Source organism: Lonchura striata, chromosome 5 (assembly GCF_050655825.1).
Source record: "Lonchura striata isolate lonStrDom1 chromosome 5, ASM5065582v1, whole genome shotgun sequence".
Lineage (NCBI taxonomy): Eukaryota > Metazoa > Chordata > Aves > Passeriformes > Estrildidae > Lonchura > Lonchura striata.
Window position 1 is genome coordinate 56,050,804 of NC_140707.1, and position 62,433 is coordinate 56,113,236.

At 39.0% G+C, this 62,433-nt stretch overlaps 1 protein-coding gene across 4 annotated transcripts; it reads right to left on the reverse strand.

Moving 5' to 3' along the window:
* Positions 1-8,100: 8,100 nt before the first annotated feature.
* On the reverse strand, positions 8,101-60,556 carry KCNK10 (potassium two pore domain channel subfamily K member 10). 4 transcript variants are annotated; one of them, XM_085580624.1, is made up of 9 exons: positions 60,024-60,556; positions 59,114-59,171; positions 38,397-38,450; positions 35,902-36,230; positions 30,165-30,282; positions 27,077-27,237; positions 15,171-15,357; positions 11,903-12,045; positions 8,101-9,863 (listed from the first exon to the last, which is right to left on the reverse strand). In XM_085580624.1, exons 1-9 carry the CDS (start codon positions 60,144-60,146, stop codon positions 9,252-9,254), a joined length of 1,785 nt encoding a protein of 594 aa, XP_085436750.1. In that variant the 5' UTR covers positions 60,147-60,556; the 3' UTR covers positions 8,101-9,251. The 4 variants fall into 4 exon arrangements, with proteins under 4 accessions (XP_085436750.1, XP_077640124.2, XP_077640125.2 ...); XM_077783998.2 differs by lacking the exon at positions 60,024-60,556 and adding an exon at positions 59,715-59,854; XM_077783999.2 differs by lacking the exon at positions 38,397-38,450 and having other exon boundaries at positions 8,557-9,863; positions 60,024-60,488.
* Between the last annotated feature and the right edge of the window lie 1,877 nt (positions 60,557-62,433).

Sequence of the window (62,433 nt, forward strand, 5' to 3'; positions counted from 1 at the left end):
ATAAGAAATGCAGTCATATACCTTTCTTCAAACAGCAAAACTTGCTGTTCTAAACAACATTATAAATGCTGTTATAAATAATTTTCAGCAGGCATCTGTGCAGAAGGAATCCAAGTGGGGGAAAGTGACAATTGCAGCCTTTAAGGGGATATTTGCTGCTATTTTGTATTTAGTTCAATTTTTTTTTTTTAATTTCTTGGTTTAATTTGTCAAATTGAGCTGTATCAGACTAAGAAATGGAAATGAAAGAATATAACTGGCTTCACAGCACAGCATGAATTCCTCACAAGATGGACCTGCCCTAGGATAGAGTCTGGGCTAAACACTTGAGTAGGCTGCTGTTTTACAGACACCCATGTTTGGAGGATTAAACATTTTGGCGTAAATCCAACAGCACAACTTGTATCTTTTGGCACCTAAGGTACTCCTGAAATCTTGTTGTTACTCAGAGAGTGCCTATTATTTCCCTTGTTACAAAACACACAGTCATCATTCATTTGTGCTTAATCCCTCAAACAGCTGCTGCTCTATATACCGTGGAGGAGATATTGATTAGCCCTGCTCCAGCCTCTCCACACTTCAACAGATGTGACAATCATTGCCAGGGCTCTTGTTTTTCCTGCTGCTACATCTTAAAAGTCACTCTCAGGTCTTTAATTTGACATCATAAAAATGACCTCATGAGTTTCCTGTCTGTAAGTAACGATTCTTTGCAAAACAGCCTCAGTTTATGTGCTGTTTTTTTTTTTTTTTTTTCAATCATAGTGTTCCCAGCTTGTGCCCTGGAATGCACTGGGTGTTTTTTTCCCACAAACCCTTGTAGGAAGAAGAGATATGCAGGCCCAACATCTGTCTATTGTGGAAATTTCTGTGTCTCTTTTTCTGCCCAGATATTCATGCAAGGGAGAAGCAAGTTCTTCATATGCATACCAAGATTCACAGTCACCACATGCTTCGGAATGTAATACAATCTTAATTTACAGCGTCATTCTTCCCAGTCAGATAATTGTACTTAGAGGGAAATAGTGGTACAGGTCCATTTAGCTAATTGCTGCAAGTCAAACCAATGGTGTCCATCCATCCTGTTAGGTTCAGTAATGACATTTACATTGCTCTGCTTAAGAAATGGCGCCATCACAAGAGTTCTCCACCAAGAAAAACATCAGCACCTTGTGTCAGAATGAAAGGGTTGACCCAGAGGCAGTCTCCTACAGTGGGGAAAGTCTCCAGGATGCCCCATGGAAATGATCTAAAGCTTTGCTAGAAAGCAGTAACAACTGCCAGGCCAAAAAATGTGCTGTGAAATCTCTGTGAGATACTCCTTCCTGAACTATTCACATTTACTACGTGACTTTATTATTATATAATAATTTAATGTTTTTAAATCAACTTTAATTGGTTTTCTACCATATAACAATTTGTTTCAAAAATAGTTTATATTATGCAAAACAGCAGACTGTACTGAGAAAATAGTTTTTCAGCAAGAACCTTAGTGCAAACCTCAGCATCCTGCATACAGATTTTGGAGAAATAAAAAAGGTATTTCACAATTTGTCACACATCCACCCTTTGGTTTTTGCTGGGTCATTGGAGTTTCTTCTTCTTTTCTTTGTCTTTCTCAACCAACTCTTGGAACAGTGACGTGGGTCAGTTTGCTAAATAGGTCAATTTGCTGGAGGACTCCAGAAACTTAAGTGCCATCTCTATATCCCAGGCAATGAGTCACAAAGTCAGAGCAAACAGCTGTAGCTTGATAAAGTCTGGGCCTGGAAATCAAGTGAATATGCAGAATATGCATAAACTTGAAAATACAAATAACCATTTTTTCATGAAAAATAAGAATTATACAGGGTATCTAAAGCAGGTCCAATTAAGAGACTCATAAGGGAAGAGAGAGAATTTTGGAGATGGAGGTGGGCTTTGGAAAAAGATGTATTGACTTGCCCAGTTAATACACAACAAGCAGCAAGAATCAGTATGGGCTGAGTGGAACAAAGAGTATATAAAAAGAAGCACAAATACAAGAGAAATTGTTTTGCTCAATCCAGAGAAGGTTTGTTTGTTTGTTTTTTTTCTCAAAGTCAAGCAAAGGCTCAGCCATGAGGAATCTCTATACACACTATGCAGAACTATGAACCATGATTTTTTATCACCCCAATTTGCTAACAAAAGGGACCATAGCTCAAGAGTTTGCACCCTCTGAGTGGACTGACCTGTGTTGCAATCTCCCATGCTAAAGTAAATCAAGACGTGAGGGAATCTGAGGCCCAACATAGAAAGTAGTCAACACAGAAATATCAAAAAAGCCACAAAACCACAAAAGAATTCACAGTAAAAGACAACCCCAACCTTGTCTGTGCTTCCCAAGGTCAAGAAGCTTCACCTCATCTCTCCATCTGTCAATTCTTCCAGTCATTCTGGCAAATAATTTCTATGTAAAGAAACTAGGAAAGAGAGACAGAGCCGCCTCAAAGTTCTGATTCGTTCTTCCCTATTGACTGGTCATTAAATGCAGAAATGGCTAAGTATGAATAGAAGTATGGCTGGAAATCTGTGTCTCTCTTTTGAAACTAGCCAAGTACCATAGCTTCCCAAATTAGACACCCAGGAAATATGGGAATCTGGATCATCAACTGAGAAAAGGTAGGAGGGGTAAAAAAATGCTCAAAGGCCCAGGAAAAATGATATTACCAGCATGCACTGTTTTCTAGAGATACACAAAAGAGGAGGTTAATTACAGTTCCTCTCCCATTGCTGGATTAAAAGACAACAGAGAGAGAAGGAAAAAAAACCAACAAGGTAAATGTTTTCATCTGGATGGTCTTTGTTGCAATTTTTTTAATCTTTCAAAACATTACATCATAAAATAAAGACAATAGCAGCAAAACTTATCAAGTTGGTACAAGCACATTCTGCTCTGAACTCTGGTAATGACACTTCTGAAATTTTCATTTTTCTGAGAATGCCTTTCTAAAGCACCATTGAATCTTACAGAAAGAGTGAAAGAGGGACAGAGACAAGAAAGTAGATAGAATACCCTTGCAAGTGGTTTTACTGATTGTTTATAGTATAATTTGAGGTTGATCAGGAAAAAATTTTAGAACATTAAAAAATGTTTCCCCAAGTTTTAAGAAACTTCTTTTTTAAACACAAAGCTGAAAAAGACTAATAGTAGTTTCTCAGTACTGTCCAAGATCTAGATCAAATTCTATTAAAACTTGGGAAAAAATCACTCTAAAACTACATTGATACACTGCTCGGAATAAATTTAAATTGTTGGGAAGATATGATCTAGACACAAACTCTGCTTTTTTTTTCTAATTAAAGCTACTATATGAATCCAGGATCTGAGAAACTGCTAAGTGGTAGGCTGAAAGCTGGTATGTTCAGCTTACATGTCACAACAGGCACTATAAACTTTCCTCTTGAGAGCATCCAGCTCTCACAATAAAAAGGAATTTGGGGATAGAATGTATTTGGGAGATGAAAGTATCCTCACATGTCAAGTATCACCTGCCTTTGCTTTGCTGTGAAGATCAGCGAGGGAAAGCAGATCCTCTTTGCCTCAAAAGGCTAAATGCTATAGAAATGTCCCCTTTCCCCCAAAAGCAGCAGCCAGCCCTGTCATTTCCTGGTGATAAGACTTAGCTCAGATAGGACCTGTAACCAGTGAGGAGGGACAAAGAAGTTTGCATCTACCTGCATGGAGCAAGGAGACATCACCAGAAATTCTGTGCACAAGAGCTAGTTATGTGTGCCACATGAGGGGTGTTAGCATGGGGCCATTCTTCATCTGGTTCCTAAGAACTCACCAGTGTGGTGGATAATAAGGCTTGCCTTTAGGGTGACCTTCCCATCCCAGCATGATCTAGCTCACAGATTATGCATCAGGACAGCTCCAAATTAGCTTTTGCAACAGCTTCCTCCATGATTTCAACAGCACAAGTCAACAGAGACTAACAATGTTATGAACTGCAGTTGCAGTGGCTGGAGTTAAAAATACAATCCAGTTTAGCAATGGTATTAAGAAGAGTAACTGTTACTGATAGTAAAGGAGATGGGGACCTTGGGAAAATTTCAGCAACCCAAATGAATTTTCAGATGTACATTTTTTGGTGATACATTTCACCCAACCAGTTTCATACATTAATCTACAAGCCTTTATTTGAGTTCTGCAGATTTATGTTGATTTGCCTGGTGTTTCATTGATAATTAAATGCCTAGGGAACTGTTTCTGAAGCTGAGCTTATTTGTGTTAAGTATTGATACAATGCCATTCTCGTAAGTATAAATTGCACTGTAGAGATGAGTTATAACAGCAAGCATTTGCCATAAAAATCTTAAAAATAACAAGGCAGCTTCACTTCACTGCAGAGACTTGCAGGAGCAGATTTTGGCCTAGATTAGACAAAATGTAGCTCAGAACCAGTAAATGTACAGGGAGGTCTGAAAAAGTTCTCAGTCACCTTTCAAATTCATATCTGTTTAGTAGGAGACTTCCTGCTCTAGGTTAGTACACAACATAACATGATGCTTGGTCTTTACCTGTAATTTATTTCTAGTGGACGATGGGAAAAGTGAGAGTAGCAGACATCATGCAACCTTGACAACACAAATAAACCCCTGAGAAAACCAAAGCTGGCAAACAAACAGCCCATGTACAGCATAAATACAAATACTTCAATGAAGGGCTTTTAAGGACAAGGTTTTAATAACCTGAACTCAGACATAATTTCATTTATTATGGGTTAGAGATTTTTGCATAACATCTCTGGCATAGTCCTTTAATGGCTTTGGAGGAAGCAGACTGGTGCTAGTGACATCCTAAAGCCAGGCAGCAGAAGATCAGGTGATTTATAATTTCATGGCCACAATCCAAATAAGGTTCTATGAATATAGAGCACAGGGGGAGAGAAGAGGGATTATTGTATTTTATTTACTATTACTTTTAGGATTTATTAGAAATAATGTTCCCTATTAAGTGGTAATAAAATTACAAATCTTCTGAAAACCAGTATATGCACAAGCTCAGTGATGCTTATGATGGTTAATGGTTCAGAAGGATCCCCAAAGTGGCATAGCAGAATTCTCCTGCACAAGACAATGGAAAGTGGGACTGCAGAGCTGAAAGCTGTAGGGATACAGCAGCTGAGTCATCCTCTGTGTGAGAGGGCTGCATCTACATAAAATCCATATTTGTTTATTTTTTCTGGGCCCAATTCCCATGTCAAGTCATGTTATGCTCAGGGCAGGATCAGAGAGTTAAAGTCCATAACCCACCCATTTGTTCAATTTCTTATTTTCAGGCTGCTGGGAAAGGGCCTAATGTAGAGAAGGATGTTTTAGATATGGTTTAGACTACTTTTGCTAAAACCTTTCTATAATGAAATAGCCTCACTAGAAATAACTTGACAAGTTTTTTATAGGTGTTTCTAAATGCCAGAAGATGAGAATTTTAGCCATAAAAACACTTGATGTTTGAATTGAGATTCTCTCTCAGGCTGTTGCAGACAATTAAAACCAAGGGATGCCATTTAAAAAGGGAAAAGCAATTTAGCTCATTAAAATGTCAATTTAGGTGTCAAGATGTTTCTGTCTGGCTCCCTATGAAATACACCATTCGCACTTCCCATATTATAATAAAAATTATGTATATTGAGGTATTTAATAGGCAATCATCTAGCAGAAAATATTTGCTCCTGTCATAGCCTGGCAACTTTCTCAGCAAGTTTTGCAGACACAAGAAATGGAGAGAAATGAAAGAGAGCATTTTGCTTTCATATAAAAGGTCATCAAATGCTCTGCTCAGTATCTCACTGAGAGTTTATTGAGCATCATCTTTTGTCCCTGAACTATTATATCCCAAAGCATGGGATGCTGAAGAAACAGCTGACAAAATGACAGCCAGGGGCTCCTGCATGACATGGCCAAACAGAAACTAGAATGACACACACATGCCATCACCTAGAATCTGGACAGGGGACAGACTGATAACTCAGAAAGTTACAATTAAAAGTATGCCAAGATGTCATTGTCCTGTTGCATCAGATCAAACAGTTCTGAGTTTGCCCAACAAATTTTGCCTCCTCACTTTTCCATGTTGACTTGTTTTCTGTGATTTGCCTGTTGTCCAACTTCCTGCTCACACAGACAATTCCTACAAGACAGACATTACTTTCCCTGACCCTAATCAGAAGAAATGTCCTGGCAATGGCTAAAGTTTATATTTCATATATAGAAAATGCATCTCCTATATCCTTGCAGATGTCTGTGTGACTATGCAGAACCTTTTTATTGCAGGCAAGCGTTTCTTGTGAGAAGAACTCATCTGAAGAACAGATAACACTGTATGCATTATGTTGATCTTGACATCTGGTTACCAAAGAGAAGTATTTGCAAAATTGAATGTATTGCATGCTTTCAGAGTCAGATGAGATGATTTTGGGTGCCAGATCCTTCACAGATGCAAAGCGCAGGATGATGTAACAAGGAATTACTGCAATTCTCAGACCCAAATTGTACATCTCAGCACTTCTGAACCTTTGCTGGAATTCAAACGCAAATCTAAACTGTAGCTTTCACTCCTAACCTCCTACCAAAAAAACACCAGATTTGAACAGCCTTAGTACATCCAGACATGCTTCATCCATCCTGACACTACAGAATTAGTGATGCTCATGCATGAGACTTCAGAACATTTGCTCATATCTGGAATTCAAGGCCTGCCCAAAACCAGCAGTAACAGGTAGGCTAAAGAGCTCCAGAGCTTGAGGAGATCTGCACCTTGCTGGTGTTTGCCTGGGGCTTGAGGAGCCTGGGATCCCAGGATGGTGACAAACAAGCGTGCTTGTGAAGCCAGGCAGAGGACTGTCTGGCACAGAACTTTCCAGAAGCCACGGCAGCTCCTGAGTTAAGTGGAACCTTCTCCAGGGTCTGCGCTTACTGCCCTGTCTCTGGTAAGGTGAAGCCAGAGTGCAGCCCTGCACCTTAGAAGATTCACTGGTGAAGTAAGCAGAATTCATTTTCTCTTGGATCTTATTAAGTTAGAGCAATTCCAAATTACCTGAAATTTTTCAAATGTTGCTTTTTTTCCTTGATTTTCAGACAGATAATGAAATTAGAAATATGATAGGACATTTCAAGAGAAGTGGACTGACAGATCAAGCTAAAAACTTTTTTCTTCCTCTGCACTAGTGGAATTTGGTTCACTCCCGCAAATTCAGCAGAGTAATTTTATATATATATATATATATATATATATATATATATGTATATATATATATATATATATATATATATATATATATATATATATATATATATATATATATGTATACTCAAATATACATACTGAAAATTTGCATACACAGTGCCATGCTTCCATTCATAGCCATGGCAATCTTGAATTCTGGTGGCCAGTTTGATTTTGAGTTGTCGTAGTGTGCATAAATTCTCAGAAAGTATCACATACATGCACTTTTGTGTACATAGACAACAGCATGCAATTCCAAAAGTCTGTGTCTGCATGACCTTTGGATGTCTGCATGTTTGACCAGCTTGCAAGAGTCTCTGCAATCAATATCCATGCTTATCTTGCCTATAAGCCTACAGTTTGAGTTGCAATAATATTTAGCATTGCTGGTACAATCATGTGTATCTCATTTCCAGCATGCAAAATCTTCTATATGCAATGGCCCACCCAGTAGCCCAGAGGTCAACACTATAAAAAATTTAGTATGTTTTGCAATTCCCATTAATTATTTTGCAGCATTTTCTTTGAAAACACAATTCTATTTTTCATATCCATATGCCCTGACAGCACAAAGGATTTTTAAAAATGCCCACAGTTTAGTTACATTTCACTTTAGTCTAGAAATGCAGAGAGCTCATGTTTAGTTTTTATCAATAAAAGGGACAGGAAATTTCCAACAAAGATTGTACTTGAAAGGAAATGAACAAAATAATTTAAAATATTTTTTTAAAAGTTACAAAATATGACAGCATTAATGGCACTTAAAGCTATAAGCACTTAAAAGATTACCACAATATTTTTTTCCTAAATTTCTTTTTTGTTTTTTCTTTTTTTTTTTTTTTTTTTTTCTGAGACTATGACAGCAACTTATGTCTAAGCTAAACCCAGTAAAAGGGAGCAGAGAGCCCTGAGATTCTATGGTAGCCCTGGCCCTCATTTGAATCACATATATGCTTTTATGTCTATTTATAAAAATTCAGATTCAGCTAGAGAACAGCAGTTTGCTGACATGCAAAAGCTACAGCTTCCCTTCTGTCCGTATAGTCTTACAGTGTTAAAATAAAAGGGGCTTCTTTAGTGGTGGAAAGTGTGAATGAGAAATTCTTTAAAAATAAAAGTTGGCCCACTGTTTTATACTTTCAGCCAAATATCATAAAATTGATGTTTCTCTTCTTTTAAACAACATAACATGAGATGTTGTATTTTCTTCATATGCACCTTCTTGCTGTGACTTTACACTGAATTTTCCTACATGAGGAAAAAAATCCATCTGTCTATTTTCTTTTTTTTTTTGTTTTTTTTTTAATTGCTTAAGATAAATACCCACAGAATGTTTTTGTTTTGTTTTTTTCTTTTTCTTTTTTTTTTAATGAAAAGAGCAATCCAACCCTTACTTTTGTCAATGTTGATTTTCCAACCAGCACCCAGCTGCTAGCTGTGTCCATGGACATTCTTTTGGCATTTAGAAAGGTAATGCATCTGACTCCAGTATAGGGAAAAAAGAAAATCTAGCTTGGATCACGTGCCAAAATGTAAACTAAGCATTACTGAAAGTTTCTAGTTCACTCCAATCATTTCTCCTCTTTTTAATCACCAGGGGAAGGCTTTATGGATGCATACTCCATTACAAAGATACACTGTGTTTCATCCCTTTCATAGGCCCTGCTTGCATAGCTGCCCTTTGTCTAATACCACGTCATGGTAGGAGCCCTCTGGTGATACTGCCATGGTCCAATCCCTTCCTTTGTGTCTTGCCCTGGTAATCTTATACAGGCTGAAGTTTCCATTTGCGTAGCTTTCTGTTGCCATTCTGCAGTGCTGCATTCCTGATTTGTTTTGGCAGAGCAAGCTTGAGTCTTTATGGCACAGTGAAATATTCTTGGATGCTATATAATTCAGACTGAATAAGGAGTCTGTATAAGGCACGTGTCTCAATATATATGTATATAAAACAACCAACATTACTAATTCAAGTCCATCTTTTACATTAACTTCTGTCTTAAAGTAACACTTTGTTTTTATGCTTCCTTTCTTTGGCTTCATTGGGAAACACTCCATTTTCCAGGTCTGAGTGCTGCTGGATACAGTTGGTCAGAACTGCAGTGCTAGAAGTGTTCTTGGAATTACACATCTTCTCTGTCTCCTCTTCCTTTTTTTCTTCATCCAAGGAATAGTTTCTGAAGTTCTCATAAATTTTATGCATATCCTCAGGCATGGTCTTTTTGAGGTCTTTATTTTTCCTTTTGGTCATCTTAGCGGACGATCCAAATTTGTTAATGATGTTGTCCTCAGAGGCCCCCTGCCCGTGCTTGTTGAGCTTATCTGACCCTTTAAGGCGCAGGTTGTTAGGCCTGTTGTTGATGCTGTCCTGAGAGGAGGCTTTGAAGCGTCCTGTTTCCAAGGTAGCAAAGACGGAGCGCTTCTCCGGAGAGAGCATGTCCAAGGAGTGGGCTCGCTGCTCCAGGCCCAGGTGCCTGCGCTCCATGCTCCGGATGGTGGCTGCCCTTTGAAGCTTGTCATGGATCTCCACGCTGAGCCGCCTCCGTGTCTCTCTGAACTCAGCCGTCACATTTGCTTTCCACTCTGCTGCGTGGGCTTTTATTTCTCCAACCTTCACAACATGAAGAAAGAGAAATTAATAAAAAAAAAAAAAGAAAAAAGAAAAATCTTTCCTGTAGAACAGTAACACAGACACTTTCTTCTGTGGCATGAAACAAGGGAGTTGGTCCCATCTCCACTGCGTTCATCTGGATCCAAACTTCAGTAGTAAAGGGCTTATACTAGGAAAACTCTAAACATACCAGCTGATGGCTTTTGTGACATAGAACTCATCTGCCTGTGCCACTTTGCCACCCCACACATTTTATAGCTGTGTTACATGGTAGGACAAGTTCATGCTAATCCATCCTTGATTAAGAACAAAATTCCTGACTCATAACGTCAGCAGTAGATGGTCAAGAATGGGCACAGGTAATCACATATAGTTAAACCACTACACTTCAGAACAGCACAGCAACCAGTGCAGCAGTACAGGAATGTGTTTTCCTGTATTGTTCATGGATGCAGATGTTTAGTCCCACTGAAAGTTCTGTTCAGAGCCACAGAGTCACAGGCAGTTAATGTGATGAAGCCTACCAGGAGACCCAGGCAGAGGTCTGCACATTTCCTGGACTCCAGCCTTGGTTAGAAAGTTAGACACCTATACCTCTGGACAACTCAGTAATTACCCATTAGCTAATTTCAAGTGGCCCTCTGACTCCTCCAGTCTAGGGTTCATTTTCAGGATAAATGTAACTGTCTTTATTGGAGGTTTCCATTGCACATTTGTCCAAATACCACACTGTCAAGCCATCTGGAGGAATTTTCAACACATATTCTGTATGGGCACTATAAGCATATCCTTGAATGTCCGACTGTCTTTCTCTGTTTTACTCCTTTGCACTGGAGGCTGGAATAATGCTAAGAATAAAATACTAAGTGATGGCTGTATTCAATAAAAATGCCTTCCAAAATGACAAAAATCAAGACAAATGACCAAGCAATACTTCAGTTAAAACAGGCCTTTCTCAAAGTTCAGCTAAACAGATTCAGGAGTATAGTGTCTGCAGGGGCCCAACATGGTCAATGGTTTGCTTGCACTGCTGCAGCCTAAACTCAAGTTTTTGCATCCAATAACCCACAAGGAGTCATCTTTTTTTCTGCAGGCCAGATGTACAAGTGTCCATTTAGTACTGTAGCAGAAGGCATCTTGCATCTCTGTGGAGACCAGATTCCTCACTGTAGGTTCCTGATGTTCAACAAAACAGCCACACTCTCTGCAGTACCCTTTATTAATGGAGATGCACCAGGCCTTGGGTGATGCAGATGCCTTCAAAAATTAGAAACAGCACTACCCCCTGCCAAATTTTGCCTGCCATTTGGTTAACCCTGCCAGGTAAACTTTGCTAGTAAAGCAGGGTTGCCTTAAAATTTGAAATTATATTACTAACATCCTCCACCACAGGCTTCAGCTCTAGAGGCATGGCAATTACCTTTCTATTTTCCACACTTACTTGAGTGTGGAAAATATCCCCACTCAAATAAGTATGAAAAACAGAAGGAGCAAAATAGAAAAATAAGAAATAGAGCAGTATCCTTTTTGAATCAGGGAGGGCATATTCTCAGTGAATTTAGTCATGCTGTCCTTAATGCTGACTACTCAGTTTCTTCAACTTTTAAAAGCAGAGTATACAGTAAGGGATCTGAAACTAAACTTCTATTAAGAACCATATTGTCTGGCATAGGAAAAGACAGGAAAATCTCCTAATTTTTAAAGAGAAGACACTGACATTTTTAGTACAATTTCATAGCTAGTTTTAGAGTAGATGCTGACATCTCATTCCATAATTACAATCCTACTGATGTGTTCTGTGTATTTTTGAGTAATGATAGAGGTGTAACAACCTTGATTGCTTCTGTTGCTTTTTCTCCTCATTTGTGAAGGAGCTAAAGATCAGAGCTAACTGTATACCAAAGGCAGACAGTGAAGTAAACCACAGGGCATATTGAGCAATGGTCATGCAGAGCAGCATCCTTATTTAGACAAGCAGGAATCAGGCACTTAAATCTCTCTCGTAAAATGACAAACCACTGATAAATTACTGATCATACCTCTTCTTGTGTCTTCTTGGACAGGACTCTTAACCAGTCTCCAATCATACTCAGAACAGCAGCAAAGTAGGCAAGGCCAACAAGGATCCAGAACCACACTAACGGTTTATACCACTCCATGTATTTGATGTCAGTATTTCCTCCTGAAATAAGCATATAATTGTGCTTACAAATTATGAGGCACCAAAATCATTACAAAATATCTGTAATTCTGAAAAATACCTAAAAGTAACTCTTGCCTAACTCTTGTCAACAGCACTGTAGTTCTGATAATAAGACAAAAAGCCTGTCAGATGAGAGGAACCCAGTCTGTTTTAATTTGTCTTTAAAATTACCTATTGTTCTACTATGTGACCTGCCAGAGTGCCCAGTAAATATTTTCCTTTGTACTGCTCATATGCTGAAGCAGCTCTGAAATTCTACTTTGATAGTATTTGCAACAGCACAAACACCTGTCCAAGAAAAAAGTTTAATACAGACAGTCTTCCTTATTCTGAACTGCCTGCAGCCTCCTAGTTAAGAAAATTTACAGATCAACCCCTTTAAGTTATAGAGTTTCAAGACTTTTTTGGATTTAGCTCCAGGACTGAAAAATCTGTGTGCAGGAAAAAGAAATGTAGCTTTGACTTCCACATCAGGGTATCTGACAGGAAGCCAACCATTCATTAGCCCTGAAAATAAGGCTGTATAATCTTGGGTATCATTCAGAGGGATGCATTCTCTAGCCAGTGACTTCATAGGAGATAAGAATCAAGCCAAGCAACAAATATACTATATTGTTCTCCATCTAAGTCTATGGATGAGCTGGCAAAAGATGAAGTGAGACATTTGGCCAACTTAATGGACTATGAAGACCCCTGAATAAGTGTGGTAGCGGCCAGGTTGCTGCCTACTACAAAGTAAAATATAGAAATTTTTACAAAATAAAGCAACCACAGTTTCAAGACTCTCAGTCCTATCACAGTGCTATGTACACTGCAACAATGAGCCAATGAGAGGCAGGCACAGCCCTGAGTGGAAGAGATTGAGCAGGAAAGCCTGCAGAGCCCCATGGGCACTTCCATATCCCTCAGTGAAGTGAACATCACCTTGGTGGTACCTCTGCAAATCCCTGCCCTAAGAGCAAGCCTACCAGGAGACTCAGGCAGTGGTCTGCACATTTCCTGGACTCCAGCCTTGGTTAGAAAGAGCTAGACACCTGTACCTCTGTACAAATACAGAGTGATTTTAGTGGTTTTCCCCATTAAAATCACCAGACAACACAGTTCAGCATTTTCCCTCAGATAGCTTTTCACTATCTGAGACATTTCTACGACTCTTTAATTTTATCAAGATTCAATACAAGTGTAGTTACAGTGTTTGAACACCCCCGTGGTAGGTCAGACATTTGAGACTTGGCAGGGACCCAAAGATTGGTTTTGATGTTAATCTCTCCCCATAGACTGCATGAATCACACTCCTTTTTTCCAGTCTTTAAGAGTCTGAAACAATGGGAGGTAGGGACTGCTGTTGCTATGGTACAAGAAGCCTCTTCTGATCATACATGTCCCTGAGGAAGCTCACTAGGAAATGGATTGTCTGAATCTATCTTGCACAGTAAACAGGTGACTGAGAAAGTATGAGACCACTTTTTTCAGCCTATCAGATTCTGTGTATTTTTGGGCTCCATGCACCATTTTATTTCCAACTGTAGTACAAAAACCTCCCACTTTCCCAACAGCTGGGATTTGTTCTAGGTGGAATAAGTCATTATAGTTCCACTGATGCTGTTTTAACCATTAAGATGTAGTAATTTTGATTTGCTGTTGAAGAAACAGAGATACTGAGAGATTAAAGTGGCAGAAAATAAAAGGGGCAGAAAATCTCTCTCAAAACCAGCAATAAACCCCAAATCTCCTGGTGATCACCTGCCTTAAACTCTTATCATGAAAATTCCTCTGAAGATTTCTTATTCAGGGTCTTCTATATGATTTTTAAAAAAACCCCGCTTGTTAGTAGCCACCCAGCTGTGGATTATATTCTCCTAACCATGAGCATATAGAACAATTTAATATTCAGAGCTTTTTTATTATCACATTATTAAACAATACTGAAATGTTGTATTATTAAGAAAAATATTGTAAATTTTTTTTATTTCACACTGTGATACCTCAAAGAATATCAGTGAATTCCTTTACATGTCTAAGTGGTAAAAATAGACAAAGCTCACACAATCACTTCTGTAACTGAATGCTCCTAAAACTTTCTTTTTTATACATGGGTCTTTCTTTGTTCAGTGAATTTTTTTCTCAATAGCTCATGTCTTCTATGCCAGTATGTAATAAAAAAGGAAGATTAGAGTATTCTCTACAAAAAAGACTTGTTTACTGTTCTTCAGCAAAGAAAATTTCGTAGTTTTATTTGATGTTTTTAACTCACTCTGTTTACAGGGACTAAGAAGCACAATATGGCTGTTTTTAACATAGGCAACTTAATACCCTTAATTAGGACCACTAACAGGAATGAGAAGTAGAGGTCATGCACTGATGGGGAAAAATTCACTTATTTTGACCACCTTTTTTGTTAGCAGAGCAGTTGTGTGAAAAAAAATAGTCTCATCTCTCCAGCCAACTATATCAATTCCCTCTTTGGAAATTGTATATGGGTAGATATTTATAGTTCCTTCTCGTACTGTATTAATCTAGGAGAGTCTATCCCAAGCACTGAGATACATACCCCATTAGTCCTTCTCTCCTACAAGAGTTTTGCTTAACAGGGCAACTGCAATGTCAAAATTTCTGCCAAGGTTAGGAAACAGAATGCAGGTTTTGAAATGCTGCAACTCCTATAGTAGCAGCCCACAGCTGCATCTGACCAGAGAATTCTACAGACCTATGGCTCAGTTGTCCTTTGTAAAAGCATCCTCCATTCATCATTTGGCCTACTTGCTTCTGCAGTCAGCCTCAGACTGAGGCCTAATGGACTAATACAAATATTTAATTCAATGGGAAAGTAATTTTACTTTTGCATAATTCATTGCATGATAAAGGATAATCAGGACTTTCCAGGCTCCTGTTATCTACACTGCTAAAGGCTCACAATCGACAAATGGCAAGGCACCTGGACCTTAAATCAGTCTGGTGTCATACTACACAGTAATCCCAACAGAAAGACCTGGCATCATTTCATTGGAACATAACACATTGTGAAGAGCCTCCTCTCCGTAGCAGAAAACAAATTCTAAGAGCCAAGGCCCTTGTCCACAGCATCTTGGCTCAAAGCTGCTCACCTGCTACAAAGTCACCAAAGCCAACAGTGGTCAGAGTGACAACTACAAAGTAAATGGATTCCAAGGCTGTCCATCCCTCGATGTATTTGAAGATAAATGCAGGAATGGTGACAAAGACAATGCAGCCTGCCAGGATGAAGACGATGGTGGAAATCACCCGGATCTTTGTTTGACTCACTTGTTTATTCTAGAAAAATAAAATAACAGGAAAAAAAGTTTGAGTGGATTTCTGGAAATATATTCGTTGTGAATGACACACTGATTATGCTGGTGTCACCGGGTAAGTCTCTTTCTGCCTTTTGTGAGCTTGTTGGGTGGAATACAACTCTCTCTCCCTGTTAGTGAGAATCCTGTCCAGGTGACATTAAACCCCCATGTGTGGCCCCACTTTATCCTGATTCCCATTCTCTATGCACTAGGAAGTGACTAATCTACCACAGACACAACCTGGAAAAACATTCCTGAGCTTCAGAAAGGCATCAGTATGCTCCATATCAGGTTCAATGTGTAAGAAAAAGTGCACATTCACACCTCCATACAAATATGTGTACACCCACATTGCCTCAACAGCACCGAGGATTCAACAAACAGGACCAAGATTAAAATGAAAATAAACCCCTTTTCCCTCACTGAAAAGGTGCAATTTTATGTAGAAATAATTCATGCTTTGGGTTTTCTAGATTCAGGATTTCCAGCTTTCATTCACAAATATGAAGATTAAATCTTCTTTTCAAAAATAGAAAGCTGTATTATTGGTTTACTACAGAAAAAAAGGATTTATGTCAAATACCAAACAGCCTGGGATAAAATTACCTATGTAAATCCACACTGGAAAGCTCTTAAACAAAGACTATGTGTTACTGGCTTCTGTAAACTGAATTCAAATATAGTCAGTGTAATTGTAATATTTTACACTCCCAAATCATATAAACTCTCATTATTTAATATATACTTAGATTTTGTTTCTATTAATATTGATGAAAGCCTGGATTAACACAATTGATTCTGGCAGATTTATTTCAGATTTCCCCTGCTGTGAATAAACTCAGCACCCAATAAAGTTTCATGAGAAACCTGTAAATTATTAGAAACCTGACTGTGGATTAATTTCAGTGGCTGCGTAAATTCTCTATTTATCCTGGAAAAGAAATGTGGAGGTCAATGTAAGTCATATTTCCAAATTAGTTTTCCAAATCAAGCATCTCAACCCAGGAATGAGATCTCATTTCAGATTAAGGAATTGCCTTAGACAGGAAATAAGATCTCAGAAGTTATCTTTGTAATATATAGAAGGGATATTGCCTGAACTGGTTAATATATAACCAGCTTGTGAGCAATACTGTGCTTCCCCTAAAATGGAAGCATTTTTTTTAGAGATGCAGTGCCAGACCCTCGTTAAGGATCTCTGATCTGGGATGCATTCAGAACCAGGTAGCATAAATATGTCATATTTCATAGATACTTTTAGTTCTGAAACTGTTTAAGATGATCCCCACACTCAATATTTTATTTGTGTGTGTGTTTATTTTCTGTGTCTGGATGAACAGAAATAGTTTAAAAGGATTAGTAATATAATGCCAAATATAAGACATGGAAGAAACTGCCAAATACCAAGAGGAAAAGCAACACAAAAAATATAAAATCTGAATTCATTTCTTATTGCCTCTTTTTCCAAAGAGCCATTCTGAGTTGAGTATTTTGCTAAAATACCAAAGGATAATCTATCTTCTTTAAGAGGTATGGACACAGATTTCACAATGGCAAGATTTCAGACTTATTCAATGACTAGTGAAAGGAAAAGAGCAGATCACATGGATGTTACATAGTGTCCTACATTGGTACCCCTGCCTTTTTTCAATGAGAATAAGGATTTAACCAAATTGATGTTTAATTTCTAGTTTGACCAAGGCAACTTCTTTACTTCTACTAAATGTTTCAGTTTCCTCATACATAAAAATGGAATGCCAGAAACCTTGCCTCGTGGAAATTAGGAGACAAGTCCCTCTTGGGCATCCTTGAACAAAAAGTCATTTGGAGTTGCACGGCATCAAAGTTATGTACAGTAATTCTTCCTCCAGCCCCCACACATAAAAAATTAAAATGCATTTTAGTGTGAATTGTCTCATGAGAGAGACAGGAATGAAAAGAATGCCCTTCAAATCAGTAACAAATGTTCAGGCCATCCCCTTGTCTATGAGCGATAAACTCAGCCAAAGGCTTTTGGTTTTTTTAAGTAAAAATGGTAACAATGTTAATGAAAGGATCTGTAAAAGGCCTGACTCATGGTTATTGTGCACCTTTGTCACTCACACAAAAGCAGAGCAGCTGAGGGTACAAACGAAGGCAGAAAGCAATACTGAATCAGGCACAGCATTTTTAGAGATGCTGAAAAGAGCACAAGAACAGGACTCAGAAAAAGAATTACTTAATGAACAATAACACATGAAATGCAGGACTGACATTAAAAGGAGGGTCTTTTTACAGTTAGGCATGCATTCAGAGGAAATTCACAGTAGAGTCTAACTGCTACAGATGAAAAAAATGCTAAGACATAATTGTACTTACTAATGGAATATGTACATTGTGATAATGACATACTACAAAAACGTAATCCACTGCAGTGTTACACCAAGTCACCAAGTCATTATTATAATAAATAAATAAATAATCACATTATATAACACTAAAGGTTGAAAAGTCTGAATAAGTTAATACAATTTTCTCTTTTAAACAGTATTCTTGGAGACAAACTGTCAAATAACTGAGCAACTTCTGCCAGGCTAAAATCATCTGAACCCATTTTGTGGCATGAATACAGAATTTTTTATAGGTGTCAAAAAAAACTAATAACAAACCTCTTCCTCCAGAAAATTTAGCTAATCCTATATCTGTTTAATCTACAGGATTTAAACCACTGTTTAGGCTGTTAAAGAGACGATTTCCACTCTTTTTTTTTTTTTTGGGGGGGGGCAGGTTTGTTTACCAACAAGTTCTTTCCACAGGGATGAAGCAGATAATTTTTAAGACATTCTTCAAATATAAATAATTAGTGCCAGCTAATGTGACCAATTTAAATCCACCTAGAACTAATCTGGAAAACATCAAAAAAGTAATCTAAGAACTGAGTTTTCTGGGCACCCATCAGGGTCATTCCTATTTTCAGCTGACAGTGCTGATTTCATTCTTGAGGTGGCTAGGTGCTAAACTGGCAACATTATTGATGTCACCTTGCTTACATGAATTCAAACAACCTACTGTCAATCTGCTCTAGTGCCAAGCAGAGTAAGGACACACAGAGCAATGAAAACACCTTTATCAGTGATCCAACTTTTCCATTAATAACTGCAGCTTTGCTTTTTCCTCATTTTGTATTATATATACAAGGGGTTTAGTAGTGTTGGCCTTACCTAATAATTTCAGGAGTTAAAATAAACCTTGAGGTATTTACTTTCTTTTTTCTCTCTCTGGCCAAATAGATAAAAGCCAATGTAGTGGATTATTTTATGCTTTCTGCTTTCTTCAGGTGAATTAACTGAGGTACAATTTTTCTGATGGTTGTCACTAAAAGCACCAAACAGTGATTTTAAGTTTGCAAACTGAGACCACACAGTTGATATATATTCCTATGAAAAGGGAGCAGGAGTCATTAAGTAGGGGATCAAAAGAAGCTACAGTCATTTATCTGACTAGACGAAATGCTAATATATGGAACATGTATATTTCCATGAACAACATATTTCACATAAGCTTGTTCCAAGATTCTGTCGTGTCACCTCTCATTTCATAGAAAATTCCCCCAGTATACAGTACTACTAAGCCAAAAATAGCACTGGAAGACTTGCTGCTTCACAGTGAGCTCAGATGGTTTTCCATCTTCCAAACTTTTCCTTTCCTGAATTCCTGACAAATCTCCCCGAGACTCCAGGCAAGTTGGCTACCTTTTTTTTTTGCTAGATGACCAATGGCATATTTGTAGAGATAATGTAATAGACCTGTATGGAAAATGCTGTCCTCATCTCTCCAAAAGGCTCTGTATTTTGGAGCAGAGAAAACGCATTTCAAACAAAACACATTTCTTTAGTATTTCTTTTACTCCCTTCACTTACTCTTAAATTTGTGCCCTTCCCCATGCTGCCAACTATTCTCAGAACAGATTGTCTCTGCCCATGCATTAATTAAACAGCTTGTCTTCTAAATCACTTTCTGTAGACCAAAATATTTTAACACTAGGAATGACAGTCTTTGTACCAAATCCATAAATCAGAATATCACATATATCAGCTCACAAACATTTGATATGTCCTTAGTCAAAATATGTTTGCAAAGATAATGTGTATGGTGCAGGCAGTCATAGTTCACACTGCTTGTCTTTCAGCTCAGCCAAATGCAAGCTAGTCCTGGTCCAGAGCCTGCACACACAGTAAGGTGTGATGCCCTTCTCAATAGGCTGTGTGGAAAGACTGGCACAATGCTGGCTTGGTCATCATGATTTGGTCACATCAACCTCTTAGCTGCCTGTAACAGTCACTGTGGATTTCATTGTAACTTGTTTGAGGTCCTTCACATTCAAAATGAGACTGAAACTAAATGTATTTTAAATATCACTGACTTGGACATAACACCTAAGAAAAATATAACAATATTTTGTTCTTCTCTGTTCTCTGACACTGCTGGTTCCTGTCAGCTCCAACCTCAGGGCACTGCTTCGCCACTGAGATAACATGGTGGCACCTCTGGGAAAGTGTGTTTAAGAATGGGCAGGAACTCTGGACAGGCAGAAGACAAGGGAATAGAGGAGAGAACAAGGGAATAACAAGGTCAGGTGAGTGGGAGCTTCTCCATGGAAACACAAGTACTGCAGTGTCTGCAGCCTATGGAGGACCAGCAAAGGAACAGAGGAAAAGAGTTAAGAACAACAGAGAAACCACTGTGTTCTGACCCAGCCCCTGTGCCATTTGCTGCTGCATCAGGGGGACTGAAGGTGACCCACAGTAACAGCATGGGTGGAGTGAAGCTGAACTTGAAAATGGGGAAGAAAGGCATTTTGAATGTTTGTGGGGATTTTGTTTCCAAACACTCAACTCACTAATGATTTTTTTATGCTAATTGTCAATAAATTAATTTAAAGTCCACCAGTCAAGTTTGTTTTGCCTGTGAGAGTACATGGCAAGTGACTTTGCTGTCTTTATTTTGACCCATGAGGTTATTTAGGGAGCATTCTATTGTTCTTCCCATGTTGTCTCCATTATTATAGGTGAGTGAGCAAATGGCTGTGTGGGTGCTTGCCGCCAGCCAGGACCTACTCACCACATCAGTGAAGAACACTCCTTGAAAACAAGCAGCATAATTATAATATATATTAAAATATAGATGACATTTCAGACACCTTCATGGGTTATGAAAAAGGGTTTGAACCATTCTACTAGATATGGGCTTCCTCTACGCTCTAACTTCAGTGCCTCAGTGTTATTTTAGTTCTCATGTTTTATAAAGAATGCTGCTATGGCTGCACAAGAAGGTTCAGAACCCATCTTCTGCTTTTTAACTGTAGTCAGTAGCAGAGGAGAGACAGATATTAAAAGCTGTAAGCAGTCACATTTATAACTAGGCTTGGGAGGCACAATCCTGAACTCATACCAGACACAGGTCAGAGTAAAGAAGGATTTATTTTATTTTTAACATAATTTTTTCTCCATAAAACCACATTTCTGTGGGGTGTTTGTCTAGACCCAGATGGAATATGCAACAAGCTTCTCACAGAGCAGGAGCTTTCTCTAAGGTCATTCTTGTAAATCTCTGTGCATGGATCTTGCTGCAGTCATAATGTGAGCACCATGTCATGAAAACATAGAAACAATGGCTCAGACATTTCCTAGGCTTGGTATACCTTTTTCCAATCTTCCTCTCACTAGAAAGCACATAGAGGGATTTCTGAGATGGACCCACTAATTTCTGCATGTTGCTTATTACAAAATTAAAAATTATGATCCTAAAGCTCTGTTATGCTGAGCTGTATCCAGCCCAAGAGGAAAAAAAAAAAAAAAAAAAAAAAAAAAAAAAAAAGCAGCAAAAAACCAAATTGAATAAGAGGAATACATGTATACATATGCTTTTCTCAAACACTGGAGCAAAGAACAACCGAGGTTGATGGCATAGACTTCAGCAATTTCAGAGGCTGAATTTGTAATGTGTTTCTCTTCCCTCCCCTCCTTCAACTCACATCTGAGTTACACTTATATTGCCCCACCCAGAGAGTGCAAAAATGTGTTAATAAAGATTGTTCCACATAGCTTCCCTGTACCTGAATGGATCTGATCTTGCCATTCCTTGTATAACATACTCACCATCAAAGACCAGAGGAAAAGAACAAAATTAGCAAAACGTCTGCTACACTTAAGCTGCTTTACTTCAAGTGGACTAGCTGTAAGCTTCACTAACTAAATTAAATACCCAATTAGAGGGCCTAAAATGTCAAAACCTGGGATCCATAGATTTTCTAAGTTATTTTTTAGTACTAGCTTACTATCTTAGGTCTGTACAGAAAAATATACTTTTCTGCAGCTCAGCTATAATGGAGAGGGTAAGCAATCCAAAGAATAAACCCAGCATATTCAAGACAGAGGTTTAACCTAAAACAGAATTCAGAGAGAAATTTGGCTCTGATGAGGAGTCACCACCTGTAATGAAGTCACAACCCTCACCATCAAGCCTACAAGCACCCCTATTTTAACCCTGCTCAGGGAAATGTGACTCTTAGAAGGACCTTTAAGAGGTAACAGGAAAAATAACAGATCATGAGTTGAGATTGTTTACATGCATTTGTTCTGGGTTTGTAAATCACCTTCCTAATTACTGATTTTTTTTATATTTCTTTGCCTTTTTTTTTTTTTTTTTTTTTTTTTGTGGGAATGACTCAGCAAATTGTTAGGCTGAGGTCTGAACCCTGGACTTTCAGCTCATAAGCCTTGTATAATTTTGGAATAACACTGTGAATGTGCAACAGTAGGTTGAATTTCACACCCTGTCCTGACAGCTCTGTTCAGAGACAGGATGCCAGCAGATGGCAGATAGATCACTACATCAGACAGTTACTCTGTGAAACTTATGTGAATATAATTTTTTTTAGTTTTACCTTTTTCTTTACAGAAAATTGCAGTGAATAACACTATATTTAAAAATATTAATATGCTCAGTGGGTTTTTAGTAGTTGATGTAATAACACACTGATGCTGCCTAGTAATGCAATGTGATTAAACAAAATAAAAGAGATTGTCTTGAACAGAGCAAATCCATGAACAGAGGGGAGACTAAGAAAAAAGACTGCATTTTTAAGTGCTCCTCCTGTACACAGTTACATTCTTATAGTGAGTTTCTTTCCCAGTTTGTTTTCCATTCACTTTCAGGGAAGGAATTTGTACAAACAATTCCTGTCATTTTTGTAGTAAGAGATCAGAGAAGCCAAATAAATCTTTCCACCACCTCAATGGGACTACCCTTACAGCAGTAAGCCAGCCCCATCCCTATCTGCCAATTAAGAACTACTTTTCCTAGGACAATTCCAAGGTTAGGTGATGTGTACTGTTATCTTTCAGAAAAATATTAATTGTAGATCACTTTCATAGCATGTCTCTGAAAACTAGAGCAAAACATGTTCTCTGAGCTGAAAACCTGAAAGCCAAATAGCAGATGTGTCTGTTCTGACAGGCCCCTGGTTCAGTGAAGCACAAGGTGCCTACAGAGGCATTGCCTTCCTGCACAAAGCAGTGTATTTTCAGTGGTGCAGCCTTGCCACCACTCATGTCTCTGGCTGCTTGCTCACATCCTGGTATTGCAATGCACAGTCTACCAGCTGCGCTGCCAGACCTGTCCTCTGTGTCTTCCTGGAAACCAGAGGAGCAAAAGCAGCAACCAAGCCCAGGAACTGCTCACAGTGGCCTCACCTCAGAAGCCAGAAAATCCTGGAGTGCTCTCAGAAACTCATTGTGCCCAGGCTGAATTCCTGCATCTGTACTAAACTGCAAGATAAGGGAAGATCATTCGGGTTATGGTAAACACATCTACTTCTGGTGAGAATCTAAACACTTGTTCAAGGTTTGAAAAAAGACTGTCTGAATTAGCCTATATTTAACTCATGATAATGGCAGCTGCTGTGTTCTGTAACAGTGTACTCTGCCTATGGAGTGCTTTCTATCTTTGGATGCTTGCAGACACTGTGTGTACAGAGCATGCCAAAAGAATGGGTTTTTCTACTGTTTATTATAGAAACATACATACATGAGGGAACTTAAGAACAACTTGTGAAAGATAAAAATACTACTTTTATGGCATTATGTCACCTTAAAATGCAGTTTCACTTCTGTTGTGTCTGGCCTTGTACATATTCATTTTCTGGGGAATCATACTTGCATGCATGTAAAAACAGACTGGGACCCAGATTCTGCCCTAGATTATGGAACATGGAATATACAGGAATAAGAAGGAGCTGAGAAGACAGGGCTTTTGTGGGGGAAGTTTTAGTTTACTTCTCTGACCTGGTTGATGCTTATTTACTTGTACCAAATATAATCATTCCAATAGGACAGATGGCATAAACTATTCAAGGCATGGTGTTTGGGATAGCATCATCTTGCCAGTGCCTCCGCTTCCTAAAATGGCACATGAAAATCTCTATTTCTTACAAAGCATTGTTTTGCAATTAAATACCTCCAGCCCTACCTATTCATAAATGAGTAGCTGTTTTCCTGGCTAGTTACACACTGAAATACTGGTAACATTTTGGATTAGAAGATGAGTGGTGGCATGTGCCCAGCTCTTCTGCTGAAGCATTCTGTCAATACTGTTGGGGTAGTGTGTACTTGATAAGAACAGATCCCTTTCTCACTTTATGTATTTCAAATTGTTCTTAAAATTCCCACAGAATGCATGGGCTGATTACTGCAGTAGCTAAATGTGGGATTCCTAGGGTCTAATTTGTGGTGTTAATTAAGGTAGGGCTGGTGGGGCTCTGCTTAGGTTATGTCAGAGGCAGCAGAAGTGCATTAGCACAAGTCCTCTGGGAGGAATCCTCCTTTCATCTTTCCTGATATGCTGAGGAATGCCAGAGGCAAGCTGTCCCTAGTGTGGCATGGGCTCCATGCTCACAGTTATACTGTTGGATGGAGCAAGAGACCTGTTAGGGAAATGCTTTGGGTGAAAGGACTGCGGTGACAACAGAAAATTCTTCCTCTCCTTCCCACGTGCTGATGTGTGCATAATGCATCTTGCCTAGCTTCAGAAATGATCCTAACCACAGGGCAATATCAAGTTGCCTTTGAGTCCCTTTGACTTGTACAGGCAATGACAAAGCTGCAAGGATTCCCAGAACTCTCACTGCCCTCACACCAGCCCTGCAACATTCCTAAGAGTGAAGGGCATAAACAGAGGCAACTGGATACATACAGAAGCAGAGTGCTGAGGTATATGAACATGGAAATTTGATGTATTATACACGTGCTGAGTTTCTTCCCATTCTTTCCACAAGAAACTGGACTGTCCCAATTGCCTGTGAGGACAAATAATACAGGTAGCTAGTTTGTACTCTCTCCAGAGCACTGATGCACCCAGTGACTTCACAGCTACTTCCAGAAGATTTGTGAGGCACACCACCCAACATTTTATTATGTTTTTAAGTGTCTATGTTTGTTCCTTTTAGTTTCTTAGTAAGTACTCTCTGAATTTTTATGTCCTCTCTTTAAAGGTGGTAACAGGTGGTTTTACACCCACAAACATGCTGAATTTCAGTTCATTATGGAGACAGTTACAGAATAAGAAACAAGAGTTACACATTGAATTAAAATTTGCTCAGTGCTCAGCATTAAATCAAGAACTGTTACTCGAGGCTTCGTCTGATTAGGTACAAACATTTATGAAGCCTAACAATGTAAATATGTGATAATAAATTACACAGTTACTAAAATTATATTTATTCTTATATTCTGAATATGCCAAATGTTAAATAATCACCTAAAGTGAAACCACTGGTATTAAGACTATTCACTAAGATGCCTGCAAATTCTAAATTCTATCAGAAATATTTCAAATAGCTGGAACTCATTAGTAAGAGTAACAAATGAAATTATATATTATCCTGTTCACCAAATCACAAAATAAGAGATGTAATAGAATGTAATGGATTTCTGACAATCAAAATAAAAGGAATAAACACACATCATGGCTAAAAAAGAGGACCACAATCTTTAAATTCCTTTGGAAGCTCACAAAATACCAAGGAGGAAAACAAATACTTTGGATGGCTATAAGCAATAAGCAACCACATTGACTCAAGAAAATGAAAGAATACTTTGAATACCAAAAGAGCTCACATTATTGTCCCAAATGGCTATATTCTGCATGAAACATTAGTATCAGCATTAATCTGTGAATCTTAAAATACTTCAAGTATTGCTTTAGCAGGGAGGCTGGACTAGATTATCTCAAGACATCCCTTCCAGCCCCAGATATTCTGTGATTCTCTGATTATTTTAATCATAAACTATCCTACTAACAGTTTAATGGTCTTGTCCATGTCACACAGAAATACAACACTCAGCTAGCTGACAATTAATCAAAGCTTTTCTGACACTCAATCCATATCATGACTTCAAGATTGTAATTTTTCTTGGGCAGAAGCAGGCTGGAATATTCAGAGATTCCACTGAAGTGAAGCAGGTGTAATAAAAAGGTAGACAAAAAATAAATTAGGGTTCTTAGTCGTGTTTTCACCAAACTGAACTGAGACACTTTTCAATAAGATTCTTTTCATTAAATGAAAATATAAGCCTTTGAAGTGCTCTCCAGACAGGCATGTACATCTTTACTCACCCATAATCACTAGTCACTTTCCTACATTTATTCTGATATAGTATTTATGTCTGGTCTGGGACACCTAAAAGTCATTTAATCAAAATGGAAAGTGCTCATTCTTCAGTCTAATACTTAATTACTTCCTTCCAAAAACAGTTACAGCTAATTTGTTCTCATCTGTGGGAATGTTTTAGAAGTAGATATCTATTAAACTAACCAGCTTGGGCAGCTTCTCACACTCCATCCCTGGAAAGACTTACCTTCAGTTATGCCACTTCCAAAGGAAGTATCACACAGGTCACCTCTAGAAGTTCTGCCTCAAAGAGAGAATTCCTGAAGTGAACCATTAGCAAGTTAGCAAAACAGCATTGCCAGGTCTGTGGCACTGTTTGCAAAAGAACTGCTTACAGCAATTCAGACTCAAAAACAGAGGGTACTGGCAACATAAAGGGAAATTACACATGAGGAACTTTAGGGTAGGATATCTTCCTAGTAGGCAGGGCAGAAAATGATAACAATTTCAGCCAGTGGCATTACAGCAGTTTTTGTAGAAGAGCTGCAGATCTACACCAACACATCTGTCACCCTACAGTGAAGGTGTATCACCTATCTCTCTTCCCAGTTCACATTCACAAGAGCAACCCTGCTCTCCTGCTTTTCTTTCAGGCTGTATCAGTAACACAGTCAGGACCTACTCCACTTCCCTGCTCCTTCAGGGAACCATTACCTTCTCTCCATTTTCAGTGAATAGATGTACATATCTAAAGCAACTTGAGGTGTTTTGAAGACGGTTTTACAATTCCTTGTAAGGAAACTAACTTAGGAGACATATTCCCCAGAAATACCCCCAGTAAGGAAATTCAGAGTCTGACCTAAAACCCCTGCCTCATCAGCTAGAGAAGTCTGTTTCTCTCCACTGGCTACAGAGATCCTTACTGACATTAACTATCATCTCAACATGTAAATGTCTCATGGTGTCCAGCATGTAAAAAATGCCACAGGTAATAGCAACAAAATCAAAAGAAGGCTATACAACACAAGCAAAAAACTGTCAGTGAACTTACTCTGAAAACTGTTTCCACCCTTGCAATACCCTTCCCAAAGATGGTTCCAAGTTGATCTCCAATCCCAGCGAGCAGGAAGCCAAACAGTGGAATCCCAAATAGGGCATACAAGATGCAAAAAACCTTGCCACCAACAGTGCTTGGGGCCATCTTCCCATACCCTGAGGAGAAAAGCAATTGTCAGTCTCTCAGGACTTATACACAGCTTTTTAGAAAACAAATTAATTGGTTTTTTAAAATTGTTCTTCCTGCAGGCATACATGCCTTGGTTCCACCTATAATTCCTATTTATAGACTTTCAATGACATGATGTCATTTCCTGGGTAAACCACCCTCTGTTATTCTACTTTTCTTGAAGCCTCAGTTACCCATATTTTCTGTAGATTCTGTTTATCTCAAATTGCTGTTTGCTTAATTCATCTAGCTGATGCCATGGCACAAAAATCCCTCCCTGCTGGCCTGGCACCTGAATGCTGTTGCTCCTCTTGGCCTGTGCCAATGGTTTCCTGATAGGAGTATGATTCATCTGACAAGGTTCATTTTCAGTGGACAAGGCTCATTTTCAGTGGTTAGATCACACTTTTCTCAACCCCTTAATCATACTGACTAGTTACACTGCAGCCTCCAAACTGTATCCTCACCATGCAAATCTACCCTTGAACTCTTTTTTCAGTAAAGCATTATGACTCCAGTAGACATGGCATTTCTGTTAAAATGTTAAAGAGAAAAAACCCAAGAATTGTGACAGCAATATTTGCACCTTTTTATTTAAGAGCAGCTATTTTAATTGAAATGTCATAGAGATTTTGATTTTAACTATACAGAATTACTTAAATATTAAAAATTATCACATAATCAAAAATCACTGATGCAATAATGATGCCTTGTGAGGTTACCTCAAACAGAGGCTAGATAGTGTTAAAGGAATAAAATAGGTATTTATTAAAAGGCTTTCAAAGGATACACCTTGGGCAATACCAGAGCCCAGCCAAGGCTACACCAGGTCACGAGTTTTCACACTTTTATAAGTTTGGGTCCATTTCCGTATTGGGGTTAATTGTCCAGTTATAGCTCCAGGTTATGAAGTCCCTTCCTCCCAGAATGCCCTCCTCAATTTGCCATTGTTTATACCTTTTGGACCTGAAGATGCAATGGTATCCTTGGTTCTTGGGCTGAAAAAGGATTGTTTCGTCTAACTGAACTGTGAGAACTTGCTAACACTCTATATGAAGTTCAGAGTTACATACTAATGCAATACAGAATGTGGAAAAAATAAAAGCTAAAACTAAAGGCATCAATAAAGCATCCAGAGAAAAGGAAATGTATGAAAGTGTCAGGTTCTATTCCTGTTGGGTTGGCATCACTGGCACTGGGCATATCTCTCTGTCATGGGATGCTGAAAGAACTATGCTGACACACAATAATGCATGTCCCATAACCTACTGTCCTTTTCACAGTTGCATCCATCATCCCAGATGTCTCCTAAAATTCCAAGAAAGTCCAGGCTCTATGGGCCACTGAACTGAGGTTGACCAGGTCATCTCCTGAGTTTCTACATGAGAGGAGCCCTAGCAGGCCTCTGGTGGATAAACTAAAACCATTTTCATGCCCTGACACAATACACAGACTTTATGCAGCCTATAAGAATCTCATTCATGGAGAATTTACAACAAATATGGGCAAAAATACACTGTCTTTTCAATAAGTTATTTAAATAGCAGATGTCAATGAATATGCCTGCATGAACTATGCTTACATAGTGGCATTTATTTAATGAGTAATTTAAAAGCTTGTCACTTGTGTCTACTGAGTAAACAAATATTAGGGGGGAGTTTCTTATGTATGAATCAGAAATGTTTTCTTTCTTGCCACCCTTTGGTTTTATGCTACCATCAAAAGTACATAGTAATGTAGCTTAATATAGAGGAACACAGATTGTACACTCTATGCAGCAAAGAAAAGGCAGAGCCAAAGGCACAGACTCTACTATTAGAGATGATCACCACAGCAAGTCTTTAACTGCCACAAGATTTTTTTGTTGTTGTTATTGTATTGCCTGCATAAAAAGCCTACAGAATTTAGTCAGATTCTCACACTTTATTGAAGGGTTATGTGATTATCAAGTGCATGCAGCACAGCTGTAATGTGGAGAAGCACTTTGTACAATATTTAAAGCAGAATAATACTCATAGAAAATGAAAATAAAAATCAACAATTTGCCAGTGATTTCCAAATAATTAGATCTCTTGATCTGATTATTATGACAGCACAATATCAAGTTTAAAATTATAAAACTACTGTATAATTGTCTGCAGATTAATTGTATCAACAATGCTGTTGGTTTATTTTCTTTTTCCTTCAGACCGCCTTCTGAAATCCAAGCTTATTGAACATTCTTCAAGAGAGGAACTGGCTTATAGAGGAGAGATTAAAACCCTTAGCATATCTAAGGCTAACATTCAGAGATCAAATACTAAATATATTGGACACAATGCATGGGGAGAGAGATGATAAGGGCTTGAATAATTATCTTATTAAAATTAGTGGTTCAAGAAAAACTATTGAGCAGTTCAGTATACTCTTCATTTAATTCAGAGAAATGTGTAATAATCAAGGTCATGAATTCTAGAAAGGAAAAAAAAAAATAGGTTTTTTTTTACACAATGTATCATTTGTGTAATTCCTTCCAACTGTTAGTATGAAAGCAAATAAGAATTTTAAAAAGGGTGTAATAATTATAAGAATACATTTCCAGTTATGGAAAGGAGGAGGGTATGAGAAGAATTTCTTCTTCTCAAGCAGTTGCTTGTAGATTGCTTCAATCTACATCAAGAACAGGTTTATAAAGCCTGCAGGAGTGTTACCTGTTTTCAACTCAGCATTGCTATTCTACCCTAGTTATGTAGACAGCTTCTGACACTTACCCAAAGACTCAGTGCCCTTAACACATGCTGGAGTCATGTCTTCTTCTAACAGAGAAATACACTTCAGCTACTTTATTTCTTTGTTGCCTACCTTCCTCAAATTTATTTCATTATCTATGCCTCAGTGTGACTGTGTCTTTTTAAAAAATAAACAATAAACATGCCTATAGTAGTGATGACTGTTCCAGCAAAGAAAAAGGCACCTCCAAGGTCCCAGTGACTGCTGCTGTTAGAGGAATTTCCAACGGGACTGACTCCTGCGCTATCAGCATCAACAGCATGCTGCAAAAAAAAATACAAAGTATCAGCATTATGCATGCCTTACTGTATCCTATGCTAGTTGGCATAGGCTCCAAAGGGAAATTTCCAGGACCATGGAAACAGCTTCAATTTAAGTTTTTAATATGTGCTCATAGTATAGTAGCCTCTTCTTTACACATAAGTTGAATATACAACTAAACTGAATAAACTGGTGGAAGAAAGATACACTGCATAAACAAATGACAAAAGATACAAAGAAATTGAGAAGTAAAGGACCAACACCACAAATTCACCCATATCATTCTTGTAGCAACTACTACCAAAGGAAAAATTCCTTATTGGTAACAGCTCATGAAAGAAGCAGCTTAGAAAGGTAGTAAATACAAATAATATTTGTGAAATCAACTGAATCTAATCAGCCAAGGCTTTAAATTCCAAGACAATCAGTAATTGATTAAGTAATTTATATTTTATGCTAGCAAAAGAAAAAAATATGGTATATATATATATATACACCCTGTTTGAAATTAGCAAATAAGATATCTAGGGAAACATCATAAATAAATTTTGTGATCAGCTCAAACTTCCCAGTTGCCACACTACATATGATCTCATCTCCACAAATACAGCATGATACAGAGACTCCCAGACAGTGCTTGAATGAAGTATATTCTGGATAGAAGCTGAGGTAGCTATACCACTTCCTGGTCACTGTCCTGTGTCCCACATAATACTGAATCAAACCAGACAAACATATCAGCCTCCTGAATGTTTGTTAGGAATTTCTAAAAATGCACCACATTGTATCATGGGGACATACACATTCACTTTTCATTGTAGCCTCACCGTCCAAAGGAAGACAGAGCTGAATACATCAGCCTACAAAGCACAGAAATAAATCTCTCATCAGCATCCGGTATCCTCATTTGAATTGCTCTTAAGTTGACTTTTGAGATGCCCTCAGGCATGTATTTTCAATTTGCTTTTAGATCTCATACAAGCTATTCTTCATCATAGAGAAATTCAGACCTCACTCTTGAGCAGCAGCAGAAATTACTGCCTTTCTTCTTCCAAATGTTCCCAACTGAGTCTAATTTCCATAAAACCACTGCAGAGGAACCAAGCTTCTCTTTTTCTGCCTCCTAATATTTCTAGCTCTTTGCTTTTCTCCCATTCTGCTCCAACCTCACTTCATGTTGCTGTCATCAGCTGCTGACACTACTGTCAGTCCTTCTCTTTCTGTTATTTGCTCCTCCTCCTAAATATTGCCACCAATCTTTAGCCTTGGTAGTTTCAGTGATCTTATTGCTGGGCTCAACAAATGAAGCAAAGTGCTATCTTTTGCATCCTCTTTGTCTTTGTCTTTGTTCAACATGGAATTCCCACCTATCAACTCAGGTTTGACTTTTCTTATTGCATTTCTTTAATTCTTTCTTTCTTTAATTGTTTGCATTCTCTTTTCCCTGTGATTTATGATCTATGAATTGTCATGGTGGTTTTCTATTTCATATTTTCCTACACAGTCTATGTGCAAAACAAGGTTAGCCATTCCATTTTACCATTGCCTCACTTCTTACTGATCATGTCTATGAGCTCTCTCTTGATCTTCTCTAAAACCTCACATTCTCTTATGGGTTTAGCACTGACTTTTAAACAAATCCATTTAACACCGCTTCTCTCCCTAGCCTTCATGATACACTTTCCTCTCTTTCCACTGGTGGCTTATTTACCTCATTCTTTCTTCCACTTCCATTTTTCTCACTCATTTTTTGCCTATATTTCCAACTGACTTCATGGACATAAATGTTCCTCTACTGCTTTTTTAGCCTGGGCAAGTTTCAGCTAATCTGCTTACCAGCTTTTAGTTATTTATCACATTGCCTCACAAAAGGGAAAGGAGTGGGAGGAGAGGCGTATGGGCAAGAGCAGAGACAGCTACATCTAAAGAGATCAGTACAGGACAGCCTTTTTTAAAAGTAGAGCTACTACCTGCCAGGCTAAGCTGATAGAGAAACTACAGCATGAGCAAGCTACACGCTGGACTGGTTTCATTTCATGTGGGCAGAAAGCCAGGGCTCCTCAGCACATGTCTATACCTCAAGAAATAGGGATATAGAGAACGGATGTGTTTCAGACCAAACCCTTTGGAAGGGCTTCTGTACCAGTTGCTGGCATACTGCAGGTGATGTGAAAGCAGAGATCATTTGTTGGTTTATGCAGAACAGCATAAATCAGCATAACAGACAGGTTGCCCGTTTAAATAGGCCATGACACACTGTCAGCTACCCTGGTTACTTCTGCCAAGGAATGCTGTCTGCCCTCCCCTTAAGTCTGTAAATGTCAGCAAGCTAATTACACTTAAATCACACTTGAGATTACACAGTTTAGCAAGTCTTTTAGGGCCAAGCACTAACCCCTGAAGTGAAGGAGTATCCTGTTGCTTTAGATAGCTTTGAGATTCTCAGGCTCCTTTCTCATCCAGAAAAAAAATCATTTTTTTCTTTAAAGCTTCACTGACATCATTCATTTATAAATATCCAACTATTCCAATGCTGTCTTTTATTACATAGCATTTTGTGTACAGTGATGGAGGACAAAAAGAGAGCAGCAAAACAAAAGCAGCCAGCAGCCTGCAGCTAACAGCACTTAAACAACCAATTTCAGCTCATGCATGAGAAAAAGATGCCTTACTACTACCACCACAAGTCCACCTACACAAAGCTATCCTGCTAGATGGAAACTGACAGAAAATGTAAACGATACTATTACTGGCAAGACTGTCCCCGTTCACACAGACCATGACATTTTGCAAGTTTCCCATCTGAAACTTCAGATAGGCAGCAATGACCTGAGAAGGCTCATCCTCAGGTTATCTCAGAGTAGGAAAAAAAAAGCTAATTTCCAGAGTGTTAAACACAATGTTAACAAGCCTCACATATTTAAGATATTTTAAACTAGTAGTTTCAGCTATTTTTATAGTTAAAGTACTGTTGACAGTAACAGGTCACGAAAGTACCCAAAACTGTTTCCCATTTGTTCCTTTACTGATCCTTTTTTCCTTCTCCAGAGGAGCTACAAGCACAGTTTACAAGTACACAGTATTTTTTCAGTATAGTTTATAAATTGAAAGTGCAATCTTCTTTACTGAATAACTACCAACCTATGGTAATTTTTTCTTTCGAAATGCCACCCATTTCAGGGAAGGCAATAATCTGAAATACCCCAAAGGGCTGAAATTGTCTTTCTGGATGTTCAGGTAATGGATGTATGCTAAAGCAAACAGGCAGGTAAGGGTGAAGAGAATGACAAAACTACTGAAGTAAATAAAAGTACTTGATATTATTTGTTTTTAGAAACATGTATTTTTGATCACAACTTTCTGTTTTGCTCCCTATCATTGCATAGATGAATATTATACTCTCAGCCCCTTTGGTACCACCACAGTACAGTTCCCCTGTAAGAAAAAAGACATGGTCTACGTGGAACTAAAGGCAGAAGCCCAGCATTCGTGGTGATACTGGGACAATTGAATCCTGTGTTCCCAAAGAGATTGAAACAAAACTACATTTCAGCCTGAAGTACACTTTATCAATTCCACTTATATAAGAAACAAGATAGCTGGAAGCCAGTGCAGCTGATGAGGAGAGAGGAGCAAAACATACTGTTTCTGGTTTCTTCATGAAGAAAGGTTTTTATCTGGTTCATTTGTTAATGTTTCTGTAATTTCTCCGTAAGATCCCAAGTATGAAGAAGACAAATCTTTTTCAAGGAGCAGTATAATACCCCTCTTAAGTGATGAGACAGTCAAAGATGTACCTAACCTGTGCATTTTCAAGGATAGGAATTTGATAGGAAAATAAAATTCTTGTCCTTTTTTTGCCTAGCTCTACTAATTCCTCTTCACAGATCATTCTAATCCAATACTTATTATCTCCCTCTACAATTATTTTTTCCAAGCAGATTCCTATCAAGAATACAAAGAGTTGCTTCAATTGCCTTTCATGCTCTGATATTTCGCAGTTAGGATTATTAGGATGCTTTTCATTTGCAAACAGCTTTTAATAACTAATTCTTTAGTAACTTTTCTATATACTCCCTCCCTACTTATTCTCAGTACCCCTTATACAGTGATTAGGGGCCCTCATTAGAAATTCACATTTATTCACTTTTCCACAACAGCATTTCCTAAGGACCAAGGCTACCAATATTTTTCTGGTTTAATCAAAAGTAACAACTTTCAAAGCCCATTCCTTAAATATTTCTACCTATCCCACAAAGAACTTTAAGAACCAATCAGCCTAAGAGTGATTTACGTACACTTACAGTGATTTGATAGTCATGCAGGCGCTGTATCTGAGGGTAGACCTACAGTATTTAACAAGGGATATGCACAGAGAACTAAGTCCAAAAGGTTTGTGTCCCACTAAGTTCTGGAAGCAGCATACCTACAGCACAGCAGCAGACTTGTGAAGCACCTCAGGCTCAGTGTGTCTCCTACAAAGCTGGAGCGGCTCTGGACTGATGTTACATACCAGGCTGCCTGCACCAACTAGGACAGGACCCAAGACATCTGAATCCTTTTTTCCTATCCTTTTAGGAGAAATAGGGTAAAATAAAGATAGGGCAGAAGGGAAGTTGAGACAAGATAACCTCCAGAGGCACAGGTAGAAGCTTCAATAATCAGATACCACTTCTTTTCTTCACAGTTCAAATAGTCTTTTCTTCAGCAACCTGCAAGTCTTCTCTATAGTTAATTCAAAGTACTATTTTTTGCCTCCTCTAACTAGAGTTTTCTTCTAGCACATGAAAATTCTTTTCTTTTTACATGGAAACAGCCTGGAAAGAAAAGCTGGCTTATGACACTAATGAACCAAGTAAGCAGCAGCAAAATAAAACATCTCTACAGGATGTTCCCTTTCATACTTACCTTCTCAGAACTGGTTCAGAACACTAGTCCAAAGTGACTATCCAAAATATGAATTCTTACTAACATAATGCCCTCCTGGCTGCTGTGTTTAATTTGAAGAAAGAATTAAGAACTTAAGACCACTTGAAAATTTCTAGAGATGAGGGCATAAGTCTTGCACCTCTCTCAAAAACTTTTTCCAGATATTAGTTTCTAATAAAAGAAGTGTGCTTTTCTTTGCACACATCTTTTTATTATTCTAAGGAGCACAAGTACCAAGCTCTTAATTCTCATGTCCAGTGACAGGACACAAGAAAATTACCTGAATCTGAGTCAAGAGAGATCTAGGAGAAAGCTTTTCACCCAGAGGGTGGTTGGGCACTGGAACAGGATCCCCAGAGAAGTGGTCACAGCCCCAAGCCTGACAGAGTCCAAGAAGCATTTGGATAATTCTCTCAGGCACATAGTGTGACTCAGGATGTGCTACATGGGGTCAGGAGTTGAACTTAATGATCCTGATAGGTCCCTTCCAACACAAGCTTATTCTATGGTTCTATGTTTACAATATTTTGGAAATAGTTTCTGCTTCTCAGACCTTAAAATAGCTGGGAAATAGCCTGCTCTTCACACTGCCTCTGTGAACAATTTTGTTGCCCATCAACTCAGCTAGTCAATAAACCACTGATCTGTTTCTCCTAACTTCCAAGAAGTACCATCTTCTTCACACGGCCTACCTGAATCAGTGTCTCCAGTTCTAGCTCGGTGACACAAACGTGCTCCCGAAGGAAGTCAGCCTTCTGTGAGGCGATTGTGTTCTTCTGCCTGCTTTCAAAGGGCTGCTCCAGGGCACGGAAGACGAGTCCTCCCGCCACCAGGTAAACTACCACCACAATAAAGATGGCCACCACTGCTCTCCAATCCATGACTTTCTGCCGGCCTTGAGAAGGGGTTTCCATGGCAGCAATAACAGTGGGTCGGGAGGAAGCGGAGACTTGTGGAGATGGGTAGTTCCTGTTAGTTTTGGGCTCAGGCTCACAAGCTGGCGCTGGTGAGGGAACAGCCACTGAAACACAAAGCAAAAAAACCTTAATCAAAATCAAATCTCTTAGGGTATCATCTTGATTTACATCTTAAATATAATATATTTACATCTTAAATATAAACATCATAAAATGTTATTCTTAAATAACATTTTCAAGACTTCTACATGAATCATGTTCTTCACATAGATATGGTTCTTCTCATCTGGAAAGTTCCAAGTCTTCTTTGTCCATCCATACTCAATGGACACCTAAAGGGTTTGCTTTGCCCATTACTTCTAGAACTTTACCCATTACCTCTAGAACTGGACAGGCTAGTTACATGTGCAAAAAGTTCAAAAATATGCAGAAAACCACTTATGCAAAATTAACATGAAAATTCTGACTAGCTAGCATATAAAATACACATGGTGGTGTTGGGTTAAGGACCCTGGCAGTGATTTACATCGTTAAATCATAATGCTGATAGTATTAATAGTGCTAAGAAATTGAACTGCTAATGAACACTGGTCACTACCTGATCTGGTATTAACAGAAACAGAAAATGTTTTGCAAACCACAGTGCTGTTTGGCTCACTAACATAAACTGGCCCATACTATTTACCTGGATTCACAAAATTATCACTTGTGAAAATGTCCTTAAAGCCTAAAAGCTTCACAAGCATAAATCACGTGTCAGCCAGAGTATATGAGATGTCTGAGGTCAAAGTTACACGTCAAGCACTACTGTGGACCTCTCACCTTGGGACCAAGACACTGTATAGCCCAGATGACCTTTACAACACATCAGAGCTAACAATCCTGACATCCAGCTGGACTTTATAGCCCGACCACTCTGTGAAGCTACCAAGGCATGTAAATCAAAGTTGGGTCACCTCCAAATACTTCAGTTGTTCCATCATCATACTTCCCCACTCTCTGTTGCTAGTGTTACTAATGGCAAGATGAGGCCAGGTTCCTTAGCATCCACTGATATAATGGTACCACATTTAGGATTTGAAGATGCTGGATTCATTTTAAACCAAATTCCTGTATAATCTTACGAAACCAGATTAATTTTTTGCATATAAGACCTAAATCAGATATTTCTTTAAAATACAGCTACTTTAGGTTCATTCTCTGAACTTATTCACAATGTGTCTGGGCTGCTTCACTTAGAAATTAAAGCAGAAAGATTTACAACATCCCATCAGAGTGGCATTGTAACCCCATTCTCTAAAACTTAAACATACAACATGGTTATGCCTTGATTCTGAAGTGGGCCACAACTCTTTCCTAGCAGAAGCAATTTTATGATGCTGAATAGTTTCAGAACTCAGGCATTTACTACAGTCATATTTTCTTACAAGCAATACAACGCTGAAGCATTGCATGGAGGACAGAGATTCCAGCTTACTTGATAATCAATAAACTACAGAAATCTATAGTTGTTCTACACTCACAGTTAGTATTTCATTTCATGTATGATTTAGAGGTTTCAGATACATAAATCTGGTATTGTGGTTGATTCCTTTTTTGTTTGTTTCGCAACAGCCTGTGGCACAGCCATTCAGTTTGACATCAAAAGATCCTTATGATTCCCAACACTTATTAACCAGGATGGGGTGATATCAAACTTAAAAAGATATTTTCCCTTACCTCCAGATATATTTCATGTGACTGTTAAGAACTTTATGTGATAATAGGAAGAAGAGTGACAGTATTAGAAAAAAAGTCACACTTTTTGTGAGATGTTAGTATATTTATTCCCTAATTCTCCTTAAATTATTATTGTAATAAATGCAGTGAATTTCAGCAGGAAACACCAGAAAAGTATGCAGAAGAAACATAAAATATTGAGGTTGTATGAAACAGTTAGAACTTCCCTTTCTCTATAGGCAATTATCTTAAACCTGAGTCATAACATCTCCTTACTGAACTAAATTTGAGTATGCACAGAAGTGGCTAAGCTGATGTAACTCAGCGTAACATAGCTTTCATAGATTCCATAAAATTCACACAATTTGAATTAGAGCCCATAACTACTGTGTATATTGTAAACCAACACAAAATCTGCGAGCCTGTGGGCTGATTTTTCACTCTTCAGATTACTCAGCATCAGGATCCAAGGCTCACATGGTATGAAGAAAGCAGAATTCATTCATTCAGAATGCTATGATTTTTTGAAACAGGTATCCACCTTACCACACCTGGCATAGTCCCGTGTAGACTGGGTGAGCCTCTCAGTGGAAAGCAGTGCCTGCCTGTGATATGACAAAAATAAGTCAAGAAGATGGAAGTCAAGAGCTGGCATCATTAAAACAGCATTAGTGAGTTTTCTTTTCCTGTGTGCTAGTAAAAATGTTTTTTCTTATTCAAATAATGTTTCTGGTGAAGTGTTAGTAACAGCCTTACGGCAAAATCATGGCCTGTCTTATTCTGTCTTCTAAGGAAAACGTGTTGTACTAATTTAAGAACAAGATGGGAAGTTCACAATAAAGAACATAAAACATTCTTATAAATATTTTGTCACTTAAACAGCTTAGTGGATTACTGTGCTCAGCTTGCTTATCACTAAAAAGAGAGTAAATGTCTTAGTTTTTAATTTTCTTCCATTAGTAATAGCTATCCTAAGTGAACGTAGAACTGTTGATCCTAAAGTATTTTATATTATAGAAATAAATTCACAGGAAGACTACACTAAAGCAGCTAATTAAGCTGTTTACTGATGTGTAACAGAAATGGTCTTCTTATAAAGCCAATGCACAAGGCACAGCTGCAATCAATACCGCAGAGATTTTAAGCAGGAGTTAGGTATTGGAAGAACACTGTAGATACTCCACCTAGGAGCTATCTCACATGACAGTGGCCTTAGTGACTTAAGCAAGTGGTAGGAAGTCATAAATCCTGGTTTCTAATTGGAACACTTTCTCTGCGAACCTGTACTCTCACAAAAGTGCTGCCATTTGCCTTAAAGCAGTGCTTACTTTTCTACAAGTTCCCTGGGAGAGTCCATTTCTGAAAATAAGAGCTACATAAAATTCCAGAAGTTTAACAAGTAGTTTTACTAAAATCAAAGGATGAACTACATTCTCAATTCAACAATGTGGAGAGGTATATAGTTTAAAAAAATAAAGGACTACATAAATTCTTGCATTTGTAGAGATGGTTTCAACCATAGTTTAGGACAAACATAGAGCAAAAGAGGACATGTTTACAATAAATGCAGAACATTCCCTATTTCAATTGTTCATGTTTTTTCAAAACAAGCTGCTGCCAGAACAGGCTTTTCCCCAAACAGAGCCTCATCCATATGTTTGTTAAATCATATCAGAGAAGACTTAATCAGCCTCAGTGAAAGCAATGATAGATATCCATTCACATGCATGCATTATATTAGTTGACAGCTAATCTCATAGGTACATGAACCCCCAAAGGAACATTCTGGTGTTTCAAAACAGTCCTTATCCCAATAAAAGGATGCCAGAGAGCAAAGAACAGTAAATTTCTGATTTTTTGGATAACCTTCAAAATTAAACAACTGAAGCTATTAATGTTGCAAGTGAAATTGCAATATTAGGATCTGAACAGTTGTTCACATCTCAGATCACCTCATTATCTGCTCTTGCATTGTTGAATATCGCTGCCAGGGCTCACACTGATGTGTGAGGAGCTTAAATCCCTCAGATTTCTGCTAATACTGATGGCAAGTGAGGAAGCAAAACTCTCAGTCATCATCAAGACGAGCAAAGCTTAACTGTTTAAAGCCGCGGGGGATTCCTGCCCGCGGAGCGCGGCGGGCCCGGGGCGCGGGGCAGGCCTGGCGGCGGGCGGGCCGTGCAGCCGCGGGGGCCGCGGCGCCGCCATGGCCCCGGGGGCGTGAGCGGCGCCCCGGCCGGCTCGGCCTCCCGCTGCCGGCTCGGGCCGAGGGACGGCGGCCGGCCCGGGCCGGGCAGGGCTGCCGGGCCGCCGAGCGTAGGAACGGGGCGGCACACGGGGGTTACTGTCTCCTCCCGTTACAGTTGAAGGCAGCAACGTGGGAAGAAATGGACAAACTGAGTCCGCTGGTGTCATCATCGAAATTCTGGGGGTTTCGACAATGCAGTGGTTCTGCGCAGCCCCAGGCACGCCGGCAGCAGACGGGATTCAGCTTTCTCAGTGGTGGAAGAGTCTTTGCTCAGGAGCTAGTGGGGCTCGCTGGTGAGGCTTTGCACTCGATGTGAGGGGGTAGAGGTGCGATATGAAGCTTGTCCCTGGCAAATGTGAGAAGATAAGAAAACAGACAGACCGGAGGGACAGGCTCTTTGCAGTGACTTTGAACTGTGCTAGCCACCCTGGACCATACCTGCAGTCTTAGGGACATGAGCCAGGGAGTCCTAACAGAAGACACAGGGAAACACCAGGGAAATATCTGAAAGGAATAATTCCTCTAGGAAGGCAGCCTGGCAATCCCCAGGAGCAAGAAATTGTACAAGGAAGGCAAGAGATTGGCATAGCTGAGACAGAGTAGGGAGCTCCTGGCTGAACTAAAGACAAAGAGAAGAATGCACAGACGGTGAAGACAAGGACATGTAACCTGGGAAGAGTATAGAGATGAAGGGATGGGGTAAGGAAGGCTAAGGCAAAGCTGAAACTGAACCTCACAAAGGACACCAATAATAACAAGAAGGGCTTCTATTGGTAAGTTAGCCAGAAAAGGAAAATCAAACAAACCCCCTGATAAACATCATTGGTAAACTGGTAACAACAGATGAAGAGAAAGCTTCAGTACTCAACAACTTTTGTACCTCAGTCTTCAGTGACAGCCTCTGTTCAACTGACTTTTCACTATGAAAACATCAAAATATTGCTTTGCCACAATGACCTCTATCCTGGTAACTATCTTACTCAATATGCTAAGAACACAGGAGATACAAAGAAACCTGGTTTTGGAGGAGAGTTTCTTGAATAGTTTAAACCAATTTTTTTTTTTTTTTTTTTTTTTTTTTTTTTTTTTTTTAGTAAATATGCCCTTCTCTGTGTTACAATTGGTATCACAATTTCTATTGTGAAAAAATGTAAGACAGGTTTAAGAGTGTCTTATTTAGTACTTCATTTTCTTCCACATTCCTGTGTCACACAGGCACACAGCAATGTATGTGCATTTTAATGAGAGAATAATAGACACATCTAATAAAAATGCTGCTTTCACAGATTTAACACAGAATTGCATAGAGTCCATATGCACTTATACATCATAAACTCAGCAACAGGCTTTAAGCTTGAAACATGAGATGATCAAAAATTAAACCAGACATTTCATCTCCCATTTTAGTGGTGCCATCAAAGGAAGGAAACAAAATACTTTCAGCTCTAGTAAAAAGGCTTGTTGATGCATGTCTAAAGGTACATACTATTTTTTCCCAAAATCCTTATAATACAACAGGAAGTTTCTTTAAAGAAAGGAAATTATGCATTCTTCAGACATGTTCATAATAAAACATCCAAAATTTCCCATGAAGCCTTTCTTGTGTTTATATTAAACTAGAAATTTAGTTAGAATTATAATCTCATCAGGTAGTCCAGTTTCACTGAGAAAATTCAGGAGCAAATAGTCGTCCCTACAGCTTTTATAACATCCTACATAGCATTCTACATCCTTCCTGTAGCACTACTTAATAAGCCAGCATTTCTTCCTGAACTAATATAGAAATACACTTTTTTTGTCAAGTTGCAGGACAGAGCTCTCATGCACCAAAGCTCAGAAATGTCCATGAGGTGTTAACAAAATCCACTACAACTTCCCTGAACTGACCACTAAGAGTGGGTGGATCCACCTTCTTGAGAATGGATCATAAAGGACTGGGGGATGAAGGGACTTCACTGACCATAATTGTGTAAAAGTAATTTATTTCAATTTAACTGGACAAGTTTTTTTTTTCCTCCCGCAGGACCTCTTCTGAAATAGCCACACACTGAACTTAAGATTAAAAGGCTTCCTGACTGAACAATATAGAAGGCAGGGAAATGAGCAGCCCACCAGTAGATAAAATATTAATCTTTCACTCCAAGGCTCTCGTTCATCTCTAAACAGACGTTCCTGGGGGATGTGGGCATTTGGCATTTGCTTCCAATGTCAAATCTTTCCAACAGACTTCCCAGGTTCTTTCAGATAAGGGCTGCTAGAGTTAGGATAGCAGGGCTGTGCCTGGAAGTGATAGCAAGTGTAAGAGGTATGTTAGAGAAATTAGTGGAGGCAATCAGTGTATTAAACTATCACCTATATGAACTTCTCAAGAATGTGTCACAAACAGAAAATGCATGCAGATCTACCAATGAAGGGAATTGGCTGTCTAACAGGAAGCAGGTGAAAATATTGAAACATTGACATTTCTGTCCACGTGTTACCCAGAAATCATTAAACCATCAAAATTTTGCATTTTGACGATATGGCAAATAATTTCTACTACCTGATTTGCTTGTTATTCCACTCCCCCTTATCCCCCATTCACCTCTTTCTGTTGTGGTTTTTAACCAGTTTTGAAGAGAACATCCATTTAGCCAGCAAAATAAATGTTGAGCTTTTATAACTGGGCATTCAAAAATCTGATGCTGATTTAGAAAGTCTGACTTTTAGAACAAAAATCCCAGTAGACAATGGTTATGTTTGCCTTTGTGTTTGTGCAACATCTTTGCATGATGTGGGCTAATTAACAGGTGCCATTATAGCTGTGATCAAGAAATGGGAGAAAAGCCTGCCTACAGGCTATGATTACATCTGGGACTGAACACTGGTATCCCTGTGGCAGTTTTTCTGGATTGAGGAATAAGAATAATAGGAATTGCTGTCTGGGGACCATGGGATTCACACAGTCATGGATCAAGAAAACTCTTATCAGTGCTGACATGTTTTACACCAGTTTGGCCCTGGTCCTTCTGCCTATCCTCAAGGCACAGAAATTGAGCAGTGGAAGTTATGGCAAGCTTGCCACACAAGGGGAATTTCACCCTACTGCTTCTACAGTGTTTTGCTGAGAACTGCCACTCAAGTGAGAAGCCTTACTATTGCATTTACTGTTCATGAAAGCAATTGACATATTGTTTGTCAGGAAAACACAGAGTGGCTCTGAGCATAGAGCTTTTCACTGCAGCAACACCACCCCTGGGTTAAATCTAACACTCTTTTCCCTGAAGAGGATTCTCTAATGTAGCATTAGTGCTGCTGACTTCAGCAACATCTCAGCTGTCTGCTGCAAATGCAGCCATCAGCAGCAAGGCATTACATGGAGTATGAGAGACAGGTAAAGGCTGAAAAGGCAATACACATTAAACAAAATAGATTGGATGTGCTGTTAGAAGAAAAGTAGCATTGATTCCTCCCAATTGCCCCTTCCACTGAGTGAGGTGGTGAGAAGGGAGGAGTATGTTAGGTTACAAATCTGCATAAATAAGGAATAAAGGCACTGTTTTCTTCCTATTATAGGGTAATGTTAGTGAAATAGAATAAAAGTTCATAATGATAAAAAAATACTGAGCTGTCTCTGTTGGTGGGGAAAGAAATGTCAGCAATATGTATCAGAGGGAATTGTATCTGACCATTGTTTTGCCATCCCTGGCAGCAGCTTTGGGAAGTATGTCATACAAAAAGGGTTCTGCAATTTCTGTACCATTTGTCATATATTCCCATCTAGCACTCAAAATAATGATTCTCAGGAAGCTTCCAAAAAAATCTACGTAATTCTGCTGCATCAGTTATAATTGAAACATACAAATTAATAGCTTTTGGAATACCCCAGCTACTTAATTAATCTGGAGCAAGGTTGCTATGAGAAAACAAAAAGGCACTGTTTTATATTTTCCATTCTTTTTCATTAGAAAACTATAGTTTAGGCAAAAGTTTTAAAAAATTTAAGCAGCCTAAATTGGAACATGGTAGAAAGTAAGAAATCAGTATGGTCTGAGTTAAGGTATCTCTTTAGGAAGAGCTTTCCAATGATGAAGGTCTTTACATAGTGGTGGTGCTGGTGGCACTGTAAACCATCAGAACTAAGGAGAACCTTAGCCTCTTGTCTCTTCCCAAAGAGCTTCTTTAGTGTCAGAAAAGAACTTAGCTATGCAGTACGTAATGAGAATGAATTTTACCTTCCACTGAAGGACAATAGCACTCCTATCTGAAATTGGTTTTTTTCCAAAGAACAAATCTTGAGGGAATCTTCTCTAGTTTCCACTATCCATACTACCAGAACATACTGCTCCCATTTACCTGTGCAGCAGGTGCCTGACAGAAACAAATAGCTGGCTTAGGTGGCAAGGTGATGGAAGCAGGGTGGCTACAGTGGTGGTCTCCTCTGTGGAAGGCCTGGGGCTGTCCCTTTCTGGACACAGAGTTCTTACTGTTTCCAACAGACCCACAACAGAACATAGCTGAGCCCGTCAGTGAAGCTGGTAGGACTTCTATGAAAGTATACTTTAGAAAAGGAAAATATTGTGCAGACTTTCAAGAATGAGGAAAAAAGTGTGAGAAAGAGTCCTAAAAACACCATGGTCAGTGAATGAGAAAGAGGCACTCCAGGAGCTATAGGAGATATCTTCCTGCAGCCTGTGAGTTTCAGAAGAGAGCATGATGGATATGGTATTTCCCTGGAGCTCATGGAGAGGATCACACCAGTGTGGATATTCACACTGAAGTATATGGAGGATCCCAGTCCAGGGCAGGTTGATGTTTCCTGAAGTGCTGCTCCCTGTGGAGAGACCATGCTGGAGGAGGCTTACCCTAAAGGACTGCAGCCCCACAGTATGGATTCATGCAGGAGCAAGGAAAAAGTATAAGGAGAAAGATGCAATCTAAAGGGGCTAGACCCACCAAAAACCCCCACTCACTATCCCTCTGCACCATGTGAGGTGGAGAGGATGAAGAAGAGTCAGGAATGAAGCAATAAAGTTTCTAGGAAAAAATAGGGGAAGCAGGGGAAGCTATTTTAACCTTCATCTTTATTTCTTACCACCCAAATCTATTTTAATTAGCTATAAGGCAAATAAACTTTCTTCAAGTCAAGTCTCATATACCTGGGATGGCAATCTCTAACTGGTCTCCCTGGTTTTATCTCAACCCACAAACTTTTCCAGTCTTCTTTTCTCCCCCTCTCCTGTTGAGGAGGAGTGAGAGTGGCTGGGTGGGCATCTGGTAGCCAGCCAAGGTCAGCCCACCACAGAGAGTTTGCACAAGTGCAATAAAGATGAGGACACAACTCAGACTGTATTGTTCACCAGAGCTTTTTCTCTGAGTCCCACTAGTTACTTCCATTTGGATTTCATGAAAAAGTCATCAGTCCAAGCACTAAGAATATCAATGTATAGATCAGGATTTAAAGTACAATGATGAACAGGAGTTAGCTACAGAGGGAGCAGGCATCCTTCCAACAATAATGCATTTTTGTCACTCTCTACTGGAGCTGGATCAATTTGGAACAAAAACATTCATTTGTCTTGTTGAGTTGATTTGATTTTTTCACTTTTTATACCTTTCATTTTAGTTTTCCCTTCTCAAACATAAGCATTTTATTTCACTCCCTTCCACACACATCTAAGAAAAATGGATGCCAGCAGCATACATTTTCACATAAAGCTAAATGTCAAATTGATTAAATATTTCATGCTGGCAGGAAATGCATGCATATGTAACCAATGAAGTACCAATACAACGTGTTGCCTCTGACAAGCCTAAAAAAGTATAAGAAAATCTGAGTCTTCTTGTAGATGTTAAATAGCTTGAAATTGGATGCTGGGTAAACCTGACTGGTTGGATTACTTATTAATCTAGTTGTAATCAGTTAAACAAGTATGCAAAAGATTAAAAAGTCTATGCAATTATCATTCCCCTGAGCTATGCCATGTGCCTCTGCTTTGTGAGGCTGTTGTAAAACTCTGCTATTCTATAATTTAGCAATTCTGAACCTACTGTCCCTAAAGAGATAGAGAAATGAATGTATCAGCAAACTTCATTTTAGTCAAGAAAGTGTAGTGAGAGAGGAGGGCCTGAATACCATTGTCAGGCTTATTCTATTTCTGAAAGACAGTGCCATTTCCAATTGTGAATGTTTTAAAGCACAGCAGAATGGCAGTTCAAGCATCTCACAGGAGCTTTCAAAGCAAGGAAAGGGAAAACTCACAGTGGTGGCCTAGGAAAATAAGTCTGAAGAGCTAAAATCTAAGTGCCCTTAACCAAATAAACTCCAAAAAATCTCACTACACCAGTAAGCTTGTTCCTAAATTTGTTTTTGTACGTCCTTATTAATAGTCAATGCAGTAATCTTTTCAGCATCCCACGTCAATTTCCATTGCAGCTTCCAAAGTATTTGCTTAATATAAATGAAAATGCCATTCAGATTGTATGTAAAAATTAAAATGAAAATTTTCAAATGAAAATAAGACACTGAGTAAGTAAAGAGAGTGATGAATTCTTTCCTGGAACAGCACATGAAATAACTGATTAATCTGTACCAAAAAAGTAGGGGAATATATATTAGGAAAAAGTCTAGCTACAAGGAGAGCTAAGCATGGGAACAACCATCAATATATTGAAATGTGCTTTATTGGAAGTATCTGAGAACAGGGCATAAAATCACCTGCCAGAAACTGTCAGTGTTATTCATGTCCCTGTGAATCTAAGAAGAAAAGCTACCAGTGAAAGGAAACAGAGAAAAACAGACTAATGTTTTTGTATTTATCATCCAAAATCTGTAAAAAAACCAACCAACCAAACAAACAAACAAAAAAAAAAAAAACCAACCTAATGAAATGTTAAAGGTATATTAAAAAAAAAAATCATTAATCTTGACAATCTAGTCTCAACTCCTAGAAGGAAAAATGCTCTTGAAATCCTTTTCATTCCCTTCAATGTAAGATAGTCAATCACACCTCAACATTCCTTTTTGTATCAGCTTTGCCAAATCTCATAACATTTCACAAATAATAGATAAGCCCCTGTGACACTAAGAAACAACACTGTATGTGCATGTGTGCATAGTTTGTCCCGTGTAAACACTGCCACTTAGAGAACTTAGCAAATTAGTTAAATTCAAAAGTAATTTCAAAAATTGATTAAACAAGCTCTTTTTCATATGTGCATCAAGAAGGTACAATGACTTTTCATCAATGAATAAGTAAATTTTTAATTTCTTTTAGGGGACATGCTCTTTTCCACACTACATTACAGAATGCCATTCTATCTATTACAAAATTAATAGCCATAAACCAGATTCTTTCTTTTGTTGATTATAAAGGAAACATATCATAAACACACGTAAGCTGTTCTAGATTATTATTTACAAGAACTTCCAGATTCTGAACCAGCCTCTCTCCTATCAGAACTGCAGTCTGAGCCTGCTCGTGAACTTAAAATGGACTGCCCAAGAGTTAGTCTCCTGCAAACACAGCCTTAGAGCTCCTGCTACTGATGCTATGCAAATGTCAGGGAAACAACAGGAAGCTCAAGGCTGGCTTGAGCAGCTATCTGCCAGGACTTATCCAGTGACATTAAAAAAATCTCTTCAAAACTCATGGTCATAGGATGCTGGGATACTTTTCCCTCCCTCTTCCCTCACCCAGGCACTGTGCTATTCTAATGCATATGTGACAGCTCACTGGTCAAAAGAATGGATGTGCTAAGGCAGGACATGAACTCCAGGAATAGCTGAAAGCATCAGGGCTTTTTTCTAGTTTGGCTTCAGGACAGCAGTCCTCAGGGGAGTTCCTAGCTACCACTGGCATTCACAAGAAGATGCACTGCTGCTGACACCATTTGTAGCACTACTTACAGAGCTGCCAAGTCCAGATGAATACTTGATAGACGTTTGTCCTGTGCTGGAGTGAGATTGTACACTCACTGCTGGAGGGCAGTTTGGATTTTGTTTCCCTTGCTTTTGCCTTCTCTCTCTCCTGACCTCTCTTCTACACTGCCCTCCTCCAAATCCATCCATCTGCTCTTGTCCCTCACTTCTTTCCAACTGTGTTGGCAGCATGGGAGGTGGCATACCCCTAACTCCCTGTTCAGTAGTTCCTCTTCTTGGCACTACCCTTCCCATAGCCCCCGACACCTGAGCCCATATTCATGTGTGCAGGACTCACCAATGAACTTTAGGAGAATGAAAAATTGAGCACAAGAGCATTACAGTAAGGAGCACGAAGTACTGAGGGGAGATTAGAAGTGATTGACAGGGGCAAGTCCCAAATATGGAACCCTCCTGCCTCAAGATTGGTGACTGTGTTTGTTCCAACACACTCATTGGCAGCAAAGCTATTATCAGCTTTATGAGGCTATTTATAGAGAAACTGAATACAGAGAAACCCATGAAAAATTCTCACCTTTCTCTTCCTGAAATAAGACTAAAACCAATAGATCATGCTAAAACCTGTTTCCCTAGCAATAGACTGGTACTTCTTGCTCCTGCTGAAATTGAGAGTTCTAGTTCATGCAGGTCTTTTCTTTGCCAAATAGGAAGCAAGTGCTTTTGGCTCAAGATCTTGAGGAGTAGAGATGACTTTATGAAAAAGAGTTCCTGTCAAAATAAATTACCATATCACTGTTTTTCCTTATTAGGTAACATATAGAAAAACTGATATTTTGTCCGTATGGTACAAGCACCAAGGAATAAACAGCTGCTCTCTGACTCTCTGCAGATTTCACTCTTCAGAGAACAGCAGACAGATTGAATAGTGATGCTGCTATTTATCCATAATCTTATTTTTACAGACTAAACCAAAATTATTCATTACACCATTATGTGCTTTGTATGAAACAAGTTGTTCAGTTTTCCTCAATAGGAAGTTTCCCAGGATTCCAGCAACATTTAGGAAGAGTCTGAATCTCTCACCACAGGTTTTCAGTGTGTTCATCCAGTACTCACAGGATGATCTAGGATCAGGGATTTTGCTGGGATCTTCCATAAATTCTATCCTACAGATTCAGAAAAGAAATTCAGCCAATGGTCTCATAGCCAGAACAAATAGTCAAGGAAAACTAAGTCTTAGAATTTAGCATAATTAGGCCTGTGTACAAAGGGAAGGACTTTCTTATTAAAAGAAACGTAGTGGTAAAACAATCAAGTAGTAAAACAACAAAGCAAAGATTCATGCTGGCATTCCTAGAAGGAAGCTATCTAATCTACATTAGAAATATGATTGATGCTGGCTGTCTGCCAGAGGTACAGCCTTACAGTGGAGTGAAGGAATTTATTGATGTCAGGAGATTTTTGCAGGACCACTGACTGGACATCAGGCTAGTGGTGTGTCCCTCAGTCTGATTACTGATTAGGATCTATATAAAAAGACTTTGAATTCAAGCAAATTTCATTAGCATTTCAATTAAGTGATAATTTCTCAAATTTTCTGTGCAACAGCAATAAAAGTGGATCTTTCCATGTGGCAATGGTCAGAAATCTTGTAAGAAACACATTGCTTGGGCTGGTTTTTAGCTCACTGAAGCTATACTATTTGCATAACCTGAGGATCCAATCTATTTCATGGTCTTAAGTTCTTATGTACATTTATACTCTTAGTTAAAGTGAATGAAAGCTTCCCAATACTTTAAAAGCTATTCTGGAACAGGATGAAGAATACATATAAGACAGTTAGGACAAAATTAATCTGTGCAAAAAATACTTTTCACAAGGAAGAAAAAGTTGCTGTTTGAAGCCCATTTATTCATCATAAGCATTTTTATATCCTCTTATTCTAAATTCTTTATAATACACAATTTTTTCTTCTACACTTTCATTGTGTAAGTCAGCAGAAACAACCCTTGTCTCATTTCTTTGCTTGGCTGTAACTTGGAATACATGCCATTCATCTGTCAATACAGATGTGGTCAAATCAATCAGTGCAGCCTGGAGAGAATCTGCTGACCCTAAACCAGATGTTAACTGAAAATTCTCCTGGCTCCAATAACCATATTTGCCTATAGCTCCCTTAACCATAGCACATCCTTAGAAACTTAGAATACCCTAGAATTTCAGATACCTACTTATATTTAGCTGTTTTATTCTCCAACTATAAGTCACACTCAAATTATAGAATTCAGTTGCCCTTACCACTACCAAGTGAGAGGTTATGGGATAACCTAACTGGCCTTAAGGTGTGCTCCAGAAGAGCAGAAGTCTCCCTTAGGTCTATTATCACATATAACAGGTCTATACAAATGTGTCAGCTACCTCGAAGCCCCTTAAATGTCAGCAGATGCCTATTTTTATAAAATTGAATCAACAAAAAAAAAAAGTCTGGTAGCAATGAGAAATTCAGGTCACAAAGTTACGTGTCAGTATATCACTGTAACACAATAAACAGACTCTATTTTCTATGAAGACAAATTAGGCTGTAGGATCATGAAGAGGTGACTCTGAGTTTGTTTCTGCAGTTGTCATGATTGCTGCTACTCAAGGCCTCTCTGCCCAACGCTTTCTTGTGCAATCCAAACTTAGCAATGTTAACATTTAAGTAATCAGTGATAGATCTGGGTTAACTTAGAAGAACATCTTTGAGATGTTCGTGCTGCTTCCTGCATTTAAGCTGGGACCTTCTGCAGTACCATTTCTTTCATAATTCTTTCATCAATGAGGTCTTTCACATACGGTAGCAAGTGACTGTCTTTTTTTCTCTAAGATGAAAAGCTGAAATTTGAGAGGTTAAAGGCTCTGGACAAGCTGTCAGTATGTATTTTCTGTTTTCAAATTACGCTAATATTATTATATTGCAGTATCAAGTAAGAAATAATTCAAACACTCATCAACAACATATCACTGAATCTTCAAAAACTCAGTGGCAGAAGTTTAAAGTGCCAAAATCCAAAATCCTCATTCAGTAAAGTCAGTGGCATGTTGTTTTTTCTTCCTAGGGAAGAAAAGATGAGTCAGTCCTGCCGAGATATGAACATATGGCTCTAACAAAGCCTGGTGCTTAAGGCACTGTGATGGTCCTGCAGGACAGTGATACCAGAATAACTTGTATTGCTTTCTAAGAAGATTCTTTAGGGTGTTGTCTTTTGTCATCCTCTGCTAGCAAAACAGTCTATTGTCTTCAACAAATAAAGTATCACACAGTCCTGCATAATACACAGATTACCAGAAAAAGAACTGAAGCAATTTAAAGATCTATTACATGCATCCATTTGGGGACAAAATAGAGGAAGAAACATTAAACATGTTTCTCCAATGAAAGACTGATCAAATAAACAGATCATCATCTAAGATAGATACTTAATTCATGTGATAAAAATATTTTGTAATATGTCCATAAGATTTTTATAATATGATTTAGTTTGGGTGACAGAAGAAGACCTTGATACATACCTGAGGCAACAATAGAGAATACAAAGACATTTCAGGGATTTTTAAAATATGAACTATGATATATGCTTACTTTTAAAAGTCCTAAACATCATGTGCTTGAAAACAGTGAATTCTAGTTGAAGGCAAACAAACTCATCTTTATGTCCACACATTTATTTTCTTTTCACAGCATTTTCAGCCTTACCACAGACATGCTCTGTTCATTCTGCATTTTCTGCACTTCTGTCAGCAGATCTAATCCTGTCACACTTTTGTACTCACTCTTTTGTAATCTATTGCAGCAGCTGGAACAGGGGCACTCCACAATCCATATTTCCTGAAGCAACTCATTTTGTCTCTTTTTGTTAGGTCTTTAATTCTTTTCAAATATCTTCTAAAATTTCAAATAGCAAACTCTCACAAAATTCTAGAACTAAGTATGTCTGGATTTCAAAAAAGATATTGAACCATACCCAGATTTTGCAACAGATTACTTCTCCTATTCCGGACTCCAGATCCTAAATGCAGCATGTTTCAAGCCCTTTCATATATGTTGTATCTCACACCTCTTGTCACAACCGCAGCTTCCAGCAGAACATTCCCTTTCCATTTTAAAAGCAGAAAAAGAAAATTAAACCAGACTTGTGCATTCTCTTTCATCTTTTTATTCACTCATACAGGTTTCAATAACAGATTCTATCACCCTGCTAGCTTTCATTTCAACTTCCAACAGTATGATATACCCACATTGAAACTTCAACACTAACCTCAAAATTACACCAATGTTCTCCTATGTTCATCATATTTTAGGACAACTGGATAACACAAATTAACACATGTACTTGAGACATTTTGACAACAGTAAGATTTGTAATAGCATATGGATTGATTAGCAATTAAAGAAAAAGATGAAATCTGAATTCTTGGTTTCAGCATTCCCAAACCAAGGAAACAGTCCCTAAATTCTGTGACTCATTAACATGGTAAGAGATATATAGTTCAATTTTGAAGTTTATTTTTGTTTAAATACTCTGAGGTGATATTTGATTGTGAGAAAAGCAGTCCAGAAAGTGTATTTGGAGAATACTAGTGATCCATGGACTAAAAAGGATTGGTACTACTACCCTGAAGTACAAGGGTGTAGGATATATGCTATTCTTACCTGTTATTTTATCTCATTGAAGTAACCAGTAAGAACTACATGGCACATAATTTATGAAAATTAGGAGGTTTAGGAAGATTAGCAGGTTCATCTTAGAACATGTTTCCCATTACATTACAGACAAACAACAGAGTATAACCAATGTCTCAGGAACTGGGATATAAGCAGCTTCTCTTTGACAAAGATCAGGTCTCAGGATGTTTTTAACTCCTACAGAAATCAAAGACCAGAGATATTCCTATGAAAAAGGTATTTTAAAAGGTATTATTTAGCCTTTTGCTGAATATAATTTCTTTTGCATAAAACTTCTGTATAAAAAACAGATACCTGTTCAGCATTCACATTCTCTGCTTTGACCTTTGCTATTATACTGAGATTATTATAAAATAAAGGTTAGGCACTTGCATCACACTGAAGTCTTTAATAATCTACCTTGAATACTAGTTTGTGCTTATCCCTTTCTTATATTGAACTCCTCATTTTTCCCTTCCTATTCACTCCAGGTGCTTACCCTATTACAGCACATAATCTAGGGCCTCTGTTCTCCCAGTAATTCCAGGCACTCTCTTACTCTTAACTTAGTAGCCTGCAGCAACAGCACAGTTCTTTAAAAATTAAAAATTTTGCTCACACTGAAGTGAGTGGTAAAAGTCCTAGCTCTGTATTAAATAAAGAAGGTAAGAATTAAACTGCATCATCATCTATATGCACTCTTCTGTCTGAAGCTGATATAGTCCACACACTAGCTACATAAATCCACATAAATGCCAAAAGCTGAACCAAAACCTGCCCATTTGCAACCAGCATCATACATCTTCATCCCAAGAGCAAACTCCATCACTTCAGGTAACATCAGTTTTTTCAAGAGTTGCCCAAGGGACATTTCTGTCCAAAAGCCATTAACAGATTACTCTTGTATATACACAGCAAAAAAGACCATTGGTATTCTTCACTGGAATCATAATCCTGTCCTAACCTCTCCCACTGGTGACAATTCTATTGCTCTTCCTATCTTAGGGTTACAGCTTCCTATTGCCTTTGATTTTTTCATTCCCTTTTCCTCACACTAAAGATGACATCTTAATGATACCCTACCCTCCATATTTCTTACCTTGACTAGAGTTCCGTCTTCCTTCACTACTCTAAGAAAGCTACTGTCAAGTCTTTTGCTCTGCCACTTTCTTACTACTAATTTTACTTTTCTGAATCCTTCTTTTTCCCATTACCAGGGCACCCTAAAGAAAACAATGACAAAACTAATAGCTGTCTTCTGTCTTTCTTTCTGTCCTCCTAATTCAATTGTATCTTTCTATCTTTTACCACACTGGCACTCACAGTACTCATCTGTCTTCTCTGCGGGTTCCACACAGTCTTCAGTAAAGTTCAGATATTTTCATTTTCTTCTATTTGTTTTCCAAACTCTTCAAATTTTCCACCTTACTGAATTTGACACTATTGTGCCTACACTGTGCACTTCCAGGAGCGTCCTCCTGTTTGTCCAGTTTATATCCTCCTTCAGATAGCTCATTTAAATAAACTCCCTGTAGCATTCTACAATCCATACTTACTAGGCACAGCACAGTCTCAGTTTATCAGATGAGTGTGTAAGTAGCCAATATGACTCTGTGGCACAATTAGCACAGGGTCAGTAGCCTCTGACCATGGGTCACTGGCAGGAATCAGACCTACTTTTTCATACATTATATCTTCCTAGAACAGTTTTCATCTACTGAGCTAGTAACAACCAACTTGCTAGTGCAGAAAGATATTGTCTAACTCACAATTAGATTCTGCTCCTTTTTACATATCTCCTTGAAAACAAAAGAGAGAAACAAACACCTTTATTCTAGTCATCTATGCCTTTCTAATAAAATTTACCTTCTGCATTGGTCTCTTCAAATAAAAGAACAGAAAAAGCAGATACTGCAGCAATTTGTAAAAATTCACCATTAGCATCAATTTAATTTGCACTGAGTACAGATGTTGGAGATTTTTCAGATAGTCATCAAAGGATGGTCTAATCCTGATACCTGCATGAAGGCATTTGGGACTCAGCTCATTGTCCCACACATGTTTCCAGTGCTGCCTGAGGTCCCTCAGGTCTGAGAAATCCCAAGGCCAGTGACAAAGGACCTATGGAAGATTTGAGCTTCTCTAAAGCAGCAGCTGGGGATATCAAAGTTGTTCAGATACTTCTAATGGGAAACCCAACTGACTGTTCAGTGTCTGTAAAGAAGCATAAATGATAGTAGTTTCCTCTATTGCAAAGTGCAGATACAACCTTATTTCTTAATTGATGTGATCTGTGTGTGATGACAGGCTGTTTTGCTCCCTCCTAATTGTTTTAGCATTTAATTGCAATGCATAAGCTCTTCTTTCAATAGCAGATTTTAGATTGCTCTAAACAAGTTAATTATATTTCACAACACCCTTGTGCATTAGGGAAGTATTAATATTCCTGTTTTCCAGTCTAGGAGAAAGGGAAGACAAGAAAGGGTAAGTGGCTTCCTGAAGGTTAAACAGTTAACAAAATCAGTAGCAAAATTTGAAGAGGAATTCCAGATTCTCAACCACAGCTTGAATTTCCCACAGACCATTAACTCCCATGCTAAATGTAAGGATGGTAATAAATACATTATTTTGGAGTTTCAAACTGCAAACAGTGCATTTGTGAAAGGATGCACGAACTTAAATGCAAACTTCAGAGTTCCAAAACTTTGGTGTTGACATGAACATTGAGCTGGATATCCAAAAGGCTCTGAAAATCCCTATCACTACAATGACAGCAGAAACTGCAGGCACAAAGGAACAAACAAGACTGAATTCCATTTGCTCCCTGCTACGAGCATCACAAGACATCCTTCCCTTGAAAAAGACTTCTCACCCTCACCCTAAAAGACTGTCACACTTGGGAATAATTTCTAACCATATTTGAAACTGTCTCATCTATTTTTTTTTTTTCCCTACAAAGAAACATCAACTTTAAGCAGATCATTTTCAGGAAAAAAGTTTATATTGCATCCAGATGTCTCAGACAGGATAAGAGACACACTCTGTTTTAGGTACTATATAAAACTATATGTGCAAAGACATTATGAGCTAATTCAAGCACAGAAAACAGGTGGGTGTAACAAACAGCAGGAGGCTTGCAAAAAAGGAGAGATATGAGAAACAACTATGAGAATTAAAGTTTTCATATGCTGCTAAAAATCCTGTCTTATATTCTGGAAGGTAGAGATGAGATTTGCACCAAATGTGAGAAGCAACAATAAGAGATTGGCGGATCAAATGTTTTCTGATTGAGTACATACATACTGATTCCATCAGTAACACCAAATAGCAAGCTTGTTTTTTAAAATGTAAGGCCAGGTACTGTGATATCCTTTACTCCTACTCAACATGTCCAATGCTCCCTAAAACATTCTTAAGTACCTGCTTGGGGGCTTTTTAGTAATTTCTTACCTACCCTAGTCATTCACTGAATATAAATTGCATGGGTTTTAATCAATATATATCTAATTCTAGGGCGTATTTCACATTGGATTGTTAAGGCCAAGTCCCAGTGATTTTTGTGATTTAGTTTGATCTGTTTGTTAAGGGGTTAATATTGTTTGTTTGCCTGATGTAGTACGGGGACTTCACTGTAGGAATCTAGACTTAACACTTCAAGCTTTATGAAATATTTGGTTTATCTAGAAAATACACTCAGCATTTACATGTAATGCAGAGATATACTTTATGCCCAAGACACATGAAGATAATACACAACATGATAAAATCACAGTTTTATCTCCAAGCCCTGCTTGGACCAGTTTAATGGCTAGGAAATCAGTCTCCCATCACCTGTCTGTCAGACCATTCTTCATATCAATTATATCCTTTTAAATACCTTCTCTCCACAAAGTCTTTCTATGGTATATTGATCTTTGCTGATGCTCAACCTATGGAGTTGAGCATTAATTCATTTCAATGACTATCATTCTGACCTGGGTTCAAACCATCAATATCATCAATTGCAAGCCAGCCATATCTCCAAAAAAAGATTCCCAATCTTTAGAAATGCATATATTTTCTAGAAAATATTGCCTGAAATAATCAGGTCTAAACAGTCTTTGAGATGCAATAGCTCTCACTTATATCCTTGGGATGCTAGCTTGCTTGCCAGGAGCATCAGTTGATCTATTCCAAATACTGTTTGCTCAAGTTATCACAATTCCTACTAGACAAAAGTATGCAAACTGCATGTTCTCTGGCTGACAACAAGAATTGTGCACAGTCATAAAATATGCTCTGAAATGAACCTGGTGTTAGAGTGCAAATACTAACTGGACATGAGCTGTGCTCTAATACTTAGGACTCTTTGCATCCCTTCACCACCAACTTTCTACATGTTGATTGTTGTATCTGAGAAAAGCTACTTCAGCTCTTAATTCCAGAAATACCACATAGGATGCAAAACATAACATCATTCTTGTACATGCAGAGAACAGACTATATATGTGATTGTAAGTCAAATTCATTATAGAGTCCTTAGTTATTTCACATAGCTAATTTATATCTACATAAATATATTTTTGTTTCAAAAATAATAGAACTCTGATCTACTTTTTCTTCTACACACATAATTATTCAGTGGAACTATGTGAGTACTGTGTCACTGCACTGTTCCTCTGTTGGTTAAAGGATCGGGACTTTGACAGCTTTTCCTTGCCAGATTGCCTTTTTTCCATTACACCAAATTTTATCTCTTTTCTGAGTCTCTTGGAGAATTAGAAAATATTTTTTTTGCTTCCTTCTTGGCAATACATCAGCATCCTTTCTGTCTATCTAACAAAGTCAATAAACTGAGGGGAAATAACTGGTAGGATTGTGAAGTTTTTAGCAGGCAGAGAGGAAACCTGCTGAGTTTGGGGTCTTTTAACTGCTACAGTACTCTGTGGTTTATCAGTAAATTGTGGCCAACCACCTGTTGGATCCATATGCTTTAAAGCTGATTGCCAAGCGAAGGAGCTACACACAGAATGCCATCTATACCTCTTATGTGCCTTGTCAGGGAAAAAAAGCAGAGAGATTTTTGTATTAAAAGACATTTTGCAATTCATAAAATGGATTTAAATTAAGCCACAGTAAATACACATTTAGAAAAGCACCTGGGTAGAACAAGTTTTCACCACAAAGAATTTAGACCCTAGCACAAGGAAAATACTGTTATTTAAATAATCAAATCTCTGTTAGCACTACCATCCATATGTTCATTAGGAAGATGAGGGCGGAGGAGGCTGATATGTCGATTTCAGCCTTCACCTAATTAAAGATGTACTAAGGCTTAAACTAAACCTGAATTGTGTGTACAGCAGATTGTTCTGCTATATTCCTTCTATAACATGAGAAACTGCTGTTTCTAATGTTTCATTTTGTAAATGTGAGCGTATGGAGGATGACAGGCAAATTGACCACTAAAACCAAACCTGTGGAATAAAGAGGAATAATCAAAGCCCATGTTATCACTTCATAATTCCTGCAAGCACTGCTGTACAGCAACTAGCTGCCAGCACTTCTGCTGCAAACCTGAGCAATGGCTTCAAGTTTTTCTGCTCCTGTACCAATGCACAGAAATATGACACACCAGTGTACAAATTACCAATAGAGTTTTTTCAGTCACTTCTGTAGGATGCAGATGAACCTCCTCCCCACATCAGGCAAGGAGAGTATTTGACTGTGGTTTATTTTTAAATACTACTTGGATCATCTTATTGAAAATGACTGCGCTGGCATAAATCTCATTCCATCATCACACAAACACATTCCCTAGGATTGAGTCCAAATGTGCCTATGTAGTTAATCAAACTATCCATTTGGGCTGGTCAGCTGTTAATAGGACACCGTAAAGAGTGTAAAGGTCCCTTTGGGCTCCCTTATTTAATGTGTCATTTTATACCATCCAGACTAAAGCTCTGTCCACATTAAAGGTGATATTGCTGCAGCATTCTGCTCCTGCCAACAAACATGTGCCATCGAGGAGCCCTGAACAAGCACTCACATCTGTGTCCACTCCTGTACCACCCATTTAGCAGAGACAATGATCACTAGAAACAACAAAGGAGCCACTGATAAAACAAACAATGCTGTTAGCCAGAGATCACTGCCATGCCAGACAAGTTTGCCTTGAAAATACTCAAGAAAAAGGGTGAGGGGGAGGCAAGAGAGATATCAAATATAAAACTGCAAAACTTACACCTAGAAGAGGTTTTAGCCATGCAGCCACCCAACCCCATATCCCAGTAGCATTTTCTAATGCACTGCTATAGGATTGAGCAAGAAAGACTGAGCATTGCTCATGGGAAGCAGACAAACATCCAACGCCTCCTCCCATTTGGAGTCACATAGTCTCCTACAAGTCAATAGACACAAGGAATAATAATAATTTTTATTACAGTAGTAATTATAGTAATAGAGAATCACCAACCTTGAGGATCCCAGTTCACCTGTTTTCTTGGAGTCTCAATTGGAAATTTCATCGCTTCCTTTTTGCAAAGGGAGTAAAAAGAATTAAATAAATTCCCAACCTTCCTGTCTGATGCTGCAGTCAAACAAATTAATTTCAAATTATAGGGAGCCTGCGCTGTTTGACAGAGGGAAACTGGTGGTTGCCAAGGAAAGAAATACACAAATAAATCGAAGAAGGTGGGGAGGGGCGGGCAAGGGAGTGGAGTGGAGGGGTTTGCAGGCACCCCAGCACAGAGAGGGGTATAAGGGATGGACTGAGGACAGGAGAGAATCTGGAGGAGCAGGAACGGAGCAGGCTGAGGTAGGCAGCGTGTCCAGGGTGCTGCTGGCTCCTGGGAGGCTCCCGCAGCTGTTTCGCCCCGTCCACCTGCAGATGTCAGCGTGGCGGGGTCCCCGCTGCAGCGCGGCCCCTCTGCTGCGCCCGCCCGAGGGGGACCCGGGCTGGAAAGAACGCAGGCTTGCAAGGATCGGGGAGTCGTCCAGCCCCCCACGCCCCCAGAGACACCTCCCACACGTGCACAAGCTCCCTGGCCTCAGCCATCCCCCAAAAATGAGCGCACCTCCGTTCAGCCCCGGGCACTAGAGGGGCAGCAAAAGTCAGCCATGGGGCGTGAGCCGCAGCAGCGTGGCTGGGGCGAGGCAGGGCGCGGCCGGGACCACCCCGGCTCAATGCAGCAGCAGCCTGGCTCGCCCAGGAGAGCGGAGCGGGGAGAAGAGAAGGAGGAGGAGGGAGCCACCCTATAGCTTTGGAGGGAATTCACAGAGCCCCTCTGCGCTGGCATAAAAAGGGGGTGGGGAGAGCCTGCGAGTCCCTTTGTAAGAGGCAGCGGCGGGTGCCTAGGGAGGGGGCAGGCTCCGCTGGTACTCACGAGGTATCCTTCCCGGGAGGGAATGCAGCCTTGTTTGGCGGAGTTTGCAGCCGGAGACACGCTCGAATGAGCTACGAGCAGCAGTAGCGGCGGCGGCAGCACATGGCAGGAGTACGGCAGCATCCAGAGGCTCTGCAGCGCAGGGGGAGGGGAAGGGCAGGGGATCGTCCGAGCCCCCGCAGGCTCTGGGGACCAGGACCGGGTACCCCAAAACCAGGGGACCCCTGCACCCCTTCTGTCCCCGACCCGCACTGTGCGCAGGGACAGACACTTGGTGTCCAGGCAATGCCTGGCACAGCGGGGCTGTAAGACGTGGCCAAGCTGCAGGGAGGGGGCAGGAGGCTGGAGGCCCCTCGAAGCTGCCCTAAGCTGTCAGGGGCCTTCGGGGAAACGAGGACACTTGTGCAATTCCCAGGCACTTGCTTCTTTCCAGATCTGCATTCTCCCTCCTCTTCCTCATTCTCCAGGCTTTGCCTCAAACCCAAAGCAGGCTAGTAACACCAGAAAGGTCTCCAGTTCCAGTTACAATACGTGCCAGCTCCCCTCCCTTAGCCAGGAAAACAAAACCCCAGCCCCTCTGGGGGCCTGAAGGAAAACTGTGTGAGGTTAACCCTGTCCTGCCTATTCTCTTCCACAGTGGAAATCAATTCTTTGTGTGAAGGGAATCATCTACGGGGAATGGTTTAGTGGACAGATCCACAAATTCTCATATATCATGGTCGGAGACCCATACCAGAATCAGTCCAGTGATCCATAGACCTTCTGAATTTTCAGGAAATGTGGTTGGGATCTAAACCCGGTGCCTCTGATAATTTGTGCCCTGATTTTTTCCCTGTACTTTTTTTCTCAACTGCCCTTTTTCTGTTTTTCTTTTCTAGCTGTTGCTCGAGGTTAGCTATGAGCTAACCTCATAAGACCAAAAAACGAGAAATCTGCCCTGGTGAAGGGAAAAAAAACCAAAAAACACCAAACCCAAAACAGTCCAAAATGTGTGACTCTTCTCAGGAAACTCTTACTCTTCACATCCACATTGTGAAACTTTTTCCTAGTCTTTGTTCAACCCTAAACAGGAAGAGGAAATCAGTACTGGGGAATCCACACTTTCATTTAGTGGTGGTGTGCAAGGTCCTGTAGAGCAGCATGTAGTTTGAAGAAACCAGATGGAAGTAATGCAGCAAGTTTTCTCGGGGGAGGTGCTAGGAGGCTCTCCTTCCCCTAAGCTGAGCACCCCTGTGGCTCTTGTTTTGTGCTATACAGGAGGAGGAGGGAGAGGCTGCTCTAAGGGAGGACATGGTGAGAATGATAATGAGCCTGCTCAGGCAGACTTGAATTTGAGATGATTGCAATGATGACATCAGTAGCAGAAGGTATTTCCTTTGCAAGCAAACCACGATGCGTTCTGAACACACTTCGGGATTTCTGTTGATATTACTTCTGCAAACTGAGTGGGAATAAAAGTGAGGGTAGGCTTTGCTAATTGTGCTGTGTAGTCACTTGAATTATGGTTACAGTAATCTAAATGGCTTCAGAAGCTTTCTGAACCCCCAACAAGACCAGTTATCAAATATGGATCAATAAAGAATAATTCATTTATTTATACACAGACATGCAGAATATATATATGCTTGTAAATAAATTTTTCTTAGCATGCAAAAGCTTCCAGTTTACTGGTATCTCCCTTATATATTACCAGGGAAAACCTAACATAAAAACAAATATTACTGAACTGTGTCACCCTAACCCAAGCACTACCCTGTCCACCATAGCTATCAGCAGTTAACTGATGAAGTGTGTATTCTGCCACAGACACCTGTCCACTGAGAACTCACCTAAGATAACCAAACTGAAACAGTCCACTGATAAGCTGACAGCATTAAATTCCTGCTAAGACATGCAAAAAGTCTATAGTCTGGAGGTGAATTCTTCAGGCTTATTACCAGAAACACATCCTGATTATTACTGACTAAAGAGGAGGAACGAAAATTACATGATTGAGACATCTCACAATTTTTTGATTTACTGTAAAACTAAATAGATAATAATGACACAACACCATATTAATGTTTCTTGTATACCCTTAATGTTCCCATATTCCCAAAAAATGTTTGTAAGCTCTCACAATTGTTTGACTTACTGTAAAACTAAATAGATAATGATGACACAACACCATATTCCTGTTTCTTGTATACCCTTAATGTTCCCATATTCCCAAAAAATGTCTGTAAGCTCTACATACTTGCTCTAGCTATATGACTGAAAAACCTTGTGGCAAATCAGTTGTGGTCTATCAGGTACATAAATGGATGACATCATGCAATTGCTTTGCAAATTTTTTTTAACCATGTTATGATCGTGGAAAACTTGCTCAATTATTTCAATGCCTCAAACCTTCAATTTTATTGAGTGGGCC

Coding starts and splice junctions, on each gene's coding strand:
- KCNK10 (XM_085580624.1), bottom strand. CDS start 60,146: ATGCTGCCGTACTCCTGCCATGTGCTGCCGCCGCCGCTACTGCTGCTC. Junction 59,172..60,023: donor CCTCCCGGGAAGGATACCTC/GTGAGTACCAGC, acceptor CTTTGCAAAAAG/GAAGCGATGAAATTTCCAAT. Junction 27,238..30,164: donor AACAGTCATCACTACTATAG/GCATGTTTATTG, acceptor TTTTCTCCTCAG/GGTATGGGAAGATGGCCCCA.